Here is a 72,089-nt window from a genome sequence, read left to right as displayed (position 1 = left end):
ACAACGGACGTGACGAAGTTGGTATTAGGTGGGATTTGAACCAGGGACGAAATTTTTCTTTTAATAAAGTACATGATCTTAGTGCACCAGTCGAGAAAAATAAGCAAAACCACATAAATAACATCCTGTAATTAGATTTTTATAATATTATTTTATCTTGATAGATTGAAAATTAACACCAATGAGTTGACTGATGAACATCATCACATAATTTATTCAGAAAGTATAAATAACGACGAATAAAAGGTAGAATACTATCAACGGGACTCTCGCTACTATATTGGATCCACTTTGGACTTGATTCTCACGGTTACGTTAGATCCACTATGGATTAGACTTTTGCAATATCATGTTAGATCCCCTCGACATCCATTGCTTTCGGTCCCCTAGGGGGGGGTTACCCACATATGCGGTCCTCTCCAAGGTTTCTCATAGTCATCATTGTCGACGTCCCCCCTACAGAGGATGTCGTTGTGGTTTGTGTAGCCCTTTGAAGCACTTGTGATTTAGGGCTATATAAATCAACATTGATTGATTGATTGAACCGCAACATGTAAGTGTAAAAAACAACATTATTACTTGTACATTTTAAGAATGTGCTTGTTCTATTTTTAACAAACAAAACAATCTGAAGTTATCTTTATTTTTAAGTTATTGTGCTGTGATTTTACCAGAAAATTTTTCTCCATGTGGCCCCCTGATCTAAAATGAGTTTTACACCCCTGCATTGACCTTTACCTTGAGATCGACATGCCTTTGTTTTCCAACCATGAAAAGCAAGAAAGTGAGTATGAAGGACAGTTCTGAGAAGAAGTAGAAAATATATTTTTTAATTGAATTATATTATATAGCGCTTTTCTCTAGTGCTTTTACATAGTGAAACCCAATATCTAAGTTACATTGAAACCAATGTGGGCGGCACTGGGAGCAGGTGGGTAAAGTGTCTTGCTCAAGGACACAACAGTAGTGACTAAGATGACGGAAGCGGGGATCGAACTTGGAACCCTCAAGTTGCTGGCACGGCTTCTCCACCAACCGAGCTATACCGGCTTTGTTGAATTAAAAGAAGAAATCCTTAAAAACACGTTCCAGCGTTTAGTTGGCTAAGTTAGCGAAGCAGTTTGAGCGTATCCCTGCTACTCTGCCCTATACTGAATTAGAAGGAGTCTTTGCTACATGTAACAACATGGAGAAGCTGCTGATGGCGTGTTTGACGGAAAATCAGGTGCAAGGAGATACTGTCAAAGTCTAGTCTCCAAGTTAAATACTGTACATTAATATTACAGCACCTCCAAGTCCGAGTCCATGGTTCTCGCCCGGAAAAGGGTGGAGTGCCATCTCCGGGTTGGGGAGGAGACCCTGCCCCAAGTGGAGGAGTTCAAGTACCTAGGAGTCTTGTTCACGAGTGGGGGAAGAGTGGATCGTGAGATCGACAGGCGGATCGGTGCGGCGTCTTCAGTAATGCGGACGTTGTATCGATCCATTGTGGTGAAGAAGGAGCTGAGCCGGAAGGCAAAGCTCTCAATTTGTCGGTCGATCTACGTTACCATCCTCACCTATGGTCATGAGCTTTGGGTTATGACCGAAGGAACAAGATCATGGGTACAAGCGGCCGAAATGAGTTTCCTCCTCCGGGAGGCGGGACTCTCCCTTACAGATAGGGTGAGAAGCTCTGCCATCCGGGAGGAACTCAAAGTAAAGCCGCTGCTCCTCCACATCGAGAGGAGCCAGATGAGGTGGTTCGGGCATCTGGTCAGGATGCCACACGAACGCCTCCCTAGGGAGGTGTTTAGGGCACGTCCAACCGGTAGGGGGCCACGGGGAAGACCCAGGACACGTTGGGAAGACTACCCTATTTCTTTGAATTGCCACCGGGGCGCTAATTAATTTAGAACCTCTTCTCACTCCTGCGCTTACCAAAGGCATGCGGTAAAAGTAAGCATGCGCTAATTATTTCAAAACCTCTTCTCACTCCAGGACTTACCAAAGGTATGCAGTAAGAATTTGAGTGTGATGCAAGCTTGGACCTTAAATCCCACTGAATAGCTCTTAATCTTCTTTCCTTCATGCGATTTCAAATTGCCGGTATTGAAATCAGCCTCCTCCATTTTGAACATGATGACAGGAGAAGTGTCACTCGTGACGTCACAAGTTTGACCAGGCACTAATACTAAGCATGTGCTAATTATTTTGGGAAGAGAGTTTGACCCGGCAGTAATTCAAGGCAGGCGCATACTATATGCCCCGCGGCAATTCAAGGAAATACGGTATGTCTCCTGGCTGGCTTGGGAACGCCTCGGGATCCGCCGGGAAGAGCTGGACGAAGTGGCTGGGGAGAGGGAAGTCCAGGGCTTCCCTGCTTAGGCTGCTGCCCCTGCGACCCGACCTCGGATAAGCGGAAGATGATGGATGGATGGAATATTACATCACTTCATAAAGCTACTGCAGTTGTTTGCATTACATTGTATCGTTTTTAATAGAAGTTTATTTTTCTTTTTAATGTTACATCTTAAATAATTGCCATATCGGGGGACAGGCACCAATGAAATTTATTTTAATTATTTTTAGTGCGAGATGTAGGTTTTAGATACAAGTGTTTTAAGTTGAGAGCTCCATCACTAAACAATTAAGCTTGTTAGTTGGGGTACTCTTGTCCAGTAACAACATAAATGATAATTCATACAGTAATCGTGGGCTTCACGGTGGCAGAGGGGTCAGTGCGTCTGCCTCACAATACAAAGGTCCTGAGTAGTCATGGGTTCAATCCCGGGCTCGAGATATTTCTGTGTGGAGTTTGCATGTTCTTCCCGTGAATGCGTGGGTTCCCTCCGGGTACTCCGGCTTCCTCCCACTTCCAAAGACATGCACCTGGGGATAGGTTGATTGGCAACACTAAATTGGCCCCAGTGTGTGAATGTGAGTGTGAATGTTGTCTGTCTATCTGTGTTGGCCCTGCGATGAGGTGGCGACTTGTGCCTAGGGCAGGGGTCACCAACGCGGTGCCCCCAGGCACCAGGTCGCCCGTAAGGACCAGATGAGTCGCCCGCTGGCCTGTTCTAAAAATAACTCAAATAGCAGCATTTTCCAGTGAGCTGCCTCTATTTTTTTTTCCAATTGTATTTATTTGCTAGCAAGCTGGTCTTGCTTTGCTCGACATTTTTAATTCTAAGAGAGACAAAACTCAAATAAATAAATAAATGATAAATGGGTTGTACTTGTATAGCGCTTTTCTACCTTCAAGGTACTCAAAGCGCTTTGACACTACTTCCACATTTACCCATTCACACACACATTCACACACTGATGGAGGGAGCTGCCATGCTAGGCGCCAACCAGCACCCATCAGGAGCAAGGGTGAAGTGTCTTGCTCAGGACACAACGGACGTGACGAGGTTGGTACTAGGTGGGATTTGAACCAGGGAACCTCGGGTTGCGCACGGCCACTCTCCCACTGCGCCACGCCGTCCCTAGAATTTGAAATTTGAAAATCCAAGAAAATATTTTAAAGACTTGACTTGGTCTTCACTTGTTTGAATAAATTATTTAATTTTTTTTTACTTTGCTTCTTACAACTTTCAGAAAAACAATTTTAGACAAAAATTACAACCTTAAAAATGATTTTAGGATTTTTAAACACATGTACCTTTTTACCTTTTAAATTCCTTCCTTTTCTTTCCTGACAATTTAAATCAATGTTCAAGTATTTTTTTTTATTGTAAAGAATAATAAATACATTTTAATTTAATCCTTTATTTTAGCTTCTGTTTTTTCAACGAAGAATATTTGTGAAATATTTCTTCAAACTTATGATTAAAATTAAAAAAATATATTCTGGCAAAACTAGAAAATCTGTAGATCCATCCATCCATCCATTTTCTACCGCTTATTCCCTTTCCGGATCGCGGGGGGCGCTGGCGCCTATCTCAGCTACAATCGGGCGGAAGGCGGGTACACCCTGGACAAGTTGCCACCTTATTGCAGGGCCAACACAGATAGACAGACAACATTCACACTCACATTCACACACTAGGGCCAATTTAGTGTTGCCAATCAACCTATCCCCAGGTGCATGTCTTTGGAAGTGGGAGGAAGCCGGAGTACCCGGAGGGAACCCACGCAGTCACGGGGAGAACATGCAAACTCCACACAGAAAGATCCTGAGCCTGGATTTGAACCCAGGACTGCAGGACCTTCATATTGTGAGGCAGACGCACTAACCCCTCTGCCACCGTGTAGAATCGAATTTAAATCTTATTTCAAAGTGGATTTTAACCTATTTAAAACATGTCACCAAAATTCTAAAATGAATCTTAATCAGGAAAAATTACTAATGATGTTCCATAAATGCATTTTTTTTTTTTGTTTTTTTTAAAAGATTCGAATTAGCCAGTTTTTCTCTTCATTTTTTTCGGTTGAATTTGGAATTTTAAAGAGTCGAAATTGAAGATAAACTATGTTTCAAAATGTCATTTTCATTTTTTTCGTGGTTTCTCCTCTTTTAAACCATTCAATTAAGAGTTTTTTTCATCATTTATTCTCTACAAAAAAACTTCCGTAAAAAGGAAAAAAAATGTAAGACGGAATGACAGACAGAAACACCCATTTTTTTATATATTTACATTTATTTATTAAAGGTAAATAACATGTATTTATTAAAAGGTAAATTGAGCGGGCTTCACGGTGGAAGAGGGGTTAGTGCGTCTGCCTCACAAAACGAAGGTCCTGCAGTCCTGGGTTTAATCCCAGGCTTGGGATCTTTCTGTGTGGAGTTTGCATGTTCTCCCCGTGAATGCGTGGGTTCCCTCCGGGTACTCCGGCTTACTCCCACTTCCAAAGACATGCACCTGGGCATGGGTGTCAAACTCTGGCCCGCCGTGTAATTTCATTTGGCCCTTGAGGCAATAATAAATTAACATTAGAACTGGCCCGCCGGTATTATACAGTGGCGGTGCCGCTGGATCACCGCTTTCAAAGCTAATTGTCATACATGCGAACCCTCCTGATTTTTCCAGGTGAATCCCGAATTTCAGTGTGTGTCCCCGAAAATCTCCCGGGGAAACCATTCTCCCGAATTTCCACCCGGACAACAATATTGGGGGCGTGCCTTAAAGGTACTGCTTTTAGCATCCTCTACAACCTGTCGTCACGTCCACTTTTCCTCCATACAAACAGCGTGCCGGCCCAGTCACATAATATATGCGCCTTCTACACACACACACATGTGAATGAAAGGCATACTTGGTCAACAGCCATACAGGTCACACTGAGGGTGGCCGTATAAACAACTTTAACACTGTTACAAATATGCGCCACATTGAACTCACACCAAACTAGAATGACAAACATTTCGGGAGAACATATGCACCGTAACACAACAGAACAAATACCCACAACCCCTTGCAGCACTAACTCTTCCAAGACGCTACAATATAAACCCCCGCTACCAACAAAACTCGATTTTGCATGTCACTATAAAGTTATATAAGCCTTGCTTGTTCAATATTCAATGCAAAACTTGTTTGGGTCCCTATTAAAAGGTTGAGTTGTTCAACTTTGGCCCGCGGCTTTGTTCAGTTTAGAATTTGGGTCCACTCTGTATTTGAGTTTGACACCCCTGCACCTGGGGATAGGTTGACTGGCAACACTAAATTGGCCCTAGTGTGTGAATGTGAGTGTGAATGTTGTCTGTCTATCTGTGTTGGCCCTGCAATGAGGTGGCGACTTGTCCAGGGTGTACACCGCATTCCGCCCGATTGTAGCTGAGATAGGCGCCAGCACCCCTCGCGACCCCGGAAGGGAATAAGTGGTAGAAGATGGATGGATGGATGGATGGACCCCTGCACCTGGGGATAGGTAAATTGGCAACACTAAATTGGCCCTAGTGTGTGAATGTTGTCCGTCTATATGTGTTGGCCCTGCAATGAGGTGGCGACTTGTCCAGGGTGTACACCGCCTTCTGCCCGATTGTAGCTGCGATAGGCGCCAGCGCCCCCCGCAACCCCAAAAGGGAATAAGCGGTTGAAAATGGATGGATGGATGGGTAAATTGAGCAAATTGGTTATTTCTGGCAATTTATTTAAGTGTGTATCAAACTGGTAGCCCTTCGCATTAATCAGTACCCAAGAAGTAGCTCTTGGTTTCAAAAAGGTTGGTGACCCCTGGCCTAGGGTGTACCCCGCCTTCTGCCCAATTGTAGCTGCAATAGGCGCCAGCGACCCTCGCAACCCCGAAAGGGAATAAGCGGTAGGAAATGGATGGATGGATAGGTAAATTGAGCAAATTGGCTATTTTTGGCAATTTATTTAAGTGTGTATCAAACTGGTAGCCCTTCACATTAATCAGTACCCAAGAAGTAGCTCTTGGGTACTGATTGGGCGGTATAGCTCGGTTGGTAGAGCGCCCGTGCCAGCAACTTGAGGGTTGCAGGTTCGATTCCCGCTTCCGTCATCCTGGTCACTGCCGTTGTGTCCTTGGGCAAGATACTTTCCCCACCTGCTCCCAGTGCCACCCACACTGGTTTAAATGTAACTTAGATATTGGGTTTCACTATGTAAAGCGCTTTGAGTCACTAGAGAAAAGCGCTATATAAATATAATTCAATTCAAAAATTCACTCTTGGTTTCAAAAAGGTTGGTGACCCCTGCCTAGGGTGTACCCCGCCTTCTGCCCGATTGTAGCTGAGATAGGCGCCAGCGCCCCCCGCGACCCCGAAAGGGAATAAGCGGTAGGAACTGGATGGATGGATGGATGGCATTAGTCCATCCATTTTCTACCGCTTATTCCCTTTTGGGGGTCGCTGGTGCCTATCTCAGCTACAGTCGGGTGGAAGGCGGGGTACACCCTGGACAAGTCGCCACCTCATCGCAGGGCCAACACAGATAGACAGACAACATTCACACTCACATTCACACACTAGGGGCAATTTTTTTTCGTTTTGCCAATCAACCCATCCCCAGGTGCATGTCTTTGGAAGTGGGAGGAAGCCGGAGTACCCGGAGGGAACCCACGCAGTCACGGGGAGAACATGCAAACTCCACACAGAAAGATCCCGAGCCTGGATTTGAACCCAGGACTGCAGGACCTTCGTATTGTGAGGCAGACGCACTAACCCCTCTTCCACCGTGTAGAATCAAATTTAAATCTTATTTCAAAGTGGATTTTAACCTATTTAAAACATGTCACCAAAATTCTAAAATTAATCTTAATCAGGAAAAATTACTAATGATGTTCCATAAATGCATTTTTTTTTTTTTAAAGATTCGAATTAGCCAGTTTTTCTCTTCATTTTTTTCGGTTGAATTTGGAATTTTAAAGAGTCGAAATTGAAGATAAACTATGTTTCAAAATGTCATTTTCATTTTTTTCGTGGTTTCTCCTCTTTTAAACCATTCAATTAAGAGTTTTTTTCATCATTTATTCTCTACAAAAAAACTTCCGTAAAAAGGAAAAAAACAGTTTGAACCCAGGACTGCAGGACCTTCGTATTGTGAGGCATTAGTCGTACTATTAATTTGTCCAGAGACTTATTTGAATATTACTCAAAAGGTTTGAAAAAGAAGACATAGAACTATAAACTAAACACCACACTTAAAAACAACTCAACATCAATAATATTTTTTTTTTGTGTTCTACCAATGATTGTCACACCTGGCAATAAATGAAACAAATAAAGTTTCCTATTTGAATGTAAACCATCACAACACGCATCAAATCACTTGTAATGACGTCATCGCATCCTAAACCATTTAGGCTTTTTTTTTTTTTTTTTTTTTTTACTGCGCGACACTTTTGAAGATGAAATGTTGAGAAAGACAGAGGATTAAGCAGCTCTGGGACCGCCGTGGCAAACAACACACGAAGTCCGAGTGGACATCTGTACTTACTTCCTGTGCGACGTCAAGCCACGATGGAAGAAGCATCATTTACGTTCAAAGTGTTATCTTCATCAGGCGAGCACCATAGTGGGAATGAACACAACAAACACACGAACACATGCGGAGTCATTTGACCTTCTCCCCACAGAAGATACCATCTTGAGGCGGAGGATAGGGGGTGGAGTGGACCGTACCAACATGGCGTCCTGGCCAGGCAGGGGGGGGGGTGCTTGCCCTGCAAGACAACATGACCATGTCGTGTTGTTCCAGTTGACAAGCAATTATATGTTTATTCAATTCATTTTGATTTCAATTAAATATTTAAAGGCCTACTGAAACCCACCACGCAGTCTGATAGTTTATGTATCAATGATGAAATATTAACATTGCAACACATGCCAATGCGGCCATTTTAGTTTACTGAATCCATCCATCCATCCATTTTCTACCGCTTATTCCCTTTCGGGGTTGCGGGGGGCGCTGGCGCCTATCTCAGCTACAATCGGGCGGAAGGCAGGGTACACCCTGGACAAGTCGCCAACTCATCACAGGGCCAACACAGATAGACAGACAACATTCACACTCACATTCACACACTAGGGCCAATTTAGTGTTGCCAATCAACCTATCCTCAGGTGCATGTCTTTGGAAGTGGGAGGAAGCCGGAGAACCCGGAGGGAACCCACGCATTCACGGGGAGAACATGCAAACTCCACACAGAAAGATCCCGAGCCTGGATTTGAACCCAGGACTGCAGGAACTTCGTATTGTGAGGCAGACGCACTAACCCCTCTGCCACCGTGAAGCCAATTTACTGAATTGCAATTTTAAATTTCCCGCGAGTTTCTTGTTGAAAACGTCGCTGAATGATGATGCGTACGTATGACGTCACGGACTTTCAGGAAATATTAGCGCTGCACCAAACACGGCTAATAGTCGTTTTGATTGATTGATTGATTGATACTTTTATTAGTAGATTGCACAGTACAGTACATATTCCGTACAATTGACCACTAAATGGTAACACCCGAATAAGTTTTTCAACTTGTTTAAGTCGGGGTCCACGTTAATCAATTCATGGTACAAATATATACTATCAACATAATACAGTCATCACACAAGTTAATCATCATAGTATGTACATTGAATTATTTACATTATTTACATTCCGGGGGGTGGGATGAGGAGCTTTGGTTGATATCAGAACTTCAGTCATCAACAATTGCATCAACAGAGAAATGTGGACATTGAAACAGTGTAGGTCTTATTTAGTAGGATATGTACAGCCAGCAGAGAACATAGTGAGTTCACATAGCATAAGAACAAGTATATACATTAGAAGTACATTTGAGTTGTTTATAATCCGGGGAACTGCCCCAAGTGGAGGAGTTCAAGTACCTAGGAGTCTTGTTCACGAGTGGGGGAAGAGTGGATCGTGAGATCGACAGGCGGATCGGTGCGGCGTCTTCAGTAATGCGGACGTTGTATCGATCCATTGTGGTGAAGAAGGAGCTGAGCCGGAAGGCAAAGCTCTCAATTTACCGGTCAATCTACGTTCCCATCCTCACCTATGGTCATGAGCTTTGGGTCATGACCGAAAGGATAAGATCACGGGTACAAGCGGCCGAAATGAGTTTCCTCCGCCGTGTGGCGGGGCTCTCCCTTAGAGATAGGGTGAGAAGCTCTGCCATCCGGGAGGAACTCAAAGTAAAGCCGCTGCTCCTCCACATCGAGAGGAGCCAGATGAGGTGGTTCGGGCATCTGGTCAGGATGCCACCCGAAAGCCTCCCTAGGGAGGTGTTTAGGGCACGTCCAACCGGTAGGAGGCCACGGGGAAGACCCAGGACACGTTGGGAAGACTATGTCTCCCGGCTGGCCTGGGAACGCCTCGGGATCGCCCGGGAAGAGCTAGACGAAGTGGCTGGGGAGAGGGAAGTCTGGGTTTCCCTGCTTAGGCTGTTGCCCCCGCGACCCGACCTCGGATAAGCGGAAGATGATGGATGGATAATCCGGGGAGATGGGATGTGAATGGAGGAGGGTATTAGTAAAGTGTTGAAGTTGCCTGGAGGTGTTGTTTTAGAGCGGTTTTGAAGGAATGTAGAGATGCACTTACTTTTATACCTGTTGGGAGTGCATTCCACATTGATGTGGCATAGAAAGAGAATGAGTTAAGACCTTTGTTAGATCGGAATCTGGGTTTAACGTGGTTTGTGGAGCTCCCCCTGGTGTTGTGGTTATGGCGGTCATTTACGTTAAGGAAGTAATTTGACATGTACTTCGGTATCAAGGAGGTGTAGCGGATTTTATAGACTAGGCTCAGTGCAAGTTGTTTTACTCTGTCCTCCACCCTGAGCCAGCCCACTTTGGAGAAGTGGGTTGGAGTGAGGTGTGATCTGGGGTGGAGGTCTAAAAGTAACCGGATTAGCTTATTCTGGGATGTTTGGAGTCTAGATTTGAGGATTTTGGAGGTGCTGGGGTACCAGGAGGTGCAAGCGTAATCGAAGAAGGGTTGAATGAGAGTTCCCGCTAGAATCTTCAAAGTGCTTTTTTTGACCAGAGAGGAGATTCTGTAGAGGAATCTCGTTCTTTGGTTGACCTTTTTGATCACCTTGGTTGCCATTTTATCACAGGAAAGATTAGCCTCTAGAATGGAACCTAGGTAGGTGATCTCATCTTTCCTGGTGATAACAATGTCACCCACTTTTATAGTGAAGTCACTGACCTTCTTAAGTTTGATATGGGACCCAAATAGGATGGATTCCGTTTTACCTAAGTGTATGGATAGCTTGTTGTCAGCGAGCCAGGTGCAAATATTGAGGAGTTCAGCACTGTTCTCTGTTCATTGCGTAAGTACAAAGTATGTGTGTTAATCAATCAATCAATCAATGTTTACTTATATAGCCCTAAATCACTAGTGTCTCAAAGGGCTGCACAAACCACTACGACATCCTCGGTAGGCCCACATGAGGGCAAGGAAAAACTCACACCCAGTGGGACGTCGGTGACAATGATGACTATGAGAACCTTGGAGAGGAGAAAAGCAATGGATGTCGAGCGGGTCTAACATGATACTGTGAAAGTTCAATCTATAATGGATCCAACACAGTCGCGAGAGTCCAGTCCAAAGCGGATCCAACACAGCAGCGAGAGTCCCGTTCACAGCGGAGCCAGCAGGAAACCATCCCAAGCGGAGGCGGATCAGCAGCGCAGAGATGTCCCCAGCCGATACACAGGCAAGCAGTACATGGCCACCGGATCGGGATCAACTGGTCTAAAAAGGAGTCTATTTAAAGGCTAGAGTATACAAATGAGTTTTAAGGTCAGACTTAAATGCTTCTACTGAGGTAACATCTCGAACTGTTCCCGGGAGGGCATTCCAGAGTACTGGAGCCCGAAATGAAAAAGCTCTATAGCCCGCAGACTTTTTTGGGGCTTTGGGAATCACTAATAAGCCGGAGTCTTTTGAACGCAGATTTCTTGCCTAAGCAGGGAAACCCAGACTTCCCTCTCCCCAGCCACTTCGTCTAGCTCTTCCCGGGGGATCCCGAGGCGTTCCCAGGCCAGCCGGGAGACATAGTCTTCCCAACGTGTCCTGGGTCTTCCCCGTGGCCTCCTACCGGTTGGACGTGCCCTAAACACCTCCCTAGGGAGGCGTTCGGGTGGCACCCTGACCAAATGCCCGAACCACCTCATCTGGCTCCTCTCGATGTGAAGGAGCAGCGGCTTTACTTTGAGTTCCTCCCGGATGACAGAGCTTCTCACCCTATCTCTAAGGGAGAGCCCCGCCACACGGCGGAGGAAACTCATTTGGGCCGCTTGTACCCGTGATCTTATCCTTTCGGTCATGACCCAAAGCTCATGACCATAGGTGAGGATGGGAACGTAGATCGACCGGTAAATTGAGAGCTTTGCCTTCCGGCTCAGCTCCTTCTTCACCACAACGGATCGGTACAACGTCCGCATTACTGAAGACGCCGCACCGATCCGCCTGTCGATCTCACGATCCACTCTTCCCTCACTCGTGAACAAGACTCCTAGGTATTTGAACTCCTCCACTTGGGGCAGGGTCTCCTCCCCAACCCGGAGATGGCATTCCACCCTTTTCCGGGCGAGAACCATGGACTCTGACTTGGAGGTGCTGATTCTCATTCCGGTCGCTTCACACTCGGCTGCGAACCGATCCAGCGAGAGCTGAAGATCCCGGTCAGATGAAGCCATCAGGACCACATCATCTGCAAAAAGCAGAGACCTAATCCTGCGGTTACCAAACCGGAACCCCTCAACGCCTTGACTGCGCCTAGAAATTCTGTCCATAAAAGTTATGAACAGAATCGGTGACAAAGGACAGCCTTGGCGGAGTCCAACCCTCACTGGAAATGTGTTCGACTTACTGCCGGCAATGCGGACCAAGCTCTGACACTGATCGTACAGGGAGCGGACCGCCACAATAAGACAGTCCGATACCCCATACTCTCTGAGCACTCCCCACAGGACTTCCCAAGGGACACGGTCGAATGCCTTCTCCAAGTCCACAAAGCACATGTAAACTGGTTGGGCAAACTCCCATGCACCCTCAAGAACCCTGCCGAGAGTATAGAACTGGTCCACAGTTCCACGACCAGGACGAAAACCACACTGTTCCTCCTGAATCAGAGGTTCGACTATCCGACGTAGCCTCCTCTCCAGTACACCTGAATAAACCTTACCGGGAAGGCTGAGGAGTGTGATCCCACGATAGTTGGAACACACCCTCCGGTCCCCCTTCTTAAAGAGAGGAACCACTACCCCGGTCTGCCAATCCAGAGGTACCGACCCCGATGTCCACGCGATGCTGCAAAGTCTTGTCATCCAAGACAGCCCCACAGCATCCAGAGCCTTAAGGAACTCCGGGCGGGACTCGTCCACCCCTGGGGCCTTGCCACCGAGGAGCTTTTTAACTACCTCAGCGACCTCAGCCCCAGAAATAGGAGAGTCCACCACAGATTCCCCAGGCACTGCTTCCTCATGGGAAGACGTGTTGGTGGGATTGAGGAGGTCTTCGAAGTATTCCTTCCACCTATCCACAACATCCGCAGTTGAGGTCAGCAGAACACCATCCGCACCATACACGGTGTTGATAGTGCACTGCTTCCCCTTCCTGAGGCGGCGTATGGTGGTCCAGAATCGCTTCGAAGCCGTCCGGCCCTTGCTGAAAAAAAAGGTTGGGGACCCCTCCTTTAGAGTTCAATCAATCAATCAATCAATCAATGTTTATTTATATAGCCCCAAATCACAAATGTCTCAAAGGACTGCACAAATCATTACGACTACAACATCCTCGGAAGAACCCACAAAAGGGCAAGGAAAACTCACACCCAGTGGGCAGGGAGAATTCACATTCAGTGGGACGCCAGTGACAATGCTGACTATGAGAAACCTTGGAGAGGACCTCAGATGTGGGCAACGCCCCCCCTCTAGGGGACCGAAAGCAATGGATGTCGAGCGGGTCTAACATGATACTGTGAAAGTTCAATCCATAGTGGCTCCAAGACAGCAGTGAGAGTCCCGTCCACAGGAAACCATCTCAAGCGGATCAGCAGCGTAGAGATGTCCCCAACCGATACAGGCGAGCGGTCCATCCTGGGTCCCGACGAGCGGTCCATCCTGGGTCTCGACTCTGGACAGTCAGTACTTCATCCATGGTCATCGGACCGGACCCCCTCCACAAGGGAGGGGGGGACATAGGAGAAAGAAAAGAAGCGGCAGATCAACTGGTCTAAAAAGGAGGTCTATTTAAAGGCTAGAGTATACAGATGAGTTTTAAGATGAGACTTAAATGCTTCTACTGAGGTAGCATCTCGAACTGTTACCGGGAGGGCATTCCAGAGTACTGGAGCCCGAACGGAAAACGCTCTATAGCCCGCAGACTTTTTTTGAGCTCTAGGAATCACTAATAAGCCGGAGTCTTTTGAACGCAGATTTCTTGCCGGGACATACGGTACAATACAATCGGCATACACCAGAGTTCTTTAATCAAAGCTTTCCAACTGACCGGAATCTATTTATATTGCTGTTATTGTTCTAAGTTTGTTCTTTTCGTGATGATGTACGTCCAACCATGTATCTCAATAAGAGACGCTCGTGGAAAAATACAGAAAATACTTGTCTGGTCAAATTGAGAGTAGCAGGACGTCATGCCTGCTGAGTTGGAAACTGGATTTCTCAAGCATAAATGAAGACTTGTTAGTGTATTGATTGATGGTGCACTTCAGCAGTGACAGGGTGAAATCAATGAGCACCGCATGGCGCCTGAAGACTGAGTGTTGAAGTCTGCAATACCTCTTAAACACCCCTGAGCTCACTCATAAATATATGAAGAAGACGTTGTATTTCTTTAGAAAAAACATATTTTCTTTAAAGGAAAACCTGTTTGGGCTTTACAAGCAAATATTCTTATTTGCTAACCTTTTTTAATTTTATAAATAAAATAAAATAAGATACATTAAAAAATTAAAAATAAACATTTTCTTGGATAAAAAAGAAAGTAAAATAATATAAAACAATTACATAAAAAATAGTAATTAATGATGATGTTAGTGGACCGGCGGCATGTGTGTTTCAGGGACTGTGTCCCTTGCAGACTGTGCTATATATGTTGTGGGAACCAGAATTTTGGTAGCGGAAAGAAACAACCCTTTTTTTCGTGAGTGGGTGTGGATGAGTGTGAATGGGGGAGGGAGGGTTTTTTTGGGGGGGGGAGGGGGGTTAATGCACTAACTTAAAGTGTATCTTGTATATTTTTATGTTGATTTAATAAAAAAATAAAAAAAATAAAAATAAAAAAAAACCTAAGGTCCTCATACTTTTTCACCTGGGGGACCGCATTGATTTATATATATATATATATATATATATATATATATATATATATATATATATATAGAGAGAGAGAGAGAGAGAGAGAGAGAGAGAGAGAGAGAGAGAGAGAGAGAACAGGGGCGCTCACACTTTTTCTGCAGGCGAGCTACTTTTCAATTGACCAAGTCGAGGAGATCTACCTCATTCCTATTTATAATTTTTATTTATTTATTTATGAAAGAGACATTTTTGTTAACAAGTTAATGGTGTTTAATGATAATACAAGCATGTTTAACACACATAGATTCCTTTCTTTCATGAAGACAAGAATGTAAGTTGGTGTATTACCTGATTCTGATGACTTGCATTGATTGGAATTAGACAGTGGTGCTGATAACGTCCACATTTTCAAATGGAGGGAAAAAAAAGTCCTCCTTTCTGTCCAATACCACATGAAAGTGGTTGGATTTGGCATCTCATTTGTCCAACTTGCATACTCCTTTTTAAACACTTTGTTATGAGAGTAGCATATGTGTGTGGCCCTTTAATGTCTGGCAGCAGGTGAGTGACGTCAGTGACTGTGCGGGTGGGCAAGCAAGTGAGAAAGCGGTCGCTGAGGGCGGGGGAGAAATACATTGGAATCAAACTCCGTAGCTTGTGCACGCTAGCTTTCTGAGACTCTTATTTTGTTAGCACAGGCAGGATGAAACAGGTCTTTTATGGTGAAGACAGGAACTGTGCAGTCGGTCTTTAGAGTTTTGACAGTAGGTACGGAGTCTCTAGAAATAAAATGTGTTTCTCTGCGTCCGCCCTGTTAGTGATTTTTTTCTTAAATATGAGCTCGCAGCAGCCAGCGTCATCTCACAAGATCCTCGGGTGCCGAGAATGTCAAACAACTGACGAAAGTGAAGTCTTGGTATGATTGATGATTGCTCATTTTTATGTCTATTTTTTAATGCCTGGCTTGAGATCGACTGACACACCCTCCGAGATCGACCAGTCGATCGCGATCGACGTAATGGGCACCCCTGATATAGAGGAGTTATGCCCCCTGGTAGGGTCTCCCAAGGCAAACAGGTTCTAGGTGAGGGATCAGACAAAGAGCAGCTCGAAGAACTTTATGAAGAAGAAAAAGCATGGACCCAGATTTTCCTCGCCCGGACGCGCGTCACCGGGGCACCCCTCTGGAGCCAGGCCCGGAGGTGAGGCTCGATGGCGAACGCCTGGTGGCCGGGCCTGTTACCATGGAGCCCGGCCGGGCACAGCCCGAAGAGGCAAAGTGGGTCACCCCTCCAATGGGCTCACCACCCATAGCAGGGGCCATAGAGGTCGGGTGCAATGTGAGCTGGGTTTCCCTGCTTAGGATGTTGCCCCCGCGACCCGACCTCAGATAAGCGGAAGAAGATGGATGGATATATATATATATATACATATATATATATATATATATATATATATATATATATATATATATATATACAAACTCTATTTCCATATGAGTTGGAAAATTGTGTTAGATTTAAATATAAACGGAATACAATAATTTGCAAATCATTTTCAACCCATATTCAGTTGAATATGTTACAAAAACAACATATTTGATGTTAAAACTGGTAAAAAAAATAATTTTTTTTGCAAATAATCATTAACTTTATAATTTAATGGCAGCAACACGTGACAAAGAAGATAGGAAAGGTGGCAATAAATGCTGATTAAGTTGAGGAATGCTCATCAAACACTTATTTGGAACATCCCACAGGTGTGCAGGCTAATTGGGAACAGGTGGGTGCCATGATTGGGTATAAAAGCAGCTTCCATGAAATGTTAAGTCATTCACAAACAAGGATGGGGCGAGGGTCACCAGTTTGTAAGCAAATTGTCAAACAGTTTTAAAATCATCAAAAGGATCAGAGAATCTGGAGAAATCACCATTAATGCTGAATGGTCCAAACAGGTTTTGGAGCAACATATATTGTCATCCAAGCAACGTTATCATGGACGCCCCTGCTAATTTCAGCAAAACAATGCCAAGCCATGTGTTAGAACAGCATGGCTTCATAGTAAAAGAGTGCGGGTACTTTCCTGGCCCGTCTGCAGTCCAGACATGTCACCCATCGAAAATGTGTGGAGCATTATGAAGCGTAAAATACGACAACAAGACCCCCGGGCTGTTGAACAACTTAAGCTGTACATCAAGCAAGAATGGTAAAGAATTCCACTTTCAAAGCTTCAACAATTAGTTTCCTCAGTTCCCAAACATTTATTGAGTGTTGTTAAAAGAAAATGTGATGTAACACAGTGGTGAACATGCCCTTTCCCAACTACTTTGGCACGTGTTGCAGCCATGAAATTTAGTTAATTTTAATTGCAAAAAAAATAAAGTTTATGAGTTTGAACATCAAATATCTTGTCTTTGTAGTGCATTCAATTGAATATGGGTTGAAAATGATTTGCAAATCATTGTATTCCGTTTATATTTACATCTAACACAATTTCCCAACTCATATGGAAACGGGGTTTGTATATATATATATGGCAGCACGGTGAAAGAGGGGTTAGTGCGTCTGCCTCACAATACGCTCACCACGACCCCAAAGGGAATAAGCGGTAGAAAATGGATGGATATATATATATATATATATATATATATGTATATACAGTATGTATATATAAATATATATATATATTTATATATACATATATACATACTGTATATATATATATACAGTATGTATATATGTATATATAAATATATATATATATATATATATATATATATATATATATATATATAAATATATATGTATATATATATATGTATATATATATATATGTGTATATATATATATATATATACATATATATATATATATATATATATATATATATATATATATATATATATGCAGTATGGCAGCACGGTAGAAGAGGGGTTAGTGCGTCTGCCTCACAATACGAAGGTCCCAGGATAGGCACCAGCGCCCCCCGCAACCACAAAGAGAATAAGCGGTAGAAAACAGATGGATGGATGGATCTTTCTTGTCTGGACACAAGTTTCCCCAACAATTTCGCAATTTTTTTCCCCTCGTGCACTAATTGACTGAAAGAGCATTCGCTTGACGTCACATTGTCGATGGAAAAATACATTTTCAGACAACATGATTGGCCTGAGCAGCTAGGAGAATCCTAGCGTAACGTGCGGTAGAAAATGGATTAATAAATGGGTGAGAAATGACAAATAAATAAAAAAATAATTAAAAAATTTAAGTTTGGACTTCCTGCTGGCCAGATTTCGGACGCTGGCCGGCCGTATTAAACCTGCGGGTTGTACTTTGGGGACCCCTGTGCTAAACCTTGTATGATGTCTGTTAAATTTGCCCCCATTAATTAGTATTTAATAAACCATGCCAACATGCTGTCATGTACCGGTATTACCTCTTTTTTGAGGCGAGGATTTCAGGTCGAGAAGAAGTGAGATGTTATTTTAGAAAGAGGCAGGGACACATCAGGGGAAAGACAAAACAATGAATTATTATTTTCACTCTTCTATTTTTACAAGCGCTCCTGCAACCCCACATTCCTGTAAACCCAGGATGAAATGTAATGTGTAAGACATGCTGCTGAATGTCAAGGCTGGAGGGAGAACAAGCAACACCTCTAAAAGGACTACTGCCTCCAGAAATGGCACAAATGGCAGAGATGGTGTCAAGGTAACCTGGCACTGAAAGGACTCCTAGTTTGTATGTAATGTGTGTGCACCATGTGTCAAATATTACACACAGCCCTAAGGAAAATTACTTGATTTATGTATGAGGAATACCTAATTAGAATATAAAGGAGTTAAAATGGAAAGAATATTCTCTTCTTTTCTGTAGACGCTAAAGGACATAGAATAGTGTTTTTTCAAGTATAAAATGCTCTCGTTCCAACAGTTACAAACTAACATACACACTTACAGAACACAGAAAACACTGTCAATGTCCCTGACAATGTAAGTGGATGCCATTTAAAAAATATACTGGAGTTTGCATGTTCTTCCTCTGATTGCCTGGGTTCCCTCCGGGTACTCCGGCTTCCTCTCACCTCCAAAAACATGCACCTGGGGATAGGTTGATTGGCAACACTAAATTGGCCCTAGTGTGTGAATTTGAGTGTAAATGTTGTCTGTCTATCTGTGTTAGCCCTGTGATGAGGTGGCGACTTGTCCAGGGTGTACTCCGCCTTCTGCCCGAATGCAGCTGAGATAGGCTCCAGCACCCCAAAAGGGACAAGCGGTAGAAAATGGATGGATGGACCATAGTTATTTTTGTGTGATACAGTTTGATCAGGAACTTTACCATAGAACAGGGGTAGGGAACCTATGGCTCTAGAGCCAGATGTGGCTCTTTTGATGACTGCATCTGGCTCTCGGATAAATCTGAGCAGACTTTGCTTAACACGATAAGTAATGAATAACTCCACTTGTAATCACAGTGTTGAAAATAATGTTCAAAATATAAAACATTCTCATGCATTTTTAATCCATTCATCCGTTTTCTGCCGCACCTGTTCAAGAAGTTGTGTTAATGGTAAGAAGTTATTTATTTATTATTGGTTAGTGTAGGGCTTGCCCTCCTGGGGGTTTTTTCAGACCACCAAGCACCGACCTGAGAGGCTGTTTTAGGGTTACAATATTGTTTTATTTTTAAATAAGTCTCTCGGTTGCTTTCCAGCAATTGTCTTTTTCTCTGTCGTCCTTGCTCGTGCTTTAGCTCCAGCTCCAACCCCATCTCTCCACCTGGCTGCTGCTTATAACAGAGCGACAGGTGATTATATAACAAGGCCCAGGTGGGCCTCTACGCACGTAACGCTGATTTCGAGGCTGATCGTGGCAACACCCACTTCGCTGCAGGCCTGCAGGCCACGCCCCCTCCACAGCTAGCTTCCGAATAACACTATTATTACAAAGAACAAGAGACCTATTTTATGCTAGAAATGTTTGTCTTACTTAAAAATGCACGCGTTTGGTTGTGTTCAGTGTTAAAAAAATATTATATGGCTCTTACGGAAATACATTTTGAAATATTTGGCTTCTTGGCTCTTTCAGCCAAAAAGGTTCCCGACCCCTGCTATAGAACTAGGAAATTGACCCTGAAACCGGGAACTTTAACACAGAGACAGGGACTGTACCCTAAAAGCAGGGACGTTACCTTACAATTGAGGAACTTTACCACAGAACCAGTAATTTTACCCGACAACCAGGAACTTTACCCCAAAACCAGGACCCTCGCCACTGAACCAGGAACTTTACCACAGAACCAGGATGTTTACTCTACAACAGAAAATAATAATAATTATAATAATGGATTATATTTATATCGCGCTTTTCTATTGTTAGATACTCAAATCGCTCACAGAGAAGTGGGAACCCATCATTCATTCACACCTGATGGTGGTAAGCTACATCAGTAGCCACAGCTGCCCTGGGGTAGACTGACGGAAGCGTGGCTGCCAGTTTGCGCCTACGGCCCCTCCGACAAGCATCAATCATCCATTCATCATTCATTCACCAGTGTGAGCGGCATCGGGGGCAAGGGTGAAGTGTCCTGCCCAAGGACTCAACGGCAGCGATTTGAATGTCCATAGGTGGGAAGCGAACCTGCAACCCTCAGGTTTCTGGCACGGCCGCTCTACCCGCTACGCCATGCCGCCCCAAATTTACCCGAGCACCAGAATTTTACCACAGAACCAGTATTTTTACCCAACAACCAGGAACATTACCACAAAACCAGGACCCTCACCCCTGAACCAGTAACTACCACAGAACCAGGATTTTTACTCTACAACAGAAACTTTACCCTAGCACTAGTAATTTCCCCTACACCCAGGAACTTAACCACATAACCATGTAATTTACCATATAACTCAACCACGGAAACAGGAACTTTGCTAAACAATCTGGAACTTTACCACAAAACTAGAATTTTTACCCGACAACCAGGAACTTTAACTCAAAACCAAGAACTTCACCTAAGAACCAGAAACTTTTCCACAACACCATAACCAGGAACTTAACCGCAGGACCAGAAACTGTACTCTGAAATCACAAACTTAAATCTAGTACCAGGAACTTTACCACAGAGCCAGGATTTTAACCTAAAAACCAGGATCTTACCACAAAACCAGGAACTGTACCCTGCAACCACAATCTCTACTCTAGAACCAGCACCTTTAACACAAAACTAGGATTTTTATCCAACAACCAGTAACGAGGAAATGTTTTGTATAACCAGGAACTACAACTCATAACCAGGAACTGTACCCTACAACCACAAACTTTACTCTGCAACAATTTCACTCTACAATGAGGGACTTAACACTACAACCTGTAGAACCTTTACCACATAACCAGGGTTTTTACCACACTACCAGGAATGTTAACTTAGTACTTAACTGAAAAAAGGTTGAGAGCCATTGCCCTAAACAACAAACTTTAGCCCGCAACCAGCAAGTTTACCCTGTACCCAAGATTTTTAATCCAGAACCAGTAATTTTATGTTACCCACAGTCAGGAGAATTGGAAGTTCTGAGTGGAGTGTGCATGTTGTGTGGGTTTTCTCTGGTTAGGCCCGTTACGTTGATCGCGAGCTACCGGTCGACCGCGGCGGTTGTGTCAGTCGATCACCAGCCAGGCTTTTAAAAAAATAGACCTAAAAATTAGCGATCATCAATCTTCACCAAGACGTCACTTGATTGACATTCACGGCACCCGAGGGTCTTGTGAGATGACGCTGGCTGCTGCGAGATCATTATAAAGAAAAAATGACCGACAGGAAGGTGAGAAACACTTTTTATTTCAACAGACTCTCGCGCCGTACCTTCCGTCAAAACTCTAAAGGCCGACTGCACATTTCCTATCTTCACAATAAAAGCCCTGCTTCATGCTGCCTGCAACAACAAAATAAGAGTTTCAGAAAGCTGGCGTGCACAGCGATCAAGCTACGGAATTTTTTTTGTAAAGTGTATGGAAGCTGGATAAATAAGATGCCAAAAACCAGCCACTTTCATGTGGTATTGAACAGAAAGGACAACTTTTTTTTCTCCTCCATTCATAAATGTGTACGTTATCATCACTACTGTCTGATTCCAATCAATGCAAGTCATCAGAATCAGGTAATACACCAACTTCTATTCTTGTCTTTGTGAAAGAAAGACATCTATATGTGTTACACATGCTTGTATTATCATTAAACACATTTAACTTTTTGACAAAAACTTGTCTCTTTCATAAATAAATGAATATAAATGATTTATATGAATGATGTAGATCCCCTCGACAGTCTCGACTTGGTCAATTGAAAAGTAGCTCGCCTGCAGAAAAGGTGTGGGCACCCCTGGCCTAACCCAACCACATTCTACCTAAAGTCAGCGACCCTTATTAAGACAAACGGTATAAAAACATGGATGGTTGGTACTCCTGTTTTGCCAGTGCTGTGTAAAGTAACATACCAAGGTTAAGGGCCAAGAGAATGGCATTCACTGCATGCTAAAGGAGATAGTTGTCTGATTACGCCAGCTTTCTCCTCAGTCATAAATATGTGGCGCCGGAGGTGGAAAAAAAAGATGCATGGCCCTCCATCATATACTTTAATCAACCATTGGTGCCCTAAAGCCCAAGACAAAACACACATACAAACCCAAGTCAACGTGACAATGAGTCAATACCTAACACTCATCATTCTTAATTACCACAATTTATTCACTACATGGTTCCAGTTACCATTAACTTACTGAACTGCATTTGTTGCTGGGTTTCAATATTGTATCGGAAGTATTACCTAGATGAATGCACTGAATATTCTGGATTTGTTGTTGCATTTATAAATAAATGAGTGAATGGTGTATTATTTTGCAAATAATAATCAACTTAGAATTTCATGGCTGTAACATGTGCCAAAGTAGTTGGGAAAGGGCATGTTCACCACTGTGCTACATCACCTTTTCTTTCAACAACACTCAATAAACGTTTGGGAACTGAGGAAACTAATTGTTGAAGCTTTGAAAGTGGAATTCTTTCCCATTCTTGTTTTATGTAGAGCTTTAGTCGTTCAACAGTCCAGGGTCTCCGCTGTCGTATTTTACGCTTCATAATGCGCCACACATTTTCGATGGGAGACAGGTCTGGACTGCAGGCGGGCCAGGAAAGTACCCGCACTCTTTTTACTACGAAACCACGCTGTTGTAACACGTGGCTTGGCATTGTGTTGCTGAAATAAGTAGGGCCGTACATGTTAACATTGCTTGGATGACAACATATGTTGCTCCAAAACCTGTATGGACCTTTCAGAATTAATTATGCCTTCACAGATGTGTAAGTTACCCATGCCTTGGGCGCTATCCATCCATCCATTTTCTACCGCTTATTCCCTTTTTGGGGTCGCGGGGGGGCGCTGGCGCCTATCTCAGCTACTATCGGGCGGAAGGCGGGGTACACCCTCGACAAGTCGCCACCTCATCGCAGGCCTTGGGCACTAATACACCCCCATACCATCACAGATGTTGGCTTTTCAACTTTGCGCCTATAACAATCCGGATGGTTATTTTCCTCTTTCTTCCGGAGGACACCACGTTTCCAAATATAATTTGAAATGTGGACTCGTCAGACCACAGAACACTTTTCCACTTTGCATCAGTCCATCTTAGATGATCTCGGGCTCAGCGAAGCCAGCGGCGTTCCTTGGTGTTGTTGATAAATGGGTTTTGCTTTGCATAGCAGAGTTTTAACTTGCACTTACAGATGTAGCGACCAACTGTAGTTACTGACAGTGGTTTTATGAAGTGTTCCTGAGCCCATGTGGGGATATCCTTTACACACTGATGTCGGTTTTTGATGCAGTACCGCCTGAGGGGTCAAAGGTCCGTAATATCATCCCTTACGTGCAGTGATTTCTTCAGATTCTCTGAACCTTTTTGAGGATTTTACGGACCGTAGATGGTAAAATCCCTAAATTCCTTGCAATATGGCTCGTTGAGAAATGTTGTTCTAAAACTGTTTGACAATTTGCTTACAAAGTGGTGACCCTCACCCCATCCTTGTTAGCATTTAACGGAAACTGCTTTTATACCCAACCATGGCACCCACCTCTTCCCAATTAGCCTGCACACCTGTGGGATGTTCCATATAAGTGTTTGATGAGCATTCCTCAACTTTATCAGTATTTATTGCCACCTTTCCCAACTTCTTTGTCACGTGTTGCTTGCATCAAATTATAAAGTTATAATTTTATAATTGATTATTTGCACACAAAAAAAACTGTTTATCAGTTTGAACATCAAATATATTGTCTTTGTAGCATATTCAACTGAATATGGGTTGAAAATGATTTGCAAATCATTGTATTCTGTTTATATTTACATCCCAATTTCCCAACTCATATGGAAACGGGGTTTGTATATCTGCACCTTATTGCTTTTTTTTATCCCGCACTACCATGAGCTAATGCAGGGGTGTCAAACTCTAATACAGAGTGGGCCAAAATTCTAAACTGAACAAAGCCGCGGGCCAAAGTTGAACAACTTAACCTTTAATAAGGACCCAAACAAGTTTTGCATTGAATATTGAACAAGCAAGGCTTATATAACTTTATAGCGACATGCAAAATCGAAGTTTGTTGGTAGCGGGGGTGTATATTGTAGTATCCCGGAAGAGTTAGTGCTGCAAGGGCTTCTGGGTATTTGTTGTTGTGTTGATACTGTGTTACAGTGCGGATGTTCTCCCGAAATGTGTTTGTTTGGTGTGGGTTCACAGTGTGGTGCATATTTGTAACAGTGTTAAAGTTGTTTATAAGGCCACCCTCAGTGTGACCTGTATGACTGTTGACCAAGTATGCCTTGCATTCACTTGTGTGTGTGTGTTTGTAGAATCCGCATATATTACGTGACAGGGCCGGAAAAGCGGACATGACAACAGGTTGTAGAAGACGCTAAAAGCAGTACCTTTAAGGCACGCCGGCGATATTTTTGTCCGAGTGGAAATCGGGAGAAATTCGAGAGAATGGTTGTCCCGGTATATTTTCTTGGGGGGGGCACTGAAATTTGGGAGTCTCCTGGGAAAATCGTGAGGGTTGGCAAGTATTAGAATTAGCGGTGAATGCACCGCCGCTGTATAAAACCGGCGGGCCAGCTCTAATGCCATCCATCCATTTTCTACCGCTTATTCCCTTGTGGGGTCGCGGGGGGCGCTGGGGCATATCTCAGCTACAATCGGGCGGAAGTCGGGGTACACCCTGGACAAGTCGCCACCTCATCGCAGGGCCAACACAGATAGACAGACAACATTCACACACTAGGGCCAATTTAGTGTTGCCAATCAACCTATCCCCAGGTGCATGTCTTTGGAGGTGAGAGGAAGCCGGAGTACCCGGAGGGAACCCACGCATTCACGGGGAGAACATGCAAACTCCACACAGAAAGATCCCGAGCCTGGATTTGAACCCAGGACTCCAGCTCTAATGTTAATTTAATATTGTCTCAAGGGCCAAAATAAATTACATGGCGGGCCAAATTTGGCCCGCGGGCCAGAATTTGACACCCATGAGCTAATGCAACATAATGTTGTTCTGATCTGTACTATAAAGTTAAAATTTGAATGACAATAAAAACAAAGTCAAATGGTGTTTTTTAATTGATTGATTGATTGAAGGGCTTCACGGTGGCAGAGGGGTTAGTGCGTCTGCCTCACAATGCCAAGTTCCTGTAGTCCTGGGTTCAAATCCAGGCTCGGGATCTTTCTGTGTGGAGTTTGCATGTTCTCCCCGTGAATGCGTGGGTTCCCTCCGGGTACTCCGGCTTCCTCCCACTCCCAAAGACATGCACCTGGGGATAGGTTGATTGGCAACACTAAATTGGCCCTAGTGTGTGAATGTTGTCTGTCTATCTGTGTTGGCCCTGCGATGAAGTGGCGACTTGTCCAGGGTGTACGCTGCCTTCCGCCCGATTGCAGCGGAGATAGGCGCCAGCGCCCCCCGCGACCCCGAAAGGGAATAAGCGGTAGAAAATGGATGGATGATTGATTGATACTTTTATTAGTAGATTGCACAGTTCAGTACATATTCCGTACAATTGACCACTAAATGGTAACACCCGAATACGTTTTTCAACTTGTTCAAGTCGGGGTCCACGTTAATCAGTTCATGGTAAAATATATCCACATCTACTGTAACTCGTTGTTCATTTATTATGAAAAAAGTGTACGACGACTGAAGTTAAGGTTATTAAACTGTGACGACTGGGCTGGCGTCTCCACGTTAGTTTGTGGAAAATAGCGACTCCCAAAGGCCAGAACGCCAATATCCCATTTTCTGAGTCTTATTAAATAACATGCTGACAAATACGTATTTGTGAAATTTCATAGTCAATCCACTGATTATGCACGTAAGGAATATTTACATTAAATATATTGGTGTGGGCTTTTGACATTTGGCAAAGCTTTTACGTGATAAGTTCGACTTTCATCGGCTTCCGTACATCAACCAGGAAGTGACTGTCAACAACAATCCCCATGCCGCAGTCCGTCCATTCATCCATTTTACACTTTTTTTTTGTTCACGGTCGCTTGGAGCTGAAGTCTGTCTCGGCCAAAAGGCGGACTACGTCCCGGACTTGTCTCTAGTCAATGACAGGACACCAATAGATACATACTTTTCACTCACATTCACGCCGTCAGGGGAGTAGCGACGAAGCCATTGGAAGAGTTCTTATTTCCACTTCTATATCTTTTGCGACTTCTATATCTTTTGAGTTCGTTAAACATGAAGAAAGAACCCAAAGCTCAAGCTGCTGCACCCGGGAAGGTAATGTATCACACATTGTTTAGTCCAGGAGTCACCAACCTTTTTGAAACCAGGAGCTACTTCTTGGGTACTGATTAATGCGAAGGGCTACCAGTTTGATACACACTTAAATACATTGCCAGAAATAGCCAATTTGCTCAATTTACCTTTAATAAATAAATCTATATACATATAAAAAAAGGGTGGAATGCCATCTCCGGGTTGGAGAGGAGACCCTGCCCCAAGTGGAGGAGTTCAAGTACCTAGGAGTCTTGTTCACGAGTGGGGGAGGAGTGGATCGTGAGATCGACAGGCGGATCGGTGCGGCGTCTTCAGTAATGCGGACGTTGTACCGATCCGTTGTGGTGAAGAAGGAGCTGAGCCGGAAGGCAAAGCTCTCAATTTACCGGTCGATCTACGTTCCCATCCTCACCTATGGTCATGAGCTTTGGGTCATGACCGAAAGGATAAGATCACGGGTACAAGCGGCCGAAATGAGTTTCCTCCGCCGGGTGGCGGGGCTCTCCCTTAGAGATAGGGTGAGAAGCTCTGCCATCCGGGAGGAACTCAAAGTAAAGCCGCTGCTCCTTCACATCGAGAGGAGCCAGATAAGGTGGTTCGGGCATCTGGTCAGGATGCCACCCGAACGCCTCCCTAGGGAGGTGTTTAGGGCACGTCCAACCGGTAGGAGGCCACGGGGAAGACCCAGGACACGTTGGGAAGACTATGTCTCCCGGCTGGCCTGGGAACGCCTCGGGATCCCCCGGGAAGAGCTAGACGAAGTGGCTGGGGAGAGGGAAGTCTGGGTTTCCCTGCTTAGGCTGTTGCCCCCGCGACCCAACCTCGGATAAGCGGAAGAAGATGGATGGATGGATGGATGGACATATAAAAATGGGTATTTTTGTCCGTCATTCCATCGTACATTTTTTTTCCTTTTACGGAAGGTTTTTTGTAGAACATAAATGATGAAAAAAAACAATTGAATTGTTTAAAAGAGGAGAACACACGAAAAAAAAAAAGAAAATGTAATTTTGAAACATAATTTATCTTCAATTTCGACTCTTTAAAATTCAACTGAAAAAAATAAAGGGAAAAACTAGCAATCAATCAATCAATCAATGTTTATCCAATCCAATCCACTTTATTTATATAGCACATTTAAACAACAATAAAGTTTCCAAAGTGCTGCACAGCCATGTTAAAAACAATATTATGCTCCACCAATGACTGAATAAAACAAAAAATGAATGAAAATAAAACCAATAAAAACAATCTAAAAACAAATATGATTAAAAACTATTTTAAAAGGTAAAATCAATTAAAACAGTAAACAAACAAAAAAATCAAAGTGTATAAAAAACACAGAGGACCACACAACTCACGTAGTGTTAAAAGCCAAAGAATAAAAGTGGGTCTTAAGACGAGACTTAAAACACTCCACTGTGGAAGCAGTTTGAACATGGAGCGGCAGAGTGTTCCAGAGCTTAGGGCCGACCGCAGAGAAGGCCCTGTCTCCCCTGGTCTTAAGTCTGGTCTTGGGCACCACGAGCTGGAACTGGCTCTCGGACCTCAGAGCGCGCGCAGGAATGTAAATTTGGATGAGGTCCGAGATATATTGAGGTGCCAGTCCATGTAAAGATTTAAAAACAAACAGCAATGTTTTAAATTCAATTCTAAAATGAACAGGGAGCCAGTGCAAACTCTGAAGAATTGGGGTTATATGCTGGCGTTTCCTGGCCCCTGTTAAAAGTCGTGCTGCCGCGTTCTGGACTAACTGCAACCGGGAGAGAGCTTTTTGGCTAATGCCAGCATAAAGTGCATTGCAGTAGTCCAGGCCACTTGAAATAAAAGCATGCACGACTTGTTCAAAAAGGTTAAAAGATAAAAACGGTTTAACCTTTACTAAAAGACGAAGGTGATAAAAACACGTTTTTAAAACGCCATTGACTTGTTTGTCTAGTTTAAAATCGCTGTCTATAGTGACGCCAAGGCTGGTGACTTTGGGACGCACATCATTTTGCAATGGTCCCAAGTCAGTAAGGGCCGGACCAAAAACTAAAATTTCCGTTTTTCCCTCATTCATACCTGTATAGCCCTAAATCACTAGTGTCTCAAAGGGCTGCAAAAACCACAACACAAACCACTATGACATCCTCGGTAGAGCCCACATAAGGGCAAGGAAAATTCACACCCAGTGGGACGTCGGTGACAATGATGACTATGAGAACCTTGGAGAGGACCACATAGTGGGTATAGCTCGGTTGGTAGAGTGGCTGTGCCAGCAACTTGAGGGTTGCAGGTTCGATTCCCGCTTCCGCCATCCTAGTCACTGCCGTTGTGTCCTTGAGCAAGACACTTTACCCACCTGCTCCCAGTGCCACCCACACTGGTTTAAATGTAACATAGATATTGGGTTTCACTATGTAAAGCGCTTTGAGTCACTAGAGAAAAGCGCTATATAAATATAATTCACATATGTGGGCAATCCCCCCCCCTCTAGGGCAGTGGTTCTCAAACGGGGGTACGTGTACCCCTGGGGGTACTTGAAGGTATGCCACGGGGTACGTGAGATTTTTTTTTAATATTCTAAAAATAGCTACAATTCAAAAATCCTTTATAAATATATTTATAGAATAATACAGTACTTCAACAAAATATGAATGTAAGTTCATAAAATGTGAAAAGAAATACAACAATGCAATATTCAGTGTTGACAGCTAGATTTTTTTTTGGACATGTTCCATAAATACTGATGTTAAAGATCTGTTTTTTTGTGAAGAAATGATTTGAATGAAGTTGATGAATCCAGATGGATCTCTATTACAATCCCCAAAGAGGGCACTTTAAGTTGATGATTACTTCTATGTGTAGAAATCTTTATTTATAATTGAATCACTTGTTTATTTTTCAACAAGTTTTTAGTTATTTTTATATATCTTTTTTTTCCCAAATAGTTCAAGAAAGACCACTACAAATGAGCAATATTTTGCACTGCTATACAATTGAATAAATCAGAAACTGATGACATAGTGCTGTATTTTACTTCTTTATCTCTTTTTTTTCAACCAAAAATGCTTTGCTCTGACTAGGGGGTACTTGAATGAAAAAAATGTTCACAGTGGGTACATCACTGAAAAAAGATTGAGAACCACTGCTCTAGGGGACTGAAAGCAATGGATATCGAGCGGGTCTAACATGATACTGGGAAAGTTAAATCCATAGTGGATCCAAAACAGCCGCGAGAGTCCAGTCCAAAGCGGATCCAACACAGCAGCGCGATTCCCGTCCACAGCGGAGCCAGCAGGAAACCATCCCAAGCGGAGGCGGATCAGCAGTGCAGAGATGTCCCCAGCCGATACACAGGAAAGCGGTCCATCCTGGGTCCTGACTCTGGACAGCCAGTAATTCATCCATTGCCATCGGTCAAGGGAGAGTGGGACATAGGAGACAAAGAAAATAAATGGCAGATCAACTGGTCTAAAAAGGGAGTCTATTTAAAAGCTGGAGTATACAAAGGAGTTTTAAGGAGAGACTTAAATGATTCTACTGAGGTGGCATCTCGAACTGTTACCGGGAGGGCAGTCCAGAGTACTGGAGCCCGAATGGAAAATGCTCCATGGCCCGCAGATTTTTTTGGGCTTTGGGAATCATTATTAAAGCCGGAGTCCTTTGAACGCAGATTTCTTGCCGGGACATATGGTGCAATACAATCGGCAAGATAGGATGGAGCTAGACCGTGTAGTATTTTATACGTAAGTAGTAAAACCTTAAAGTCACATCTTAAGTGCACAGGAAGCCAGTGCAGGTGAGCCAGTACAGGCGTAATGTGATCAAACTTTCTTGTTCGTGTCAAAAGTCTAGCAGCCGCATTTTGTACTAATTGTAATCTTTTAATACTAGACACGGGGTGACCCGAAAATAATACGTTATAGTAATCGAGGCGAGACGTAACAAACGCATTTTTGCAAAAAAAAAAAAAAAAAAAATTATGGAACATCATTAGTAATTTTTCCTGATTAAGATTAATTTTAGAATTTTGATGACATGTTTTAAATAGGTTAAAATCCAATCTGCATTTCGTTAGAATATATAACAAATTGGACCAAACTATATTTCTAACAAAGACAAATCATTATTTCTTCTAGATTTTCCAGAACAAAAATGTTAAAAGAAATTCAAAAGACGTTGAAATAAGATTTAAATTTGATTCTACAGATTTTCTAGATTTGCCAGAATATTATTTTTTAATTTTAATCATAATAAGTTTGAAGAAATATTTCACAAATATTTTTCATCAAAAAAACAGAAGCTAAAATGAAGAATTAAATTAAAATGTATTTATTATTCTTTACAATAAAAGATAAAATAAAATACTTTGAACATTGATTTAAATTGTCAAGAAAGAAGAGGAAGGAATTTAAAAGGTAAAAAGGTATATGTGTTTAAAAATCCTAAAATCATTTTTACAGTTGTATTTTTCCTCTAAAATTGTCTTTCTGAAAGATATAAGAAGCAAAGTAAAAAAAATAAATGAATTTATTTAAACAAGTGAAGACCAAGTCTTTAAAATATTTTCTTGGATTTTAAAATTCTATTTGAGTTTTGTCTCTGTTTGAATTGAAAATGCAGAGCAAAGCGAGACGAGCTTGCTAGTAGATAAATACAATTTAAAAAATAGAGGCAGCTCACTGGTAAGTGCTGCTCACTGGTAAGTGCTGCTATAATTAAGCTATTTTTAGAACAGGCCAGCGGGCGACTCATTTGGTTCTTACGGGCTCCCTGGTGCCCGCGGGCACCGCGTTGGTGACCCCTGGTTTAGTCTGACAAGTATGAAGATATCCACAGTGCTTCAACTATGCATTACAACCCTTCATTTGTCTTACAAATCCATCCATCCATCCATCCATTTTCTACCGCTTATTCCCTTTGGGGTCGCGGGGGGCGCTGGTGCCTATCTCAGCTACAATCGGGCGGAAGGCGGAGTACACCATGGACAAGTCGCCACCTTCTGGCAGGGCCAACACAGATAGACAGACAACATCCACACTCACATTCACACACTAGGGCCAATTTAGTGTTGCCAATCAACCTATCCCCAGGTGCATGTCTTTGGAAGTGGGAGGAAGCCGGAGTACCCGGAGGGAACCCACGCATTCACGGGGAGGACATGCAAACTCCACACAGAAAGATCCCGAGCCCGGGATTGAACCATGACTACTCAGGACCTTTGTATATTGAGGCAGGCGCACTAACCCCTCTTCCACCGTGAAGCCCCTGTCTTATAAGTATTCATTATATTCTTGTAATCTTCAAACATTGTCGCTAGCTTACTGAGCGTCAATCAGTTTGCATTGATGGCAAAATATAGACGTTTTTATTTTATTTTATTGAGACAAAGATTATCCATCCATCCATTTTCTACCTCTTATTCCCTTTGGGGTTGCGGGGGGCGCTGGTGCCTATCTCAGCTGCATTCGGGCGGAAGGCGGCGTACACTCTGGACAAGTCGCCAGCTCATCGCAGGGCCAACACAGATAGACAGACAACATTCACACTCACATTCACACACTAGGGCCAATTTAGTGCTGCCAATCAACCTATCCCCAGGTGCATTTTATAATTAAAATACGACAAATAATAGGTATTGTCTATAAACTAAACACATTTTTAACACAGCAGGTACCTTTAAGGTACTGTAAAATTTTGGAATAATAACATTGCAATTATTTGGCTTTAGTATGGCTCAGTTCAGCATTGATGAAACTAGCCTCCCTGTCCTCTGTGAATTTTGTCAAATTTCCCAAATCTTGTTCATTGTTCAGTTTTGGTAGTATAAAAGGTACAATGTTGGACCTGTGAGAAAATGTTTTTGTATGTATTTGACTTGTTTCAGTTCAGTTCAGTTTACTTTATTTCGAACATGCATACGATACAATGCAATGTGAATTATATTTAGTGAATTATATTTATATAGCGCTTTTTCTCAAGTGACTCAAAGCGCTTTACATAGTGACACCCAATATCTAAGTTACATTTAAACCAGTGTGGGTGGCACTGGGAGCAGGTGGGTAAAGTGTCTTGCCCAAGGACACAACGGCAGTAACTAGGATGGTACAAGCGGGAATCGAACCTGCAACTCTCAAGTTGCTGGCACAGCCACTCTACCAACCGAGCTATGCCGCCCAATGCATCACATAATTCCAGTTGTTGCATTACAGCACGTCCGAAAAGGAGAAGGAAGAAGCAGAGCTTATTTAATCCTACCCCTTTTCATACCATAGTGCAGTGGTTCTCAAATGGGGGTACGCGTATCCCTGGGGGTACTTGAAGGTATGCCAAGGGTTACGTGATATTTTTTTTAAATATTCTAAAAATAGCAACAATTCAAAAATCCTATATAAATGTATTTATTGAATTATAGTTCAACAAAATATGAATGTGAGTTCATAAACTGTGAAAAGAAATGCAACAATGCAATATTCAGTATTGACAACTATATTTTTTGTGGACATGTTCCATAAATATTGATGTTAAAAATTTGTGAAGAAATGTTTAGAATGAAGTTCATGAATCCAGACGGACCTCTATTACAATCCCCAAAGAGGGCACTTTAAGTTGATTATTACTTCCATGTGTAGAAATCTTTATTTATAATTGAATCACTTGTTTATATTTCAACAAGTTTTTTTCCAAATAGTTCAAGAAAGACCACTAAAAAAAGAGCAATATTTTGCACTGTTTTACAATTTGATAAATCAGAAACTGATGACATAGTGCTGTATTTGACTTCTTTATCTCTTTTTTTCAACCAAAAATGCTTTGCTCTGATTAGGGGGTACTTGAATTAAAAAAATGTTCACAGGGGGTACATCACTGACAAAAGGTTGAGAACCACTGCCATAGCGCAAGTTGCATGTTGCATGCTGCTTCTGCCTGCTACTGTCTGCTTTCAGCTACTGCCACCGGCTAGCCCTCCTTACGGGGGGGTTGAAAGGAGGAGCCGGGCGCGCAAGCCTCCTCTTGCCGGTACACAGCCTCTCCAAAAGTGACAAGCAGTAGAAAATGGATGGATGGATGCTTCTTCCTACTCCTTTTCGGACGTGCTGTAATGCAACAACTGGAATTCTGTGATGCGTTACATTGTATCGTATGCATGTTCGAAATAAAGCGAAACTGAACTGAACTGAACTGAAACCAGTCAAATACATTAAAAAAAATGTTCTCACAGATACAACATTGTACCTCTTATACTACCAAAACTGGTAAGCCAACTGTCAATGAACAAGATCTGGGAAATTTGACAACATTCACAGAGGACTTTGGACAGGAAGGCTAGTTTCATCAATGCTGAACTGGGCCAAACCAAAGCAAAATAATTGCAATGTTATATTGTGATGTGAGGTACACATTTATTCCAAAATGTTACATTGCCCTAAAGGTACCTGCTGCGGTAAAAATGTGTTTAGTTTGTAGGCAATACCAATCATTTGTAGTATTTAAATTATATCATAAGGGCTTCACGGTGGGAGAGGGGTTAGTGAGTCTGCCTCACAATACGAAGGTCCTGCAGTCCTGGGTTCAAATCCAGGCTCGGGATCTTTCTGTGTGGAGTTTGCATGTTCTCCCCGTGACTGCGTGGGTTCCCTCCGGGTACTCCGGCTTCCTCCCACTTCCAAAGACATGCACCTGGGGATAGGTTGATTGGCAACACTAAATTGGCCCTAGTGTGTGAATGTGAGTGTGAATGTTGTCTGTCTATCTGTGTTGGCCCTGCGATGAGGTGGCGACTTGTCCAGGGTGTACCCCGCCTTCCGCCCGATTGTAGCTGAGATAGGCGCCAGCGCCCCCCGCGACCCCGAAAGGGAATAACCGGTAGAAAATGGATGGATGGCATTCTAATTCTAATAGTATAATTATAGTTGAGGCATTTAGGGCCGGGCTTCACGGTGGCAAAGGGGTTAGTGCGTCTGCCTCACAATACGAAGTTCCTGCAGTCCTGGGTTCAAATCCAGGCTCGCGATCTTTCCGTGTGGAGTTTGCATGTTCTCCCCGTGAATGCGTGGGTTCCCTCCGGGTACTCCGGCTTCCTCCCACCTCCAAAGACATGCACCTGGGGATAGGTTGATTGGCAACACTAAATTGGCCCTAGTGTGTGAATGTGAGTGTAAATGTTGTCTATTTGTGTTGGCCGTGTAATGAGGTGGCGACTTGTCCAGGGTGTACCCCGCCTTCCGCCCGATTGTAGCTGAGATAGGCGCCAGCGCCCCCCACAACCCCAAAAGGGAATAAGCGGTAGAAAATGGATGGCATTTAGGGCCATCATTAATAATAATTTTATTTCTGTAATAACATTTTCTGTTATTAGCATATTTCATTTTCGCCATCGTCTCATAGTCTTAACTGTTTTCATTTAAAAAATATCTTGTTTTTTCATTGTTTTCCCTTCAAGATTACACTTAATATGCATTGAGATTTTATTATCTTATTTAACTATCAGCATTTTATTAAATGTTATTAGTTACTGTACACTTATTAAACAATTAATTGAAAAAACTAAATATGTATCAAAACTTTTTTTAATCTAATTTAGCGATTTAACACCATTTTTCTTTGCAGACCTAATTCATACTGTTCTGATGTCTTAGTTTTAAATGGTTGTCAGATTGATCACCAGTTTACCGAAGTCAAATTATTGTATGGCATAATTCTATTTTTGTCTGGCTTTATACTCATTTATGAATAAAATATTTGTTTATATTTGCAAAATAACGGAACTTTTTTTCTAAATGGGTTTTAATGTGTAATTTAACACTGAAGCTGTTTTTCCCACTCGTTCTAAAATACAGGAACCCGATGAGAGACAAAACGGCAAAACTGAGGTTAAAAGCGGACTCTCTCACAGCACTGTGCTCCTGAACATTGGAAAATGTTTGCTTCTAATCATCATCATCCCTCCATTCCTTAACTATGCATCGCTGCAAAGAGAAGGACAGATGCTGCTGCCAAAAGGTGATCAGTCCACTTTTTACTTTGAGACTATCTTTCATATTAATGTTCATGGTTCGGAAAAATTAAATTTGTTTGTTTTTCTGATCTCACCTAGATGGGCGTATCTTCGATGTTGGCTTAGGTCAAAGGATGCATCTCTTGTGCAAAGGGCAGGGAAAACCAGTTGGTAAATGCCATGAGTTTTTAAAGTACAATATTAAAGGTCTGAGTTTTATTGCCAGGCTAACTCATCTCTTATGTGTTTAGTAATACTGGACGCACCAACCGGAATGTCGTCAGACATTTGGTTTCATGTCCAAGAGAGTGTTGCCACAATAACAAAGGTGAAGAAATTAAACAAACATATTGTTTAGATTTGTTTTATCTTTAAACAAAGGGTTTTGGAGTCGTTGCGGATCTTATGGTTAATTCGCCTGACTTCCGTGCAGGCAGCATGGGTTCAGCCCCCACTCTGTGACAGTTTGAATGCAAGTGTCGGAGCACATAGACAGTCCTTGCTGTGTCTCTGCCACATCGTCTTTGCTCCAAAATAACTCAGCACAGCGGAAAGTCGGGGCTGACAGCCTGCCCCATGTTGTTTGTCTGAAATGTTATGTGAATTAGGTCACTGGCTTGCTTGGTTGACTTTCACATCCCCGTCATCAGACTTTTTCTTTCCCGTACTCTGTACAGGTTTGTACCTATGACCGAATTGGACTTGGGTTTAGCAAGCGTCTGATGCAGAATGAGACTACTGGAACTGAGAAGGTTTGGGGTGTATCCACAACTGGACGGTGAGCATTTGAAATATGCACTATGTGAATTTGGTACAATACAGAAATTGCTACAATGAAGTAACGTGGTACCTTGCTTTTATACGCCCCAACCTTTAATATGATTGTTTTTTTTGTTTTTTTACAAAAATGTTCACAGTTAACTTTGGGGGCATAGCTCGGTTGGTAGAGCGGCCGTGCTAGCAACTTGAGGGTTGCAGGTTCAATTCCCGCTTCCGCCATCCTAGTCACTGCCGTTGTGTCCTTGGGCAAGACACTTTACCCACCTGCTCCTAGTGCCACCCACACTAGTTTAAATGTAACTTACATATTGGGTTTCACTATGTAAAGCGCTTTGAGTCACTCGAGAAAAGCGCAATATAAATATAATTCACTCCACTTCACTTTTTCATAAACTGTCTCGATTATCGCACTTTCAAACATTGCGCGTAACAAACTTGTCAATTTTTTATTCCGTGGAAAATGAGTGCCTAAACAAAAAAATCGCACATGGTGGTGACTCAAATACTGTATTTGTTTTCATTAAGTACAATGGCAAAATAACCTACCATGAGGCCAAATTAAATTGCAAGTGTCAGCACTTTGATTAAAAAGGTAAGAACACTTAAATTCAAGAAACAACTCGCAACAAAGTATACAATTGGCATCTGCATGGCTCTTGCTTGCCCTCCTCCTTCTCCCCTCATCACTGTCTTCGCCAACATTAGTCTTCCATGAAGGTAAAATTGATGTTATATAGTAGTTCTATCGCTATCAATTGTTTTAGTAATCGAGTAAACTATCAATTCGTTTGATTAATTGAGTTATAAAACATTTTTTTTTGCCTCAATTCCATAACTTTTATTCATTTTTTTTCTAATAGATGTACATCTCTAATATTGAAATTACACTTTTTACATGTGGGGCGGCATAGCTCGGTTGGTAGAGTGGCCGTGCCAGCAACTTGAGGGTTGCAAGTTCGATTCCCGCTTCCTCCATCCTAGTCACTGCCGTTGTGTCCTTGGGCAAGACACATTACCCACCTGCTCCCAGTGCCACCCACACTGGTTTAAATGTAACTTACATATTGGGTTTCACTATATGTAAAAAGCGCTTTGAGTCACTCGAGAAAAGCGCTATATAAATATAATTCACTTCACTTCACATGTGTGTAATAAAAAACCTAAAAAACTCTCTGCTGTGTGTTGCCACATACACCACGCCACTAATGTGCACTCTACTGCAATGGCCATGTGCAAACAATGTTTGTGTATTTAAAGTTGCACCCCTGATTTTGTCAGTCGTTATAGTAATGTAGGGTTTCAGAAACATTATTTTAACAATCATTAAATGATTAATTGAAGTAACAAAATATAAATTGAAGCTTTATTCTAATCAAATTAATGGATTAATCATTGCAACCTTAGTTTAATGTTAATTTATCCAATGTCATTTACATTGTTCTCTGCAAGTAAAACCATATTTCCTAGAAAATTTAATTTGTGTTAATATCTGTAGGTGGCTGGAATGGACTAATTGGATTTACATAATTTCTTATGGGAATAATGTCTTCAGATTAGTGCAATTCGGTCTTCGTCTGACCCTTTGGAAAATAATAATAATAATAAAAGCAATGGTAGGGCTTCACGGTGGCAGAGGGGTTAGTGCGTCTGCCTCACAATACGAAGGTCCTGCAGTCCTGGGTTCAATCCCAGGCTCGGGATCTTTCTGTGCTGAGTTTGCATGTTCTCCCCGTGAATGCGTGGGTTCCCTCCGGGTACTCTGGCTTCCTCCCACTTCCAAAGACATGCACCTGGGGATAGGTTGATTGGCAACACTAAATGGGCCCTAGTGTGTGAATGTGAGTGTGAATGTTGTCTATCTGTGTTGGCCCTGCGATGAGGTGGCGACTTGTCCAGGGTGTACCCCGCCTTCCGCCCAATTGTAGCTGAGATAGGCGCCAGCGCCCTTTCGCGACCCCAAAAGGGAATAAGCGGTAGGAAATGGATGGATGGACGGATGGATGGATGGACTACTATGTATTGTATGTAAGCCAAAATGTAATAATATGAATATACTACTAGAGATATTTTCTTCTCCAGGTTGCACATGTAACTGCATTCAAATGTAAATCATTCAGGCAAATTCCCTTCTTTGTAAATCGGCATAAACCCCGTTAAAGCAATTCCAACAAGTAGTATAGTTTATAGCATAATCAGCATCACATTTCTTATGAAGCATTTTAGCAAGTCACTATCATTTAGCCCCAAAAAATTACAAGCTAAAGTGGGTTTTCTGATGCTTCCTACATCAGTTATAAAGTAATGAAATAACACTTTGATAAGTTCAGTTGAATACTGATGAATTGATTTATTTTGTATGATTTAGTTGTGAATCAGTATGAGAAGAACATTTTCATTTGGGTATAATGCTATTACAATAGTAGCCAGCTTAAAGCTCTGACTGTGCCAGCCAGGAGTGACTAATGTGACATCTTTTTCTGCCTTGCTCCATGTAATACTGTTTGGAAGTATGCAGTAAATCTAGCGGTCTTTGACATCAGAACTCATTTGGTGTGCTTTAAATCTCCAAAGGATGAGCACCAAACAACGGTCAGGAGTCTAGATTACCTTGGCATTTGGCCCAGCAAACATGCAGCAACCCATTTTAGATGCAAGCAATCAATTTCCCTGGATGCAATATCTCAAGGGCTTTGATGGCTGCCTAACCTTAACCCTGTGAGTCTCCTTTTCAATGGGACACATCGTGTTTGATGGATTAGCGAAGCGTACGTGGGACACCACAGGGCTATCGGAGATGAGCAACTGCATCTCATGTAATAGTGATGCTCCTTCGCATAGTATTGTAGGGTTTCAGAAATATTATTTTGGTACTACTGAGATGTATGCAGAGTTGAAAACCAGTGAATTATTTTATTTTAGATTCAAGTCAATGATTGTTGTTAAATTGTTCTCTTTTCCATCTTGACAATCGCTTGCAAGTGTTGATAAAGAGATTAGAAATGAAGCAGTGCAATTATATCATCTTTTGTTTCTATATTATGTGGTCGAAATCAGTGGTCCCCAACCTTTTTGTAGCTGCGGACCGGTCAACATTTGGAAATTTGTCCCACGGACCGGGGGCGGGGGGTTTATTTATTTTTAATTTTTTCATAAAGAAATACAATCATGTGTGCTTACGGACTGTATCCCTGCAGACTGTATTGATATATATTGATATATAATGTATATATTGTGTTTTTTATGTTGATTTAATAATTAAAACATTTTTATTTATTTATTTACTTATTTTTAATTTCTTGTGCGGCCCGGTACCAATCGGTGGTTGGGGACCACTGGTCTAAATTAATAAATCAACCTCCTGGCCCAGTTTGCACGTGGCCTGGTTTTATTTTTTTCTGACCCAAGACATATGAGTTGTGTTGTCTTCAAGGATGGTAGACGATCTTCACCGTCTGTTGCTGGCTGCTGAAATCGCCATGCCCATCATACTGGTTGGCTCTGAGATCGGCACACTCAACAGCAGGTTCTACAGTCACATACATGATGTGTAAGTCTCAAAAAGGAATATTGATTTCATTTACACAAATGTTTTCATGCAATCAAACATTGCAACACAACATATTGTAAGAATTTTGTTTGAGATTCAGTAAATTCCTTCAATCCATTTTCTACCGCTTATTCCCTTTCGGGGTCGCGGGGGGCGCTGGCGCCTATCTCAGCTACAATCGGGCGGAAGGCGGGGTACACCCTGGACAAGTCGCCACCTCATCGCAGGGCCAACACAGATAGACAGACAACATTCACACACTAGGGCCAATTTAGTGTTGCCAATCAACCTATCCCCAGGTGCATGTCTTTGGAAGTGGGAGGAAGCCGGAGTACCCGGAGGGAACCCACGCATTCACGGGGAGAACATGCAAACTCCACACAGAAAGATCCCGAGCCTGGATTTGAACCCAGGACTGCAGGACCTTCGTATTGTGAGGCAGATGCACTGACCCCTCTGCCACCGTGAAGCCCATTCAGTAAATTCCACACGGATAATTTACTTAGCACTGGCTGGTGCCTCATAATAAGATGATCTTGGGTTTGATCCCTGGACCCGGGGTCTTTCTGTGAGGAGTTTGCATGTTCTCCCTGTGACTGTGTGGGTTCCTTCCGGACATTCCGGGTTCCTCCCACTTCCAAAGACATTCACCTGGGGATAGGTTGATTGGCAACACTAAATTGTCCTTATTGTGTGAATGTTGGCTATCTGTGTTGGCCTTTCGACGAGGTGGTGACTTGTCCAGGGTGTACCCCGCCTTTCGCCCGAAGGCAGCTGAGATAGGCTCCAGCCATCCCAGCGAACCCAAGAGGTACAAGTGGTAGGAAAAAAAAATGGATGGTAAACATTGCCACAAAGCATATTGTAAGAATTTTGTTTCAGACAATGTACATTCACACAATAATTATTTATTTACACAAGTTGGTTTATTGTGAATTATTCAATTAAAACCGGTTTTAAGCGGTTCACATTTAATAGATTATATTAGATTAGATAGTACTTTATTTATTCCGTCAGGAGAGTTCCTTCAGGAAAGTTAAAATTTTCAACACAATCCCATTCAAGATCAGACAAACATTAAAGGGAGACAGAACAGGATCGCTGACAGGTCTGCCGGCTTCCAGCGCCCCTTACAAAAAAAGATGAGATACAGGTAAACAGGTACCAATAATAGCTAAGATAGTCAACAGTATCTCACTAAAGTGAGTATACCTCCACATGTCAGCAACCATTTTTATTACTTTACTGTATGTATTTTTTCACAGGACAAAAAGTACATTTGGAAATATTTCAGAGTTGTTAGTGTACATTTTGTGTAGCAAAAGGGACTTTAAAAGGTACTCAAAACGCATGCTTGTCTAAATAGCTGATAACGTGTAAATACCAAGGTAATTGTTTTGCCAAAATTGTGTTGGTACTAGTAGAGGTGTCCCGATACTACTTTTTTGCTTCCTTTAAGATACAAATAATGGGGCCTTGAGTATTGGCTGGTATTATATTATTCGGTAGTGTGGAGTGCTAGAAAAGGCTTACCAAGTGAAATTTCTGAAACAATTGTTGGTATGAAAAACAGTAACCTAGTCATTATTAACTGTCTGGAATGGACTTACGTAGTCCTACATTGGTAATTGTTCTTTCTCAACAGCAAATCGCCACAATAATCCACTAAATTAAACTCGTAATGACAGTAAGTGGAAGAATGCGTACACGTGTTACTGCCCACTTTGTAATTACCTTCGTTTTAAGTGATATGAAACTGAAAATATTTTTTTTAGAATGCAATATTGTTCAATTAAAGACACTTATTACGTATTTATAGTTTGTCGCCGAGTAGCTTATAGCCTACCATGTATACCTTTTGTAAATCCATTCACTACATCGAGATTGCGCTGCGGGACTGCTTGTATCGGGTTCGGTATTGCAGTTGCTCCGGTATATCGGAGATTTTTGATGCAAGCCAAAATAATACGATACTTGTTTTTTTTTTTTTTTGCTGGACCAATATCAGATCGGTAAACCCTTACTTCAGAGGTGTCAAACTCAAATACAGAGTGGTCCAAAATGTTTTACTGAACAAAGCCGCGGGCCAAGGTTGAACAAATAAACCTTTTAGTAGGGACCCAAACAAGTTTTGCATTGAATATTGAACAAGCGAGACTTATATAACTTTATAGTGACATGCAAAATTGAGTTTCAAATAATACTAATAATTCAAAAAATAGCAATGGCATATCAAATCAAATTTAAATAGAAATTGAATTCCTATTTTCTATTTGCAGCCTTCTCAGGTAAATATCAAAAATAAACTTTTCCCACAGGCTAATAATACATTTTTATATTATAGCGCCCAGGAAGAGGTAGTGCTGCAAGGGATTCTGTGTATTTATTCTGTTGTGTTTATGTTGTGTAACAGTGCGGATATTCTCCCGAAATTTGCTTGTCATTCTCGTTTAGTGTTGGTTCACAGTGTGGCGCATATTTGTAACAGTCTTCAAGTTGTTTATATGGCCACCCTCAGTGTGACCTGTATGGCTGTTGACCAAGCTTGCATTGCATTAGCATGTGTTTGTGTGTAAAAGCCACAAATATCATGTGACTAGGCCGGCACGCTGTTTATACGTAGGAAAAGCGGACGTGACAAAAGGTTTTAGACGCTTGAGGCAGTGCCTTTAAGGCACGCCCCCAATATTATTGTACAGGTGGGAATCGGGAGAAATTTGGGAGAATGGTTGCCCCCTGTGATTTTTATGAGAGGCACTGAAATTTGGGAGTCTCCTTGGAAAATCGGGGGGGTTAGCAAGTATGAGTATTAGCGGTGAATGCGGTGTTACAGCGACACCGTCGCTGTATAATACCGGTGGGCCAGCTCTAATGTTAATTTGATATTGCCTCAAGGGCCAAATGAAAATACACGGCGGGCCAAATTTGACCCGCGGGCCAGAGTTTGACACCCATGCCCCAGTTGGTAGCATTATGGTCTTGGGCTGCAGTGCTTTGGAATTCCTGATGAATGCATTCAATGAAGCTCAGTCCAAAGCAAATACACTATCCTTTAATACCTATTTTAATATGTTTTAGAAAATATTAAACTTCACTAGAATGACCTTCAATGCATAAATATATAGGGGCAGTGTTCATTCCCATCGCCCCGACCCTTCCCTCTGTAACTCGACCATCTAGGGGACAATGCCGTGATTAATGTGACAAGAAGTAGGCACAGGGAATGAAAGATTTAGTGTTTACTCAGGGACTGTGTCGCTGCCGTCAAGTGAGAAAATTAAGTAGTGGTAAGATGAAACCTTACCAAATGGAAATATTACCTAGGGATCGGGTGTATGTGCTGTCATCATCAGTCTATGGGGACAGGGACAGGCGATTCCAAAGAGAAAGACACATTGAGTGATGCAATGTTGCACGTGATCATTACGGCGTGGTAGGGTTATGTGAAACGGTAGTAGTCAACACATCTGACCTCATCGCAAAGTGTGTGTTATATTATGTGTACTCTCTTCATCAGGCAAGTGACAGACCTGGTGTTGATTGATCCTATCCCAGAAGACATTTTTGAAGAGGAGCAATGGAAGGAGTATTGGTGAGTTTATTAGGTATGCAATGTGGAATGTATGTTTGACCGTTTCACATAAACATGTTGTGATAAAAAAAGAGATTTCAAGTGAAGATTGAGACAAGAAGAAGGGTTAAATTAGGATAGGTTCAGATCAATAAGCAGTACTAAAGGCAAGAAAGGAGGAGATATAAAGTGACAGGAAAAGTCTAAAATAAAAAAATACTATCATTAAAGATAAGATTAGCGGCAGGGGAGTTAGCTTTTATTGATGCAAGTTCCATACTTTTCTCTTTTTTGGTGAAAATAGCTGATTATCTTTTCTGAGTGGGAACCATTAAGTTGATTAACTGGAGACAAAAGAAAGTAATTTGCTGGTAGCTGTCGTTCAGTGTGTATCAGATGAGTGGAGAGCGAGGGTGGCGATGTGGTTAAATATGACTGTTATAAAGTGTAATAACGCCGCTTTAATCCTGCAAGCCAGATATGTCACAGCGTTTATCTCATTACACAATGATTATCTTAAGTGGGTGGGGCTTTTAGTATTAATATCCCGAAGCGCGGGGGTGAGTCATTGTTAGAAGTGTCAATTATGCAAGGTTATTTCAAGGGGATGAATTGTTGTTTACAAATATGATGTTTACGATAATTACATGTAAGTCAAAGTCACTCATTCGTCAATGCACAAAAACACTGTAAATGGTCATCCATCCATCCATTTTCTAACGCTTGTCCCTTTTGGGGCTGTCTCAGCTGCATTTGGGCGGAAGGCGGCGTACACCCTGGACATGTCGCCATATGTCAATTAAATTAAATTAATACAAATAGTTAAGAGTTAAACAATGCATTTACTGTAATAATAAGTTGAAAAACATTGTTTAAAATGTTCCATCAGTCAAAATATGTCATATATACAGTAGTTAGTGCTAAAAGAATATTATGTAGAGAAAAATAATATGATCTCAAGCTTTCTGCATAATTTCAAAATTTGGGACAAAAATAGACATATTTATTTTCGGACAAAAAGTTAGAATTATTTCAGGTAAAGTTTTGATGGGAAAGTTTCTTTCTATCCATTTTCATAATTTACTTACTCAACAATCATACAGGGAGGTTGTGGAGACCACTGAACTTTTTTGTGTTTGGCAATGTTATAGTGAGATGATAAGACAAATTGCATAGATCAACAAAATATAAGCCCATTTAGTTGTTGCATTATATACATCAGTCTTAAATACTGTAAGTCCCTCTTTCATTTCCACTAATAATTTATTGTCCATACCCATAATCAAAATATGTCCCTGAGAGGATTTGTACTTCTGCGCCCTCAAAGCTGACCTATGACTTTTGAGATGGATGCTATCAGGGTAGATTTACAGTTGCAGTATTATTTTTTCATTTTTTTTCCCTGTTATAAACTGGAATGTTACTTTATTGCAAGGCTAAAGAGAGGCGATCAAGGCTGGCAGCTTATCACAGCAGAATTCATTTTCCCAGCGATACATCACATTTGTTTCATGGATTGCACATACTGTGTCTGACCAATTCACAATCCAATTGTACAATCTATCTATGTACGTACACATACTGTAAATGCAAGGTTTTTACATTCAAATTAGCACACATGAGATACCACTGTATGGGCCTGTATGGGATGGCGTGGCGCAGTGGAAAAGTGGCCGTGTGCAACCCGAGGGTCACTGGTTCAATCCCCACCTAGTACCAACCTCGTCACGTCCGTTGTGTCCTGAGCAAGACACTTCACCCTTGCTCCTGATGGGTGCTGGTTGGCGCCTTGCATGGCAGCTCCCTCCATCAGTGTGTGAATGGGTAAATGTGGAAGTAGTGTCAAAGCGCTTTGAGTACCTTGAAGGTAGAAAAGCGCCATACAAGTACAACCCATTTATCTACTAAGATCTCAAATAAAAAAACTGTAATAGCGCGTGCAAACTACAAAATTGCATCTACGATTTGTGCGCGGGTTGTGGCCGATCAACCAAGTCTGCATGGGCAAATGATAAGTGAAAAAATGGTGCAGACTAGTCTTTTTACATAAGGTTTATGAGTGTATTATACAAGCTGTCACCAAGAGACACTTGTTTACTGCACACCATGAATTGATTAACGTGGACCCCGACTTAAACAAGTTGAAAAACTTATTCGGGTGTTACCATTTAGTGGTCAATTGTGCGGAATATGTACTGAACTGTGCAATCTACTAATAAAAGTATCAATCAATCAATCAATCAATCAATCAAAACCAATTAAATATATGCTCCAACCAGTGGTGTTTTGTTATGTTGTGGAACATTCAGCACTAAACTGTTAACTGAACTATATATGTGCGCGAGGTAGACAACAGAATCTACTTTTAGCATGCCGAATACACCCTGGGAGGCGTTTTAATGAAAAAAATGAATGGTGCAAGAAGTTTTTCGTATTAGAGATCAGGGTTGCACAATATAGACCATACACGATACAAATGTTATACATTTAGCCAACGATAAAGCTTTTAATAATATCGTTATATCGTGACAATGCATGTCGATGTTACATTCTAGTTATGTCTCACAAATTTTACAGCAACAAGTAAACAAACGCCGCGTCTCAGCCCAGTGTAGCATCATCGCTAGCGGCCAACTTCCCGCCACAGTGCAGAAAGCCACTTCTAAGTCTTCAATCTTGGTCTCCAAACGAGTAATTTTCTTACAAGTGTCATCCCCAAAGGATGAAGAATAGTTTACCATGATACACTACACACCGTAGGAGAATATTCTTACCACTAAGCTGGAGCTCTTTAATGTTAATAAATAAATAAATAAATGGGTTATACTTGTAAAGCACTTTGACACTACTTCCACAAACAAATGTGGGCAGATTGATACAAATATTGACAGTAAGCGATACCATTTAAATGATCAGTATATGGTCAATACTTCAGTGGTCAGATCGATGTCAGAACCAGTAGTAAATGTATTATTTAAATATTTTTATGATATTGTTACACCGTCATTTTTGTTTGACTATAATTGTAATCAAAAATTGAATAATTAATTTTAACAAAAGTGCTTATACAATATAACCTTGTTACAACAGAAAATAACCAGACAAAAGTTATTTTGCAAGTAGATTAATATTGGTTTTGACAAACATAATACAACCAGAAATTATACTAAATGCTTCTGCATACCTCAGCAGCCAAATTAAGAGCTTTTGTAACCCTTTTGAAATCGTCCTATTGTCATTTATATGCTAACAAATATATTGTTATATATATCGTTATCGCAAGAGCCTGCAGTATATATGGTGATATAGATATTAGGCCATATCGCCTGTCCCAGTTGGAGATGTATTAATAATATACTGTATCTCCTTTGTAGAAAAAAATAAACACCATTAAAAAAACAAACAAACACGAAAAGAAGCCAAAACAAATACATTTAATTTGTTTTAATCAGCCCCTTGGTTAGGTAATTCTGCAGTTCTATCTGACGATATGTTTAATATTTTTATTTTTGACATTCCGAATATGTTGACATGCACACAGACGGAGGATTCTCTCTCCAATGTCCATCATTGCACCAATCTCCTACTCACAATGACCACACCGCAGCCATTTGTGGGTGACTGTTGCAGGTTGCACATACATTCCAAACGTGCTAAATATAGACGCAAAAAACGGGCCGCCAACTGTTTCAGTCATGACAAATCACATTGCGGATGCTAAATGATTACATATGCATGTTTTTCTCCATCCAGTGTTGTGGGCGTTCTGATAATCAGCTGCATGTATTTTGCATGTACACGATTCTGCATGTACAAGCTAAATGGATGGCTATTTTGCTCATTTAAATGGGTCATATGCTTATTTTTCTAAATTTAAAACACCCTGTGGTATACATAATATGTAATGGTTGTTCTTGGTAATAATTGTGCACAGATTATGTTTTTCCGGACCTTTTGCAAACCGCTTTCTGACCGTCACTTGCGGATGCACCGTTTTGTGGGCAGTCTTATTGACGTGCCTCCACTTCGACTGCGTCAGTTTTTAGTGCTGCCTTAATGAGTCTTCTGACAGATATGTGAATTATAAATTATATTTGTGTAGTGCTTTTTCTTGAGTGACTAAAAGTGCTTTACTATGAGAAACCAATGATGTACATTTAAGCTACCCAGTGTGGGGTGGCACTAGGAGAAAAATGGGTGAAGTGTTGTGCCCATGAACACAACGGAAGTGACCAGGATGGCAGAAGCTGGATTTAAACCAGGAACCCTTAAGTTTCTTGGTTGGCTGCAGTACCATCTGAGCCACGCCGCTTGTGTTATAACTATATGCTACTTTGTGAACCTTTAGTAGATCAGGCATTATCTGTCCATCATGTGTCCATTTACATGCATTCATATTGTAATTTATCATTACATACACACATATTGTAACTATTTTTCAATCACATACATAGTATACAGTATTTTGAACATTAAACATATTGACTTAAATGTATTGGTTGTATCTGTGATGAGGTGGCGACTTGTGCAGGGTGTAACCCGCCTTCCGCCCAAATGCAGCTGAGATAGGCTCCAGCACCTCCCGTGACTCCAGAAGGGAGAAGCGGTAGAAAATGGATGGATGCATGGGTATTGGTTTCGTATTGCAGTCCTATAAATTATTGTCTCATGCTTTCACTAGTTATATTTATGGTATTTTTTGACTACCGGTACATTATGTTCTGGAATTATTTCAGGAGAATCTGCAGACAAGAAATGCTTTGTCCAAATAATCTAATCAAACCAAGCCGTGACTCAATAATTTACGTCACCAGCGACTGTGTTCCTCATTTCTTGTGTGCAGGTTGTATATGCATGACCCAAGTCTGATAAATAAATATCCCTGCAAATAGCTTATTTATACGTGACTAGAAGTGGGGCAGCACCATTTATATGCTGTGTGTGTCCAATTATCTTCTGATTAATATGCATTAATCTACATGAATAGTACATGACGGTCCCGCCACAATCCAATTACTGTGCAGAGAGGCAATGGAAGAAGGAAATGAAGCGAATACTTATATTTTCCCTCTAAAACATTCCATCATTGCTGTCCATTTGCATGGTGGAATAAAAATAGAAGCAGAAGCGGTACAAGCAATAAGATGATGCAAAAAATGCAATACAGACTTTAGCATCACTATATGGTTGTTCTGTTGGCACCAACCAGATTTTTTCTCCATAGCTCAATGGGGGTCTTTATTTTGGTGTATGTTTATTAAACAGATAAGTCTTTATCAGTTGTTTGTCATTATGTAAAAGCACTGCTGCTGTTTCTACTTGTTGTCGTTCGCCTGATGAATCAGTTACCAGGGCTCACCCAGAAGAGGTCAACAGGAACAGCAACCTTTAACATCGTTGATGACGACTAGGGATGATATCTGTTAAGAAATTATCGATGTCGATGCCATTATCAAATCCTCTTATCGAACCGATTCCTTATCGAATCCAGATAGGTTGTTGTGTGTGCACTGAGTTCCAAAAGCCGTAGATGTTATGTGGCTCTGCCTGCACACTGTTTATATGAGGAAAGGCGGACACGACTGAGGACAGCATGCGGATGATAAAAGGTTAATTTTTCAGGTGAGAGGACGCTAAAGGCATGCTCCAGTGCGCATATAGTGCTGCTATGTGCGTTGTAAATAAAAAAATTGCAGACAAACACATCACCAACATGGACGAGGCGCTGCTCACTTTCGATATCCCGGTGAAGCACACTGTGGAGAAGAAGGGGACCAGCACCAAAGTGAATCGATTCAACGGGGCAAGAGAAGTCGGCTGTTACTGTTGTGCTAGCTTGCTAAGCTAATGGATAGAAACTGCCACCTATGGTGATTTTCAAGGGGAAGACGCTGCCGAAAGAAAAGTTTCCACCTGGAGTCATCATTAAGGCATGACGAAGGAACTCCAACCGCTGGACATGGGTGTAAACAGGACGTTCAAAGTGAAGTTGTGAGCGCCATGGGTTTGATGGATGACAGACGAACACAGCTTCACAAAAACTGGGAGGCAGCGTCGGTCGGGCCAGTTACGCCACAATTTGTGAATGGATCGTGGATGCTTGAGCTAATGTGTCTGCTTGCACTGTTGTTCGAGCTTTCGCAAAAGCCGGCATCTTTCCCGGAAGCCCCACGGCAACGAAACTGACTTTGAAAATGACGAAAGGGAATATGGCGTGTTTAATGGAGAACTTGCCCAGCTGTTCATTTGGGACACAGAATTTGAGGTTTTTGATGAATTTGTGGATGAAGATTGATCAAAAAAATAATGTGAGTACATAGATAAATACTTCAATAAAGTACAACCCAACTTAGCTTTGCTCCTGCTGCCTTTTTAAAACGGCGTCCATGCATGCTAGCGCATGTTTTAAGCTAGTGTATGGTTAACCATGCCTGCGCCTTATTTATGCGTTAAATACAGAAATAGCACCCGTAACAGACACGGCCCACTTTTAATACGGTGCGCCCTATGGTCGGGAAAATACAGTATAGTGGCTTCGAAAACGGGAACCGGTTCTCAAAAAGGGATTCGAATCCATGGAATCGGTTATTTTCTTCTTTGAACACCATCCCTAATGACGACATATAATTGGAGAATGCAGCCTGTTGTCAACCTGGAACAATTACCATTTTCAGGGCAGGCAATGTTTGATGCCATACAGAAAGGCATCACCACGCTGCGGCTAAATGTGGAGGGCCTTACCAAGGCCAAAACCTCCATAATTGAGCATTTACTACAGAGACACAAAATCACCACAATCTTCCCCCAAAAGACCGATCTAACCAACAGTTCTTGCCTAAAGATCCTGTGATACACATTGGCTTCACACACCAAGAATGAGATTCATGGGATTGCCACAATAAAATAAAAAACACAGCTAAATGGAAAGCTATTGCATCGTCCCCGCCAGACTCCAGCCTGAAATGGGCAGTCACAGAAGTTGAAGGTGTAACTGTCAATAACGTGTATTAGCCCGCAACGACCCGGCTTCAGGTATATTCCATCCCTGCTTTTGACCCATCCTGCATTTACGACGGTGACTTTAAATACCGCAGCACTACTTGGTGATGTAGCTCATCCAATCCAGATGATGTCACTCTCGAGGAATGGGCGTCAGCAATTGGCGTCCATGTCCTCTGTGATCCCAAACAACCAGACAGCTTCCACTCTGGCAGGTGGAACACAACCTCAAACTCAGACCTCACTTTCTCAAACCTGAATGGCCCATTGCCCCACCGCATCACCCTGCCTCCTTTTCACGGATCACAACACAGGCCGTCATCGATAACCCTAGACAACCCTATCGATCCAGTGTTTACCAAACCAGCGAAGAGGTGGAATTTCCGCATGGTTAACTGGCAACAGTTCACCAATTTTGTTGACTCAGGCAGCGACGGTCTTCCCACACCATCAACTCTCAACCTGGATGGTGCCTACTTAGCCCTCTGCAAACTCCTCATTAAGGCAGCCATGAGAGAGATCCCACGCAGGTTTCCTCATTGTTACATTCCCACATGGGACGAGGAGTGCGATGAACACTACAAACATTTCCTGCAAGCTGAACCTGGTGAGGAGTCACCCATCAAAGCAGCACTTCTGACGGACTGCCTAGACCAGAGGTCCCCAAGCTACAGCCCGCCAATGTCCAAAATCCGGCCCGCAGGAAGTCCCAAGTTACAAGTCTCCAAGGCAAATCATATTGTCTAAATATGCATTTTCCCATCGATAACGTGACATCATCAGCGGCAAGTGCGGGCTCTTTCAATCAATTAGTGTGCGAGAAATATATATATATATCTTCTCCTCTATGGCAGCGAATGCTGGACCCTGAAACCAACCCTGGAGAAGTCTCTGGATGGTTGCTACACCAGGATGCTGCGTGCAGTGCTTAACATCGACAAGAGTGCGCACGTAACCAACAGAATCCTCTACAAGGGAATAGAAGGGGTGAGCGAGAAGATTGCTGTAAGGGGAATGAGACTTGCAGGACACTGCCAAACACATCAGGAGCTGCCAGCCAGCAAATTGGTGCTGTGGGAACCAACACATGGGCATCGGTCAAGAGGACGTCCCACACAAACATACGTGGACGTACTCAAGAAGGATGCAAGAGCTCAGAGTACCAAGGAACTGGCCAAATGTATGGAGAATCGGGATGACTGGAAGCAACGATGGAAGGCTCCTCTGAGGACGACCTAGATATACATGTATATATATATATATATATATATATATAGATATATAAAACTGTTTTAACCCAATGCGGCCCCAGAGTTTGGGTACCCCTGGCCGAGACAAACATAGAGAACGATGGGAGGAGACGGTGAGAAAAAGTGACTTCTCTCATTACAGCAGGAAGGCTTTGAAGACCTTTAACTAACTGCTTTACAGGCAAACGCTCAAAACATTCTCAATGCCCAGTGACAGCCACAGCTGCACAGCTAATTTGCAAACGGCTGCTTCAAGGATGCCAACTAACATCACACCAGATCCAGCAAGCAAGATACAACCAGCCTACAGCAAACACTGGGAGTAGATGGCCGTACATCAGTACCATTCTCAGCCAAAGAACTCACTAATGTCATCACCCAACTAAAGAGTGGACCTAAGCGCAGCCTACGACAGTGTGGCACCAGGGCATTTTTTCTGAAACTCCTTAGGATCACCCCTAATCGCAACCTAGTGCGATTTATCGCCGACATCCTTGCAAATCGCATTTTCATACTGCATACTTGATGAACAGTCCATCCGCCCACGACACCTAAGAAATTTAGTCCCCCAAGGATCAGCACTGGCCCTTACGTTATTTAATATTTATCATATATATATATATATATATATATATATATATATATATATATGTATATATATATATATATATATATATATATATATATATATATATAATATCAGTAGAAGCATTTAAGTCTCACCTGAAAACTCATTTGTATACTCTAGCCTTTAAATAGACTCCCTTTTTAGACCAGTTGATCTGCCGTTTCTTTTCTTTTTCTCCTATGTCCCACTCTCCCTTGTGGAGGGGGTTCGGTCCGATCCGATGGCCACGGATGGCGTACTGGCTGTCCAGATTTGGGACCTAGGATGGACCGCTCGTCCAGAGTCGGGACCCAGGATGGACCGCTTGCCTGTGTATCGGTTTGGGACCTCCCTGCGCTACTGCTCCGCCTCCGCTTGGGATGGTTTCCTGCTGGCTCCGCTGTGAACGGGACTCTCGCTGCTGTGTTGGATCCACTATGGATTGAACTTTCACAGTATCATGTTAGACCCGCTCGACATCCATTGCTTTCGTCCTCTCCAAACTTTTCATAGTCATTGTCGACGACGTCCCACTGGGTGTGAGTTTTCCTTGCCCTTATGTGGGCCTACCAAGGATGTCGTAGTGGTTTGTGTTGTGGTTTGTGCAGCCCTTTGAGACACTAGTGATTTAGGGCTATATAAGTAAACATTGATTGATTGATTGATTGATTGATTGATTGATAGTTACATTAATGACCTGCCATGCACAACAGCTCTGCAGTACTGATATGCCGACAACCTCACTCTTCTTCACTCTGACAGATGCTGGTTGAAAGTAGAAGCTATGCTTTCGGCAGACATAGCACTGGTAGTGGCCTATCTCAAGTCCTGGAGCTGGACCTACAGCTTTCCACCTCAACAACAAGGAAGCTCAGGGCAGCTTACAGTCAACCTTAACGGGACACTTCTGCCCTATAACCTTACTCCAACATACCTTGGGATAAAATTAGATTGGCAACTGATCTTTAGGAAACACCTTCAATATTTAAAGTGTTCTCTAGGAACAACTTTCTTTGTCGTCTGGCAGGCTCATCCTGGGGAGCCAATACCTCCACCCTTCGCACTGGTGCCATGGCTTTAGTCTGCAGTGCCAGAGAATATGCCGCTGCGGCTTGGTGCCAAAGTTTATGCACTAAAAAACTGGACACATGACTCAACGACATCTTGAGAATGATCACTGGCTGCCTACGACCCACCCCAACTGATTTCCTGCCAGTGTTAGCCTGCATTGTACCTGCGACTCTTCGCAGAGATGATGACTCGCTCACGAAGACTGGTGAACAAGTCTTTGCTGGACGTGAACCATCCCCTACACAACCTTGTTTAGAACTCTCAACTTGACTATCAAAGCCTGCCCTCTCGCCCCCACTTTCTCCTGCCATTCAGCAACTCTTTGCGGCTCCAACATCAATATCCTTGACAGATGGAGAACTGGCTAGTAGGAGACTCCGAAACCCACTCAATCTACACTATTCCCTTACAGATCATTGACACAATGTGAAAACCTGCCTCGCAGAGAATGGGTAACTCTAAATCGGTTACGAACTGTGGGGGCTGCGGCAATCAGCAGCCTGCATATGTGGCCACACTGAGCAGACTGCACACCACATACTCCACGAGTGCCCCACCTTAAACCCACCTGAGGACATACTCCTTGACCTGCTTAACCCCACCCGGACACAGTGAGCTGGCTGCAACGCCTGAAACAAACTGCATCGCTGCTTCATACGCAAGAAGACGTAAAAGGGAGCAGGCCTGTACCTGAGAAGGATTCTGGGTGGCTCAAATCAGCTCTTGGAAAACTCGAGGATTTACACATCTAAGCTTTGCTCATTAACAGAGGCTCACTCTCAAATCGAGGTATGTTACATCCCACAAAATGAACCGCCACCATCTCCCTGGAATGGTATTTGAGTGCTGCTTCTGCACGTGGGTGTACATACGTGTGGACTTATATGGGGGTCGTTATTCTTATTTTGGATTTTCTCAGCATGTGTCTCATTTCCTCACAGACATAGATAATGCCTTTTGATGAGAAATAAAGCAGTGGGTCTAGCGTCAGAGATTAGTGCAAGCCCCTGTGTGTGTCTGGACAAATTGCATTCAGGACAAGAGAGTGGATAGATCATTCAGTGCTCTGGTGTGTTCTCTGCTGAATGTATTTGGTAGTGTGGATAGTTAAACATTTACTGTACAATAATTTATTTATGGCAGCCCGCCACAAATCATTTTGTTACAACTTTGTTTCACATTATTATAACACGTTATTATGGGACTTTTTGTTACTAGCTTATTTCAATTGAATTCAAATAAGAATATTTTCGCTTTTGATGTTTATTACTGTTTGTCGCTCCATCCATCCATCCATCTTCTTCCGCTTATCCGAGGTCTGGTCACAGGGGCAGCAGCATAAGCAGGGAAGCCCAGACTTCCCTCTCCCCAGCCACTTCGTCTAGCTCCTCTCAGGGGATCCCGAGGTGTTCCCAGGCCAGCCGGGAGACGTAGTCTTCCCAACGTGTCCTGGGTCTTCCCCGTGGCCTTCTACCGGTTGGACGTGCCCTAAACACCTCCCTAGGGAGGCGTTCGGGTGGCATCCTGACCAGATGCCCGAACCACCTCATCTGGCTCCTCTCGATGTGGAGGAGCAGAGGCTTAACTTTGAGTTCCTCTCGGATGACAGAGCTTCTCACCCTATCTCTAAGGGAGAGCCCCGCCACCCGGCGGAGGAAACTCATTTCGGCCACTTGTACCCGTGATCTTATCCTTTCGGTCATGACCCAAAGCTCATGACCATAGGTGAGGATGGGAACGTAGATCGACCGGTAAATTGAGAGCTTTGCCTTCCGGCTCAGCTCCTTCTTCACCACAACGGATCGATACAATGTCCGCATTACTGAAGACGCCGCACCGATCCGCCTGTCGATCTCACGATCCACACTTCCCCCACTCGTGAACAAGACTCCTAGGTATTAGAACTCCTCCACTTGGGGCAGGGTCTCCTCCCCAACCCGGATATGGTACTCCACCCTTTTCCGGGAGAGAACCATGGACTCGGACTTGGAGGTGCTGATTCTCATTCCGGTCGCTTCACAGTCTGCTCCGAACCGATCCAGTGAGAGCCGAAGATCCTGGCCAGATGAAACCATCAGGACCACATCATCTGCAAAAAGCAGAGACCTGATCACACGGCCACCAAACCGGAAACCCTCAACGCCTTGACTGCGCCTAGAAATTCTGTCCATAAAAATTATGAACAGAATCGGTGACAAAGGGCAGCCTTGGCGGAGTCCAACCCTCACTGGAAATGTGTTCGACTTACTGCCGGAAATGCGGACCAAGCTCTGGCACTGATCGTACAGGGAGCGGACTGCCACAATAAGACAGTCCGATACCCCATACTCTCTGAGCACTCCCCACAGGACTTCCCAAGGGACACGGTCAAATGCCTTCTCCAAGTCCACAAAGCACAAGAAGACTGGTTGGGCAAACTCCAATGCACCCTCAAAAACCCTGCCGAGAGTATAGAGCTGGTCTGTTTGTCGCTCCCACAATGCTATTCCTCTCCTACACTGTTCATTACACTTACATGCATACGAGTCGTGTTCAGTTATGCAAAGTAGGCGGCATCATTTTTAAAACATTTTTTTTTCATTACTTAAACCAAAAAAGTACAGAGTAGCTGAATCACAGAGAGGATATAAAGTTATAAGTCTCTTAAAGGGCTTAGAATTAACAAAGGATGTTTTTCAGCTGCTAATCATTAAGAGCTATGTGCATTACATCTGTATGCTATAGTGTTCAGTGTAGGGCTGTTTTCAAAGAAGGATCTTCGTAGTCGAATCTGATTCGTAAAATTTTGCCCATTGTCGACAAACAGTTGAACGTATGGCTTTTTCTTAAGAGAAATAAACAGATGTTCATATGTATTAGTGTATAACGTTACATTAATTTGCTTTAGCACTTATGTGAATAGAGGTGGAAAAAAATGATAAATTCTCGGATGCATCACGATTACAATGTGGACGATTCTGAATCGGTGGACAAAAGTCCAAATATCGATTAGTTATGTATGTTAAAGTAATACAGACGGTTCTAACTTGGGTTTTAAATAACCATGGGTGAACCGTTAGCTAACATTCTCTTAACATATTTGTTATATGGTTTAGATGGGCGCGGACACACTGAGGAAAGAGGGCGAGAAGACAATGCTTTGTACATTTCAACAGAAGAGTAATGTAAACCGCGTTACAGCAGAGTTAAGAAGAGGAAAATAGCAAGTAGATTAATATATCAGCAGAGACAATAATATTCGTACCAAAGTGTCTAAACATTCTGTGGTTTCAAATGGCACAATATGTGTTTGCCAAGTAGGGGCGTTTATTCTCACGTATTTATTCTTCCATATAAATATATATCTATGTTTTGGGCAATGACATTTAAAAAATGGAAATTATGCAATTCTATACGTCTGAGGTTAAAGTAGGAGCATTGTAGACATATTAGTAATATTATTAATTAGATGTAATACATTTAAAATATGATAATATACAATATATTAACAATATAATGCAGGATTCGGTTGGCCAGAGGCGCGACTAGCTCCGTGTCTTACAGTGCGTCCCGACGAGCCTCAATCACGTCCCCAATGTACAAACATCCTCCCAACCCTGTTAGTAAAATATTGTTGTGTGCAGACGAATATATGTCATATAATAAAGGATGTGGGAGGCCAAAACACGGCTGCAAATTTTAGAGAGACATCACATCATAAGCAGCCGATATTGATATCAGACGATTCGACTGTGAAGTTGATTGTTGAGTCAGACTCTTACCAATCAAATTGTCGAGTCTTCGACTATTTGAAGACAATCGTAGTTTGGTCTGTACAATTGGAGTAGTTAAGCTGTCTGACTTTTCATGACAGGCCATCATTTGACAATAGTTCAGCTGAAATAAAACAAAGGCAATTGAAGTGTATTGTAAATAGCTGTTAAAAGAATTACAGTGATATAGCTGTATTTTTGTTTTTGGAAAAATTACTTAGCATGCAGGCATGTGTGCCTCCTCTTAGCCAAGTGTGTGAGGACAAAAAAATAAAATTACCCCATCGGGGAATATATTTGCTCTGAGAGTAGACACTATGGGGAATTGCTCCCTGAAATGAAATGGTCCTTAAAAATGAATGAATGCTGATTGGATATTTCTGCTGTTGTAAAACATCATTATTGTGAAAAGTGAAACTCATGAGACCATAATTTGAGCCACTTTTTCTCTCTGGATTTTTATTTCTATGTGTATCCTTTTATTATCTTTTAACTGAGACCATTTGTTTGAGGGTAGTTTCCTTTTCAGGTTTTATAACTTCTTGCAATTGCTATGCATTTGCCTCATTGTCTTTTATGGATGTATCAATACCTGACTTTTGTGAGCGTGTATGTTCCTGTGTGCCTCGGTGTTGCACACTCAAGCCTATAAATGCAGTATCCTTATTGTGTTTTGCCTCACAGTGAGCCTTTTGTGATTGGCTTTTGACATTAAACCAACTGCTGTTCTTCAATGTCAGTATTTTGATGCTGTTTGATATGAAGAATACAATGTTTGGACATAATCCGACAAGTTGGTCAACTCTGGCCTCCGAATTAGACCCCGAAACGGCGAGAATGACTCAAAAAGTCTTGGTTCCACACCCTTTTTTCTTCGCAAAATTATGAGTCATTCGTCATCTAATTGGGAATATACTTTTATCCTAGCGTTGTCATCCCAGTGACAGCAAACATTGTACAATAAGTGACGTTTTATTAAGTTTGTTGGCTCTCATGAGGTCTGCAGTGTGTAGTAATGAGAAGTTTTGTCGAAGGAAAAAGTGACCGTTGTGATGCACACCTGCACACTCGCCCCCGATCGATTCAGTGTGCTTAAAAAACATGTTTTTAGCAGCATTTACATCACTGTATGTATCATGTCAATGGTATTATGCACTTGCCATGATTAGATGAAAATAATACTTTCATCTTACCTTTTTTTGCGTTTCCTCGTGGCCTGAACAGAGGGGGAGGAACTTGACTTATGTCTATATAAGGGCTTCCACCATGCGGTCACAATATATCCAGCCTGCAACACCATGTCAACTGAAGCATCCAAAACTTTTGATTCTCTGACATTGTTTAACGTGAGTATCCAACAATGTAACTACGATTATAAGTCAGAAAAGACACGAAACTCAAGAGGCATTTTGTAGTTTCTGAAGGACTTTTCCCCCCAACTGCTGTCATTGGTAAAGAAGTGATGACCGATACAGTTCTGCCGTTACAGCTGACATTCGTGCTCTGCGATCAATACCTTCATGGGACACAAGCTTACTTCAAACCCCTACAGGGATAGTTGTCTGAGATTGGTTGCAATAACGTGGGTATGGACTGATGGATGGTCAACAATCAGGGATGGTGGAATACTAGAAACCGTGAGCAGTTATTAATAGTTTTAGCACTGCCCTACAATTGAAAGGCAATCAGTTTTGGGGTTTATGCAAACTCTCGCCCAAAGTCAGCTGTCTTGAACACATATACTGTATTTGTAAAGTCAAAAATTCTGACACCTCACAGGCGTACAGTTGGTACACCATAGGTACCTGAACCTTGAATGTTTTTAATTATGTTGGATGTTGTAATGGCTCCCCGTTGAGTCACTACTATGTATTTTCCTGACTCAACTGAATCCTAGACTCATTTTGTACCTCCACCTCATACAGAGATTAATAGATGAGTCAGGGAAGCCAATTAATTGTTATTTGCACTACAAAAAGTGTAACAGCTGCAGTTCCAATTCCTAATGAAGCTGGACTGCTGCACATGGATATAGTTTACCCAGGTTTAAATCTATATATTGATGCAGAACCTAGGGTTCAGTCTCCAGTTGGTTGTGGTGCAAGAAGGACACCTTGTGCTCATTTAAGGAATTACACCAACTTTAAAATGAGTGGTTAAGAATATATACAAAATGTCTAAAAATTTGTTTTATGGCTTTAATTTATGTCAAACATGCATACAGTTACATGATAATGCATGTATTTTAGACTAACCTCAATCTTAGATACCTTTTAAAAAAATGTATGTTATTTTACATATGTCCTTTAGTGTTTTCTGCGTTATAACTGCAATAATTGATAATGCATACAGTAGTCTGACTAGAAATGTTCTGTTTTTTCAATTTTGCAACAATGGCCAATTATTGATACATTACATTATGCTCCTACAGAATGTAAGGAGCCCACTCCCTATCGAGTGTAGGTATTGAGTGCATGTGTTTTAAGTGTCCTTGAGTGAAACACTGATTCGCTTCTCCTCCCAGAACACGTTGCAATAATCACTTTAATATTCCTTATGCATAATAGTTAGTTGATCCCCATGTAATAGGCAATGTTTAAATGTTCTTTTCTCATTGTAAGAGTTGGCAGAAGCTCGTGTAATAGTTCGTGTTTTGTGTGCGAACAGGCTCTCAGGTAACAGAGGCCCTGCATATGAAATAAGATGGTAATGAGGAGGAAGAGGAGGAAGGGAAGCTTATCGCTACAGGGCCAAATTCCGACAGTGAATTGCGCAGTTGTAACAAAAGTAACAGAGCGCCCATTCAGCCTGCACTAATCCAGATTGGAAAGTCAAACAGCAGAAAGTCCGTGGCACAAACTCATTTCATCACTTTATTAATTTAGATATTGCCTCCTTGCTCCTGTTGGGTGGGTAGGGTGTTGGGGGGGAATGGGGGGGGGGGGGGGGGCCAATCTGAAATGACCAACAACTGCAAGGCGTTTTGCTCTACATGGCTCCCCCACTTCGTCTTCTCACGTTATCTGTTTAATTCATCCCGCCAATCTTGGCTGTCTTTACCCACTAAATTTCCCTTTGACACGCATGCCTTGCTTCGCATAATCCTCACTCCGGGGCAGAATTAAAAATGGGGGAGGGAGCAAGAAATTGGACAGGTGGCTGGAGAATCCTTGAAATAAGGTTCAATGCCAGACCCAAAAATGATTGGACCCGATTTGAACTTGGTGGCTGATAGGTTTTCTTCCTTGTTATTTTTGGAATCAAGGGGTGAGAAAAGGGGGATAGGTGGAAAACGCTCAAACACTTTTACACTCCATTTAGAGGCAGGTCTAAATTGAACTGCCAGAATGACTACAGGGTAAAAACTGTGGCAAGAAAGATTGGAATGTCTCCAGAAATCTGATTGAAAAACTTTCTCCACAGTAAAAGACTCAAATTTACAATTGCTGACATGTTTGATGTGCTGTTTGTATTCTTGGAATATTAGGAAGTTTTTGCTGTACCATGAGTTGCCATGACTAATTATCTATACCTGATTTTTTTGTGTGTATGATGGTGTGTACATGTATACGCTACTACTTATTTGCAACAAGAACATTGGTATTATAAATCCGTAATCAATCCCTCTCAATGATACATCTCTGACTATAAGCTTTCGCAAAACGTTGTGCTGTCAAATAATTGTTTTAATTCAGATTAATATTAAATCTAAATTCAAAACTGGCTTGCATGATTTTAACTATCTTAAAAAACATTTTAATAGTTGGACCCCGGTGCAATATTACCGTCAGAATTTCATACAGGAAGATATTTTTTAAATGCTTTACTTTATTTGATCAAAACTTGGTTATATTTTTATCTGAAGTCCAGACATGGTGTAATTTGAAGTGAAATTTGCCAGCAAGCACACCAGTCAAAATCTCTTCACTCATCCTTGCACTGACACATGCTTTGACCTGATCATTGACCGTACAGCAACCATTGCGTAATTAATCTGCCTACAAACATGATTAACACGATGATTTGTAGTGATTACTCACATGGGTTAACTTATTTTTGACAGTCCTATCAAAAAGACAAGTCTTGGTTTACTCTTGAATAGAGAGATGGTGTCTGCTGCCCAAACTCAATCACGAAGATGGTTCCACCAGAGAGGAGCATATTTAAAGGAAATCTGAGATAGTGCGAGGTGGTCTCTGATTTTCACAATGAAATGAGCCACTGCAAAACAACAACTTTTTGTTATGACTGTTGAAGTAGAAGTGCTCACCAACGGGGTGTAAAAAAAACAACAAATAAATAGATTTTCGAATTAATCGCGATTCTTATTTGCAAAGGTTTTAATAGATGGAAAAAAAATCAATTTATTTAAAAAAGAAAAAAAAAATTACAACTTTTTAAATTATTATTTTTTAATCTGTCCTGTTCAGCCATTCAGTCAAATCATATTGTTGATGTAGATTCCCATATCTGCTGTACAGATTTACTTAAAAAAAGAGAAGTGGGGGTATACTTCACTTGTTGCCTTATTTGTATTTCACTTCATTATATGTTTGGGTTGAATTGTATTAAACAAAAACAGTTTTATTTTAAGTTATATAGAACTTTATCCTATTTGGTTTAATGGTGGCATGTAGTTAATCATATAACTGCCACCCAATGTTATTAAAAAAGTATTAATTATAAATTGAGAATCCATTCTGAATCTAATCGTTACCCCCCAGAATTTAATCTAATCGTGTGGTGCCCAAAGATTCCCAGCTTTAACGGCACTATCAATCCAGTTTCTTAAGTATTTAGGGACATTTTAAGACAGCGAGCTGACATTTAGTAGCGTTATTATTTTGTACTTTTTAAATCATCATGGAATTGGAAAAAAAACTACTTGGATCTAAAGTACGGAAAGTCTGGCCCAGATCAGGAATAAGACTGAGACCAGTGTCCCCTGCTGCCTGGTGGATGATCTACGGTGTGTTGGCAGCATTTAGGGGCAGGCTGTGCTGCTTGGCACGACACTGGCGGCAGAGAGCGCATGGCACTATTGACTAGGCTCCACCGGCTGAGACCAGCCAATTCAGAGCACCAGTGAGCTAAGACCGATTAGGTCTCCTGAGTTACAAAATTGCAGAGCTCTTCTTCTTTCATCACCCAGAAAAAGGTTTTCTCATTCCCCAGTCAAATGTTTTTTTCAACTGAGAAAGTTTTGCATTTTAGACTAAAATACACTTGTATGGCATTTTTAGAGACTTTAAAAGCTAGAACATGGAATTGCTTTGCACAAATGAAGACTACCTTGTTCATAAAAGGTGGACAAATATGTCAGCAAAATTATTGCTAGACAAGGAACCCTAAATGTTGCATGGATAGTCAAATTTTAAAGATGCAGTTACCAATTTATCTGAAAATGCAAAACACCTGATCCTGTTTTTTATTTTTGTTACTTGGAATGAGGAACTAACAGACATTTTCCCCCAAAAAACATTTAAAAGGGATTAATGGGCATATCTATGATCAGGATAACACAACACACTTAAAAAATAAAGTACACAAATAAACCAGTTACGGTAGCAAGGACAGAAACTATAAAAAGGCAGGCTAAGTAGGAAGGAATAGTACATGGATTATGATGACTAAACTGAAGAAATTAGTGGAGGCAAACAGAATCCAATGTAAGATCGATCTATACAAGGAGGTTAGGTAACTAAATTGTGCACGGCAATCTGAGGAACGAACCTTCTGCCGCACCCATCATGCTTTAAAAGGACGTATCATGCATACAAAACCTACTAGTCCTACCTTTTGGTACCTGTTTTTGGATCTGCAAAAGTCCCTTAAATTTAAAATCACACCATGGAGGCATTGTGGAGATATTTATAAAACAATTTTGCCTTATTTTATGCTTCCTATTAAAGAGCTGTTGGGAATTTGCCCAATTTGTGACGTTTTTCCAATTGGTGACGTCAGCGGCTATCTCCATATATAGTAAAGTTTTGCACGAAGAGCTTTGCATAAGTCTGCTTTTTTTAGTTACTTCTTTTTCTCTATCCTCTTGTTGTGGGGCAGACTGGCCTGTACATGTACATGCACATGTGTGGTCCGCTGTTGCCATTTCTAATTCAAAGTAGTGTACAGTTCTAACATATCTATATGGAACCCATCAGCGTTCCTGTTCTATAACCCTGTACACTGTTTGTTTGTCTAATCTTGAACAGGTTTGTGCTGAAAACATAGTTTTATCGTACTTGTTGCAATGACAATAAAGTTATATCCTATCCTAACATGGATGACGGTGAGAAGACTCAGTCGAAGTGGAGGCACGTGAATAAGACCACCCACGAAACGGCGCAACCTGAAAAGACGGTCAGAAAGCGGAATGAAGATGGTCTAAAACATAATCTATGCATAATTATGACCAAAGAAAACTCATTACATATTATGTTGACCACAAGGAAGTGTTTTAAATGTAGATAGAAAATCATATTACTCTTTTTAAGACATCATTAATAGCCTCGTAGTTCAACCTAAACACCAAAAGTAATTCCATCTGAGGAGAAAACTAACAAAGAGGGAAATACATCTGTGAAACAATAAAATTAACAGATTGTCACTTTAGTTTACAGTCCTCGAAATTCTGAACTTTGAAATTACAACACCAGCAGTTCGTTATAGAAATGTTATTTTTCTCAATTAACACACAACTCTTGCATAAAGTATTAACATTGCAAATGATAGTCTAGCATTGCCAAAATTGTGATCAATTATGTATTTCTGCTTAAACTATGTGGAATGTATGCACTTTAAGTATTGTAAAATCTGGCATTTTTTTCTCCATTGCTGCTGGTTTTGTTGGAATAATTGTATTTTTTTTTTTCATAATGCTACATTTATCACTAATTGCATTTGTATTATTGAAGTATTTGAAATTATTGTTATGTTAAAAAATCTGTTAAAAAATACAAAGTTCTTTGACAAAAATGGAAGGTTTTCCTTGTTTTTTAAGTAGCGATTCCGGCACCGATTAACAATTATTGGTAAGATGATAGGCCGGGATAAAATTCCCGGCTGTTAGTGTTACAATTTAAAATTTTAATCATTGTAAAACCGTGGTTGATTTCTACTCTTTGAAAAAATCCGAGTAATACAGTTAATTTCCTAAAGAAGCAGCTTACAAGTCGCTTAAATGCTAATATGAGTACAAGACACATTAACGTTTTGAAAATAAAACTTAGTTTAAATATTTCAATGTCTGTATAAATACCTTTTGAGCAAATTCAACAAAACAGTCATAATTTTCATCGGAATTACCGTGATATGAAACTTTTGTATCATTACATTCCTAACTGGCACAAATTTAAAAGAAACCATTTGGCACCCATTTGATACCAACCCTTGTACCATACTGAAGACATTTTAAATATACCTCTATTGTGTTTTAAGTAACCACCCACTCAATTCTACTGTTTTAAATAATCCAATTTTGCTATCTTTTGTAAGACTCATGTAAATATTTTTTTCAGGTATGGTAAGCTTCTGCCATCCCTTCAAGCCAAGCAGTTTTCTGCTGCTTCCGGGCTGAGCCGCCTGCTGATTATCCTTGGCGCCATTGAACCAACTATCAAAGAAAATGTCTCAGAGGAGATCATCCAGCGGCAGGTCAGGCTAACGCACACACTTGAACACACTCTTCGACACAAACCACATAAGAGCGGTCCCCACGGGACATGATATTGATTCTTCAAACTCCAGAAGAAAAGACTGGAAATAGATTGAGACGTGTTTGGGGAATGAATATGAAACCAAACACCATAGATTTAGGAATCCTCTGCCTATAACATGTCCTTTAAAACATCTAAGAATATGATTTTCAGGCATTTCCAATCTGTTCATTGTTCTCAGTCTGCCATAGGGTGGTGCTGTTGCAAGAATAATCATGGCTTCTCTTCAGCACTGGATGATTCAGAGCCTTTTGTCTCGGAAAATGTGCATTTGGAACGATAGCAACACCAGATGTCATTTTTAAAGAAATTAAAATTGAACGTGTTCCCGGAGACAGCATTGGCCACAAATGCAGTGTCCTCTGAGGTATTCTTAATGTTTTATAGTCAGCTTATGACAGTTTGTACAGTTTGTAAGGCATTGGTAGTTAATATTGAAGACATAGATTACGTCAGGTCCTAAATCCATTAATAGTGTTTGTAATAATATATGTTGTTCAAAAAATAAGTTTTTGGAATTTAAAATTAAACAATAACCTTTTGTAAAAGCAACATTTTGATATACCCCATTTATTAAATCTTGATTGGTCTGTGGAGATGTTTATTGTATCCTAAATCAACAATTTACATTTTTGCTTAGTACGGTTACATTTCTAACAGTCTAACATCCGTTCTGTGTTTTTTTTCTTTTACGTTGGCGATGGTCTGTTTGGTCTTCTTGTTCACTGCTGCCAGCCATCCTCCCACGATTTGATGGCAGTCGCGATGAGGGACACATTTCACTGTATTTCAAGTCATACAGTTGTTGCCAAGGAGATAAGGACATTATTGTGCTTGAATTTTCCAAGGACGGGGAAAAGGTTTTGTCGACGAGCTAGTGAAGGTTATGAGCTCGCCAAACTTGGTAAAGCACGGGGTTCATTCCTGAAGGGCAAGGTCCATAAGTGCCGCTTTTTTTATCATCGCCAGATCTAATTGCATAATTATGTGAATTTATAAGTCTAACTAATGTTCTGGTAGCTTGTGCTAAACAGTATTGTATTAAAGGCCTACTGAAATTAGATTTTTTTATTTAAATGGGGATGGCAGGTCCATTCTATTTCTCATACTTGATCATTTCGTGATATTGCCATAATTTTGCTGAAAGGATTTAGTAGAGAACATTGAGGATAAAGTTCGCAACTTTAGGTCGCTAATAAAAAAGCCTTGCCTGTACCGGAAGTAGCAGACGATGTGCGCGTGACGTCACGGGTTGAAGGGCTACTCACAACCTCACATTGTTTATAATCATAGCCACCAGCAGCAAGAGCGATTCGGACTGAGAAAACGATGATTTCCCCATTAATTTGAGCGAGGATGAAAGATTTGTGGATGAGGAAAGTTAGAGTGAAGCACTAAAGAAAAAAAGGCCACGGCAGTGGGAGCAAATCAGATGTTATTAGACAAATTTACTAGGATAATTCTGGAAAAATCCCTTATCTGCTTATTGTGTTATTAGTGTTTTAGTGAGATTATAAAGTCATACCTGAAAGTTGGAGGGCTGCGGTGACCGCCAGTGTCTCTGAGGGAAGCCATATGGAGGAGCCAAGAAAGTCACAGCTGCCTTTTTGACAGCTGCTGCAGGAGGACGCAAACTCCGCTCAAGTCGACTTAATATCACAATTTTCTCATCCAAAAACTTGCTAGTTGACATGTGGTAGAGAAACATGTTCGCTTGACCGCTCTGTTCCATATTAAAGCTTCACAACAAACAAAGAAACACCGGCTGTGTTTTGGTTGCTAAAGGCAGCTGCAATCCACCGCTTTCCACCAACAGCATTCTTCTTTATAGTCTCCATTATTAATTGAACAAATTCCAAAAGATTCCGCAACACAGATGTCCAAAATACTGTGTAATTATGCGGTTAAAGCAGACGACTTTTAGCCATGAGTGGTGCTGGGATAAAATGTCCGCTCCAGCCAATAACGTCACAAGCACGTGTCAACATAAGCCTCATCATTCCGCGACGTTTTCAACAGGATACCTCAAGGGAAATTTAAAATTATAATTTAGTCAACTAAAAAGGCCGTATTGGCATGTGTTGCAATGTCACTATTTCATCATTGATATATAAACTATCAGACTGCGTGGTCGGTAGTAGTGGGTTTCAGTAGGCCTTTAAATTGTAATTTCAGGTATCACAGTTTTATTTTTAGCACTGGAGTTTTGCTTCAGATATAGTCTATTCAGAGGAAGTTGTATAGGCCACATGGGCAGAATTCTCTAGGATGAGGAGAAAAAACAGATTGATTATAATGCTCTTCCTTCACAATATGGCCAAACAGTGGATAAAACAAACCAATAAGAGACAATGAGAGATTACCATCCCAAGTCTCAGTCAATGTAAGGTCCATGCAGCAACACCTTTGAATTAGAATTAGGGAGATTGTGACATCGCAAAATCCTGGAGGCTGTGCCTAATGTACAAGCTGCATTGATGTTGTGGCACCTCTGACAGAAAAATAACAGAAAAAAATTGTTTTTCTGTGTGTTGTCAGTCATTGGTGGTGAAAATGAAGAGTTTTCCCCTGAAGGATTAGACATTTCCTGTGATTTAACAGGTTTAAAGTGGTAAATGTGTTTCTTTAGGTTAAAGGTGAACTGCACTTTTTGGGGAATTTTGCCTATCATTTACAAATATTATGCGAGACAAGAAGACGGATGTATTTTTTTGTAATGCATTCTAACTCGTAAATTAACTTAAATTAAAGTCTGCTTACAGTGGAGTTAATCTAATGTCCTCTATTCTGACCATAGAGCCCTCAAAATAACTGTCCATATAACACCAACAATACTCGGATTTATATTTTGTGACTTGAATATTTACCAAGTATTAGTGAATATTGTTATTATAAGCGCTAACGCAGGCACACTTATTTAGCTGCACATTGTCACAGAGAGCTAACAAACTTGTTGCTGCTATGTTGACATTATCTGCTGTTCAGTGGCTTTTCCTGCTCGGAGCTCGTGAAAATGTATTCCAGCATAAGTAATGCCTCTCACTTGGATAGTAGAAGGTTGAAGACATTCTGACAATTTGGTGAACTTTGCATCCAATTTAGACCCAGAAATGGCGAGAAAGACATTAGTTGTTTGGTTCCACCCCCTTTTTTCTTCGCTAGGTTTATGAGTCATTCATCTAAATGGGAATATACGAACATCCGAACAGTCGGCATACTAATGAAAGCAGACATTATACAGTAAGTGATGTCCTATTATGTGTGTTGGCTCTCATAAAGTCTGCAGTGAATAATAATAAGTGTTGTTGTCAAAGGAATTTCAAGTGATATGTTTTTGAAATTAATGCGCCATATGCTTAAAATGATAAAAATAAATAAATATTAAATGTTATTGTAGATGTGCCCGTTACTACATTAAACATACAGTGGGGCAAAAAAGTATTTAGTCAGCCACCAATTGTGCAAGTTCTCCCACTTAAAATGATGACAGAGGTCTGTAATTTTCATCATAGGTACACTTCAACTGTGAGAGACAGAATGTGAAAAAAACAATCCAGGAATTCACATTGTAGGAATTTTAAAGAATGTATTTGTAAATTATGGTGGAAAATAAGTATTTGGTCAACCATTCAAAGCTCTCACTGATGGAGGGAGGTTTTGGCTCAAAATCTCACGATACATGGCCCCATTCATTCTTTCCTTAACAAGGAAGAAACCTACTTTATTTGTCGCCATGGAGACAAGGATTAGTGATTTAGAAGAAGCTAAGATAATGCAGACTGCGAATGGATTTTAGCTGCTAACTAGCTAGCCATGTCTTAAAGCATCTCTTCATGAAAGCGTTTTAGTGTTATAACTTCACCTTTATCGTTAGTTTTTAAGCCAAAATGTGTCCGTTCTCCCTTTTCTGTTGACACACTGTGTCTGCTTGTAAGTACTCTGTGAGTGCGCGCTGCCGAACATGCTCCTCTACTCGTAAACCAGCAATGTCACGACGGGGGTTGGGGGACCGGTACTTTTTAGAGGCGGTATAGTACCGAACATGATTCATTAGTATTGCTGTACTATACTAAAACTGGTATACCGTACAACCCTAGCTGTAACATAACAAAACGTTGGAAAAGTGAAGTGCTGTTAATACGTGACGGTTGCGCTGCATTGTTAGCTGCCTCGTACGAGCAGTTTTTTTACTATTTTGAATGGACAGAAAATGGAAAGTGTTTTTTCACATAAGGATTTTGGATGATGAGCAAACATCCCAAAAAAAGTGCAGCACCCCTTTTAATCTTTGTGGGGAATTGTTGAGTAGGCACACTTGCACCTGTTGGGCACAGACAAAAAGGGGTCTCGTCCAGGTCGCCAGTGAAACTAGACCCCTCACTGATTCTATGTTGATGTTTTCCCCAGAAATACCTGCTCAGTAACCCCGCCCATCAGAGCAGTGCCGTGGACGAGCACTACTTTCTCAATGAGAGCGCAGCACAAGTGAGGTAAACGTCGCTGGAAGGTGAGTTTTGTAATCTCGCAGGAAGGAGAAAAGACCATTTGTGTTTGTTTCTAAAGGGACATCACCAAATACAAGCCCCTCTCCAGCAGGACGTCAGTCAGCGTGATCACGGGGGAGTCCTTCGACCAGCAGATCCCACAGCACTTAAATCAGGTGAGCATGTTTCCTGCGCACCTTGCACCATACCTTTTATTAGCTGTGGTACGCCGAGAGTAATGTTGTACTTTGAATAAATCCTCGCACCAGATGGTAGCCACGCTTCAAAAGAAGTTTCTGGAGGAGTCCTACCCGTCAGCCAATCACCTTCACATTAAAGGAGTAGACCGTCGAATGATCTTCACCAAGCCATCTGCCATCATCCAGCACCTGAGGACGCTCGTCAACCAGCGACAAGACAAACATGGCCAAGTAAATAAATGACACCTTGTTGGAATGTTCTAGAATGGTTGAAGTCATCCTTTTGACTTTTTTCCTCCAGCATAATGTAGAGTTAATCTACAAAACTTTTTTTAACTTTCTTGCTCTATTGGGAGCTTTATTGAACACGACTGGAGGGTATTCAGCTTGCTGTTTGAAAAATCCCATTTTTGAGGTTGTTATTGCTGCCAAAAATGTCTTCTTATCATTGGAAAGGCCAAAGTCTGTGTCCTAATATGAGGGGAGTGTTATGACCAAGAGGCAACGTACGTGGAATTCATGTTTTGTTAGACTGAGTCAGATTCTATATTCAATCATTTGCACATATTTGAAGAATGAAACTATTTGCTTCATTAAGGAGTGGAGTTGTTTACATGGAAGTCTTCATTATACTTCAGCATAGTCGAAGTCTTCAAATGCAATTCCCTGCCAAAACACTCGGGGCAGTGTTTTCCTGAGAGTGAGTTACCACTAGCGACGAGTGATAACAAAATTTTAGATTTAAAACTACTTCTGTGGTATTTTTTCCTAATATTACTTTGTGATGATTTTTTTACGCCAATAAACACATGGCAAATACTTCGAAAAACGTTTTAATAAGTATTTGCTTCTTTTTCGCTGAAGCAAAGACGTTGCTGTTCCACTTCTATTCACATTTACATTAACACATGTTGTTGTCGCGCTAGTCGATGCGAGTTTGGAGTCCATGGCATTTGTTTACACTCAGGAGCGCTAGCTTGCGGTTAACTACTGTATCCTCCTTTGATGTGTAGTTAAGCACGTTTAGCTATTCCTCGTTCTGCAGGGATGATACTAGGATGAAACATACTTTATTCGTCGCAATGGAGGCAATGATTAGTGATTTAGAAGTAGCTAATAAACTGCCTAGACTCTAGCTAGCTTGCCGTGTTTTAAAACACCCTTTGAAGAGGGCGTTTTAGTGATATAACTTTCCCTTTATCGTTAGTTTTTAAGCCAAAATAGGCCGTTCTCCCTCTTCTGTCTCCACACTGTTTCTGCTTGTAAGTACTCCGTGAGTGTCCATTGCCTAACGTACGCCTGTTTACGTCCGTAAAAAAAAAAGTACCATTGTTATTCAGAGGCAAGCTCGTGCAGTTTTTGATTCATTTGTACCGCAGAACTTTATTAGTACCAGTATACCGTACAGTCCCAGTTTCCGTAGTCAGGAAGTAGTTTTTGCCATTAAGTTAAATGTGCCAGTGTTTTTGTTGAGCCCTTCAACGTGTTTATACTGTAAGTTTAGTACTTACTAAACAATGGCTGTTTAATTGTAACATCCATCCAGGGTTTCCCACTCATTCATTTATTTGTGGCGGCCCGCCACGAAAGGATTACGGCCGCCACAAATAAAAAAAAAAAAAAAAATATATATATATATATATATATATATATTTTATTTTTTTTCGGCTTTTGACTCGCTCGACCTCTCATAAAAGCAATGGGACTCTGTCTGTGAATGAAGCTTGTAGTTACATATTATTTAAATATGTAAATATTATATAAATATGTATATAAATATGTACATAAAGTGTTGTGATTATATTCCAACTACGCTGCCAGAAGCCGCCCCACCCACCCCGCCCCCAGACCACACCACCACAATTAGATGCCTGAGCTGTGGGAACCACTGTCCATCTTTGTTTTAGTTTTCATTAGGTGTTGTCTATCTGTGTTGGCCCTGTGACGAGGTGGCGACTTGTCCAGGGTGTAAACCGCCTTCTGCCCGAATGCAGCTGAGATAGGCTCCAGCACCCCACGCGACCCCAAAACGGACAAGCGGTAGAAAATAGATGGCTGTAAAATCACCAATGCTAATCAGTACCATATCAACGGCATTTTCAATGTAAAATACCATCGAGCTGGAGCCTAACTTTTGAGTGCTTTCTACCTGGCATGCTTGCTTTGTTGGCACGGGAAATTACAACATTGCCGAAATGCCGTCTGCTATCAATACGGCTGTTTGCTGGCCAAGGTCTGCAACCTGACGTGACTTTACATGCAACAAAAGGTACCAAACTTGGGTACATTTTGATTTCATGTAAATCAGTATCGACGAAATTTGGTCAGTACGCATCCCGAGTGCTCATATTTGCACATTTCCTTAATTTGCTCCACCGGTGTGAAAGAAAGAGCTGACATCAACATTTCATCCTGAGGATTTAAGTTTAATTATGACACCACATCAAAATAAAAATGTCCAACAGATTTGGAATTAAATTCCATCCATATACATGCATAGCAACAACATTTTAAGAAACATGTTCAGGACATTGGAATGATCATCAGTATTCCCATTGACCTCCCCCCGCCCCACCTTGTTCGTCAGC

At 41.7% G+C, this 72,089-nt stretch overlaps 2 protein-coding genes across 4 annotated transcripts in view; one reads left to right on the top strand and one right to left on the bottom strand.

Moving 5' to 3' along the window:
• oxr1a (oxidation resistance 1a) overlaps window positions 1-8,015 on the bottom strand; it is a 427,940-nt gene extending 419,925 nt beyond the window's left edge. For all 3 annotated transcript variants that reach the window (XM_061916496.1, XM_061916499.1, XM_061916500.1), the window contains exon 1: window positions 7,884-8,015. The gene's annotated coding sequence lies outside the window, so the exon portion shown is untranslated. The remainder of the gene's footprint in view (window positions 1-7,883) is intronic.
• An 18,185-nt stretch (window positions 8,016-26,200) lies between these two features.
• si:dkey-122a22.2 (uncharacterized) lies at window positions 26,201-69,767 on the top strand. The gene is made up of 11 exons (XM_061916495.1): window positions 26,201-26,542; window positions 35,368-35,530; window positions 35,625-35,696; window positions 35,777-35,853; window positions 36,203-36,303; window positions 39,736-39,852; window positions 43,370-43,444; window positions 64,620-64,755; window positions 69,225-69,307; window positions 69,381-69,477; window positions 69,571-69,767. Exons 1-11 carry the CDS (start codon window positions 26,501-26,503, stop codon window positions 69,742-69,744), a joined length of 1,137 nt encoding a protein of 378 aa, XP_061772479.1. The 5' UTR covers window positions 26,201-26,500; the 3' UTR covers window positions 69,745-69,767.
• The last annotated feature ends 2,322 nt before the right edge of the window (window positions 69,768-72,089 follow it).

Source organism: Nerophis ophidion, linkage group LG11 (genome assembly GCF_033978795.1).
Source record: "Nerophis ophidion isolate RoL-2023_Sa linkage group LG11, RoL_Noph_v1.0, whole genome shotgun sequence".
Lineage (NCBI taxonomy): Eukaryota > Metazoa > Chordata > Actinopteri > Syngnathiformes > Syngnathidae > Nerophis > Nerophis ophidion.
This window is presented reverse-complemented; position numbering and strand designations above follow the sequence as displayed.

Bases quoted from the DNA above. Each gene is read 5' to 3' on its own strand.
- si:dkey-122a22.2 (XM_061916495.1), top strand. From the start codon at position 26,501: ATGAAGAAAGAACCCAAAGCTCAAGCTGCTGCACCCGGGAAG. The intron at 26,543-35,367 runs GTAATGTATCAC...TCTAAAATACAG, and splicing joins AAGCTGCTGCACCCGGGAAG to GAACCCGATGAGAGACAAAA. The intron at 69,308-69,380 runs GTAAACGTCGCT...TTGTTTCTAAAG, and splicing joins GAGAGCGCAGCACAAGTGAG to GGACATCACCAAATACAAGC.